At 45.8% G+C, this 62359-nt stretch overlaps 1 protein-coding gene across 5 annotated transcripts; it reads left to right on the top strand.

The window, feature by feature from the left end:
- Positions 1 to 4906: 4906 nt before the first annotated feature.
- MAP3K8 (mitogen-activated protein kinase kinase kinase 8) lies at positions 4907 to 34625 on the top strand. Of its 5 annotated transcripts, none has more exons than XM_047754844.1 (8): positions 4907 to 5130; positions 10461 to 10819; positions 21074 to 21241; positions 25074 to 25335; positions 25870 to 25976; positions 30986 to 31138; positions 32251 to 32497; positions 33650 to 34625. In XM_047754844.1, the coding sequence occupies exons 2-8, from the start codon at positions 10484 to 10486 to the stop codon at positions 33778 to 33780; spliced, it is 1404 nt and encodes a 467-aa protein (XP_047610800.1). In that variant the 5' UTR covers positions 4907 to 5130; positions 10461 to 10483; the 3' UTR covers positions 33781 to 34625. The 5 variants fall into 5 exon arrangements, 4 of the variants coding, with proteins under 4 accessions (XP_047610800.1, XP_047610797.1, XP_047610798.1 ...); XR_007131189.1 differs by lacking the exon at positions 4907 to 5130 and adding an exon at positions 5634 to 5962 and having other exon boundaries at positions 32251 to 32646; positions 33650 to 33710; XM_047754841.1 differs by lacking the exon at positions 4907 to 5130 and adding an exon at positions 5646 to 5962.
- Positions 34626 to 62359: the final 27734 nt, after the last annotated feature.

Raw genomic sequence — 62359 nt, 5'->3', positions numbered from 1 at the left:
CTGAAATTCATTTACATCTTGAAGAACGGGGCCAGAGGCAGGAGCCTCTGGCAAAGGCGTAGCCTGGATGGGAGAGACTTTTCCCAACTGGCCTGTGGTCAGGCCTGTTTTCCTCCAAGAGGTACCGGCAAAACCAGCTGTATGCCCAGGTGCCTTTGCGGTGGGAGGCAACCACTCACAAGTAGATGCAAGAAGTTGTTTGTTTGGGTTTGGGATCAGACTGACAGGGACTAGAATCTGGTTTCTTTGGACACATTATTTAATCTCTTTAAAGTCATGTAAATCCTTCCAACAAAAGGAGAGACTAGTGCTTGTCTCAGGATGGAGTGGACTGCCTGGGGATCCAGTAACGGCTTAAAATACAACAACTATTATAGTCATTTTTAATATGATCAGAGTGTAGCAGGATGCTTCATTCTTATGAAACTCAGCCATCAAAGCATCTTGATATTTAGTTTTTCTTAGTAAATTCTGGTGAACATTAATCCCTGGCTTGCTTTTTTTTTTTTTCCCTTTCTCCTTCCTGCTGCACATGCACATAGAAGTTCCCACTCCAGGGATCCAATCCATGCCACAGCAGAGACCTGAGCTGCACCATGAGGGAACTCCTCCCTGGCTTTCATTAAGAAAGGGAAGAAGGAGTTCCCACTGTGGCTCAGCAGGTTAAGAACCCGACTAGTATCCATGAGGATGCGGGTTCAAACCCTGGCCTTGCTCAGTGGGTTAAGGATCCAGCATTGTCACAAGCTGCAGCATAGGTCTCAGATGTGACTGGGATCTCAGATGCTGTGGCTGTGGGATAGGCCGGTAGCTACAGCTCTGATTCAACGCCTAGCCTGCGAACTTCCATATACCAAGGGTGTGGCCCTAAGAAAGCCAAAAAAATAAAAATAAAAATAAAAAATAAAAGAAAGGGAAGAAATCTCCCCAGTACACACTGAGACGGAGTCTGCTGGCAGTTGTTTTATGTGCTGTGACATAACTGCAAGGGCAAAAGCCAGAATAAGTTTAACTCACCAGATGTAAATGAATTATGTGAGAATAAGCATGCAACACTTTTTTTTTTTTTAAGATTGTTGAAAATAGTAATCTGACCAATTTCCTAATGTGTAGTGAATGAAGAATACCATTTCAGGAGTTCCTGTCATGGCGCAGTGGTTAACGAATCCGACTAGGAACCGTGAGGTTGTGGGTTCGATCCCTGCCCTTGCTCAGTGGGTTGACGATCCGGTGTTGCCGTGAGCTGTGGTGTAGGTTGCAGACGCGGCTCGGATCCTGCATTGCTGTGGCTCTGGCGTGGGCCGGTGGCTGCAGCTCTGATTAGACCCCTAGCCTGGGAACCTCCATATGCCGCGGGAGCGGCCCAAGAAATGGCAAAAAGACAAAAAAAAAAAAAAGAGAATACCATTTCAAAGGAGGTTAGTAAGGATTGTTTCTCTGGAGGATGCTAGTCTAGTGGTTTTCCTCTGTCTCTGTATTTGCATTTGCAGATGAGGCTGTATTTATTAAAAAATTTTTAAAGATTATAGTAGAGTTGATTTACAATGTTCTGTCAATTTCTGCTGTAAAATTTCTGCAATTTATGACTATATATATATATATATACACACATATGACTTTCTCCTCCCTCTGAAAATGTGAAAAATGAAAGCTATTGCCCAGGCCAGAGGAGAGAACTTTGAACTGTTACTGGGGGCATCCCAAGCCATGGGGCAATCTTGGAAGCCCAAGATGAAGAAATATTGCACCAGGAGTTTCCATTTGGAAGGCGGGCGAGAGAAGCACAGGGCAGTAGTTTCTGTTTCCAAAGTGCAGCCCGAGGGCCTCCCGTTTGGGGAAGTCACAGCACAAAGCAGTCAACAAGAAACAGAATACATTTCACATAGAACAGTGCGATTTAGGTACTTCAGGAGACCTAAGTTTTAGCTTTCTGCACAGGAGCATAGAAGGTGTCTGTTGCACACACATAGCCTTCAGAAAGGAAGGCCAAGCCTGAGAGGATGAGGAACCAGCAACCGGGGGATTTATCAGCCCATGCCCCAATGTGAGAACGCTATCTCCAACCCAGCACCCTCCCTCTCCCTTCCATGGCCTCCTTCCGTGGCTTCCTTCCGTGGCTGTTACCACTTTGCCCAGTGATAGCAAAAGTTGGTAAGTGCAGGATGTCCCCTCTCATCCTGTCTGCCCTTCTCTCCGAGTCCTTGGGGTGGGGGTGGGGATGCCACGGAAGTGGCAGGCACAGAGGTACCCCTGTATCCCTTCGGGCAGCCAGGTGCCTCTTCAAGCTTATCTGGGATGCTGTAGGGTGCTGCTGGGGGCGAGTAGAATTGAATGATGCACACGAGGTCCCTGCCAGGCTGATGGAAACCCCTAGTCCACCTCAAGATGTTGAGTGAGGCCAGCAGGTCCATCAGCCAGCAGCTGCAGGGAGCCCAGGCTCGGCTGGAGGAAGCGGTTTTTGTTTCAGCTACCGCAGGAGTGAGACCAGAGCACAAGGAGGGTTAGCAGTGGGGGTAGGGCATGGGGTGGGTCTGGTGGTTCCCAAGGGTGGGGGAGGGGGAGGAGGCCCTGAATCTCCTCCCCTGGATGCTGTGTCTGCTGTCTTCTTGGAGACTTCCAAGCTGAATGCTCTGACAGTGCACGCAAGTTTTGTTTAGCTTTGTCACTGAGAAAGACAATATGAAAAAGTTCAATTATCACTGAAATCCACTCACATTATCATAAGAAAAAAAATCAGACCTACTGGATTTTTTTAATTTTTAAGGGTCGCACCAGCAGCATTTGGAAGTTCCAGGGCTAGTAGGGGTTGAAGCAGAGCTGCAGCTGCCTGCCATTGCCTCAGCCATGCCAGATCCCAGCAGCATGGCCACCTACACCACAGGTCGAGGCAACACTGGATCCTTATCCCACTGTGTGAGGCCAGGGATAGAATCTGCATCCTCATGGATACTAGCTAGATTTTTTTTTTTGTCTTTTTGTCCTTTTAGGGCCGAACCCGCGGCATATGAGGGTTCCCAGGCTAGGGGTCTAATCGGAGCTGTAGCCGATGGCCTACGCCAAGAGCCACAGCAACTCGGGATCCGAGCCTCGTCTTCGACCTACACCACAGCTCACAGCAATGCCCGATCCTTAACCTACTGAGCGAGATCAAGGATCGAACCGGCAACCTCATGGTTCCTAGTCAGGTTTGTTAACCACTGAGCCACCATGGGAGCTCCCACCAGTTAGATTTTTAACTTGCTGAGCCACCAGGGAACACCCAAGACACCTTTTTTTTTTTTTTGCCAAGTCACATATAGCTATTAATTTATTCCAGTTTATCCCAGTATTCTCTAAAAGTATTATATTTTGTGAATAGGAAAAAGACTGGAAAGCAGTGGCTTGTATTTTATTTATTAGTATAGACCCCATTAGGTTTACATAGGCCAATGTACTGACAGGGTCCCTGCCCATTAGAAGCCTATTAATGTCTCAATCAGCTAATGGAGAAAGCCTCTTCAAGTAAACTCCAACATTGCAACTCAGTTTTTTTTCAAGTGCATTTTATTAGCTGCAAACAGCTTCCAGAGCTGTTTTGTAATGTACTTTGGTAAGGACTTCCTGAATCAGCCCCCCAGGTGGTTGCTCCTGGGCAAGCTTGAACCTAACTTTTCTCACAAGCTCCTAAAAGAGCAGAATTGCTTTTGCAAGCCTGGGCAACCAAGTCTTGACAGAAAAATGCAAGTAAGTCTGCAAACTTTTTCATTATTTTCTGTTGTCCTCTCAGCTCCAATAATCTGGGTCACCAGATCTGATCTTTGCTCATTAAAAAATGAGTTTGAATAAAACCGCTTAATTCCCTCCCCGCTGTGAAATCTGCTATTGCAAAAGCAATGACCAGCCAGAGAGAACCATGTCGAAGACATGGCACCCCCTCCCCCAAATGCAGCTATGTTCAGAAGACCTCTATGTAGGAAGTAAGACTAATACTTAGTTCCCAGAAAATTAGGTGTGGTTTTTTAATGAGCTCATCCAGGGAGAGGTTCCATGTTTCTATTTTTAAAATGCTTGTCAAGATCATCCTTTGTTGCTCAAAGACAACGGATAGAGCGAGACTGTCTCACTTTACAAGGAGAGGCAGCTACTCGGCCAATCCAGTTTCCAGAGAAAAGACTAAGGGAGTTGATACTTCAGTTTCAGCCGAGACTAGGATAATCTGTTCCTGAACCCGGGCCAAATTCCACGGAGTCCGCGTCCGGGCCAGCCGGGCTTCTCCCGGCCTGGCCGCCGGTTGCTCCGGCCGAGTCAGGGCGGCAGGGTCGGTCCCAACTCACCCCCACCTGCAAGCCCAGAAAAAGCCTAGTCCCCTGGATCAGGCGGGTGGGTAGTCCAGTCACCTGGAAATGGCACACGGCCCACGTGATTCTTGTCGCCGCACTCTAGTGTTTAAAATAATCTGGGGGGGGGGGGTGATCTAATGTCCTCAATCAGCCGTCACCATTTTTTTGGCTTGTCGGGCTCACTTTTACTAACATCTTGGACGCCTGTCAATCACCTTGTTAACCATCATCTCTGCGGGACCAGAAGCGTGGGCCTTGCTTCACATCTCAGTTCAGCTCACCTGGGTCCTCCAGTAATTCTCATAGGACTTCCTTGAGTGGGAATCGCAATTCACTTTCCGCAAGAGAAACGTGGAGAGCCTTAGAGGGGGTCCGCTGCAGTCTTGAAACCATGTGTGCGTGTGTGCGTGCACGCGCGCGGCGCGCTTGGGTACTGAAAAGAGACGGATGTGGATTCCGTGAGGACGTTTGAATCTGGGCTCTGTCCCGCGCGTCCAACGTCTGGGTCGCTAGGATACAGAGCGTGTCTGCTCTACTGGACCTTTCTTTCTCCCGACTGTCTTGCAAAATATCTTGATAGTCCGGAAGTATTGGCGGGGGCGGTATGTGTGTCTGCGCGCGCTGCAACTCGGTAGATATTGGGATGCGAATGTGCTGCAAAGTGGATTTCGTGGAGAGAGGCGCTATTTCCCTAGAACTTTCTTCCGGCTTCGCCGGGAGTAAACGCTTTCCATTCAAGAAGGAAGAACGCTCTAGACGAACTTTGATCTTTTTCACAAGCAGGACAGAGAATCCCAGACTCGAAACTGAGGTAGGAGATCAAGGCAAATGCACTCTGTAGTCGGGCGGTGCCACAAAATAACTAGTTCCAATAAAGACTGTGAAGAGCGAAACCAAGTTTTGGGGGCGGGTACCCCGGCTCCGGTCCAAGTGCTCTCCCCCGGGTTCGGGTTTACCCTGCGGCCGTTTCTCCCAAGCCCTTAAACTGTGTCCGTGCATGCAGACCAGGAATCCCCTCACTCTCTTCGAGTGACCTGAACCGCAGTCTAAGCAGGGCGGGCCGAGGTTCTGGGAAGCTCACTGCGCCTTCTGTAGCGCGGTGGGGAGAGCCCGCGGTGCCTCTGTCCTCCTCCCCTCCCTAGCAGACATCAACACTAGCCTGGGGAGATAGGGGGCGCCGGAAAGGGCCGGGGACACTGGAGTAGCGCCGAGGGCGCCAGCACCGTTGGAGTTATGATCTTTAGGGCACCAGGAAGGGGTGCGGAAGTAACGTCGCACTTCGCAACTCCGCATCGGGGCGCTCGTCTACCTTCGGGCAGCCGGGTCCCCAGGTTCGAGGGAAAACTCGTGGGTGTTTTCCCAGGCTGTGGGCCGGGACCGCGCTACTGGTCCTGCCCGCGGGAGGCGTGGCGAGGCTGATCAAGAGCGGGGTGTCCTCCCGGGTCACGCCTCCAGCTCCGCCCCGCGCCCCGAGGGCAAAGGGGGGGGCGAACGGGGGGAGGACGGAATTTCCCAGCGCGGGGGCTCAGGCTGCCCCGCAAGCCGGCGGGCTCTTTCTGTTTACCGAGAGAAAGGGGAAATGGAAAAGGCGGGGAGGCGGCGGCTGGAATCCGCTGCGCCTCCCCTCGGCCGGCTCAGTCTCGGTGAGTCAGGGGCCGACGAGGGCTGCCCGGGTGAGCGGACGGCCCGGGGCTCACTCGGCCGCTCGGGCCTGGACAACGCGCCACGCTCCGGGGCCGGTCGCCCTGGCTCCGGCTTCTGCCGCCGCGGGACCTCGGGACTCCGACGCGCCCGGCTCCCGGGGGCGGCCTGTCAGCTCTGCAGCGAGTCGTCGGGGAACGGCGGCTGGAGCGTTCGGCCCACGAGGTCGCGCGGAGGCCACAGGTGACGCAGAATTCGGGGGCGTTGTTCTGATAGCAGCGCTGAGGGGTGCCCCGGCGATTCCCACTGGGTCCGGCGGGCCGGGGCATCGGGGAGGACTCGGGGGCTCTGGGGGGTGGGGGCGTGCCTGCCTCCCGCCGCCGCGTTTCCGTCCTGCGTGCCGGTCGCCGCTGCAGCCGGCACAGATGGAAAGCACCTTGCGCAAGGGTCTCACGGGGCGCCGCCTCGCGACTCCTCCCCCTTCCTCCTCCTTCCCGGATCCCTAGCGCGTGAGCAGTGCCGGTCCACGCAGTGCGCGGGAAGGCAGGGACCCGCTGTCACCGCGCCTCTCGTCGCGTGCACCACTGGCACGGCTACACTCTCCCTGCTCAGACCCGGTGAGTGCACCCGGAGGCTAGGGGCCCTGATGCCACTAACGACGGGGGCTCCTCTAATTTGCAACTCCTTTAAGGCTCCCTTTGCCTTAAGGAACCGGAGAAAGGGAGTGTGGGGTGTGGGGTGTGGGGTGGTGGCTGGTGGCTGGCGAGGCCAAGAGCCTTTGAATAGCTGAAACTTAGTTTCTTGCTTGTAGCTTGGATCCTGTTCTGTGACTAATAGGGTGGTTAGAGCAGAACACGAATGCTGGGCTTTTGGCCTAAGAAAGAATGTTAAGGGGAGGTGGGGGGAGTTATTTCACAGAGGTTTCCCCGTGGAAATGCCCTACTAGGATCCAAAGGTCCAGTTGGAGAACCACGCTTAGAAGGAAGCACCTCGAACAGGTTGTCCCCAGAAGTTAGCCAGAAAGGCCGCGAGCTGTCTTGGAAGTGAAACATTGCAGTGTCTATTTCATTTTTGGAAAGACATATTTTGTCCCTCCACGAAGGACTGCTCTGGATAAAAACGGAGGGAGAAGCACTAATTCAGTTCTTTCCATATCTATGGGCTGACTCCTAGGTACTTGCCAATTTGAAGGTAATCTGACGCCCCCAGATCTGATGGAATCAAGTTTGTGTGCAGTATTTCTGGTCTGTCCTATAAGGAAAATTGCATCGTTGAGGCAGCTAGAGGTTTTGAAGCAGGTTTTGAAGTGGCTGTACTTCTACTACAGCTAGAGTGGCATCGTTCTGGGGCTTTTTGAGGACAAAAATATTGTTAGAAAAAAATCTTATTGGAGATGCTTCCTGAAGGGCAGTGTACTATTTTAGCAAAAAAAATGAAAATCTATTAAATGAGAAGTAACAGAAGGTATAATGATCCTTTGTTAGACAGAAGCTTAGGTCAATCATCTGGGCCCTTTTCATTCACACTTGCCAGGAAACCTTCAACTTTTGTTTATGGAGATGGAAGCAGCCACGAGTATGACATCCATGTTGAGGAGAAGTATTTATTTGCTCATGATTTTACGGTCACTTTCACAAATAACTCGAAGCAGGTGATTTTGACTGTATCTGCCCATGGGTCCATTTCTAAAATTGGTATAGTTCCCTACGGCGTCTGCAAGGAGGGATTTGGATTGTGAACTGTGTGGGGAATGGTCCTTGTTGCTCAAGTGGATATACCTTGACCTTTCAGATTTTTTTCTGGATGGCTACTGATCTTGAATGACTCGGAAATTATCAGCATCTTGTCTGCTTCCTAAAGGACAGAAAGTGCTGAGTTTTTTCCCCCGGGGATCTTTAACAGGTGAACGGGTCTTCAGGGTTGTCTCAGGAGCATGCAGATTTGCGTGAGAGGCGGCCGGCGTTGCCAAGGAATTAGTGGCAGTGCGGACGGTCACACGCTCCTCCACCTCGCCACCCTGCTTCTTCCTTCCTTTCCACCGCCAGTGCCCGGATTGGGTGGGTGGGTGTGTGTGGGGGGTGTGTGTGTGTGTGTGTGTTTCGCCCCTTAGGCTTTACATATAAATGCTTCAGACTTTCTGCATGATTTAAATATCAAAACCTGCCTTTCCTCTCCTGGCGATCAGCTGACTGACTTGTGAATGGTAGGGACCTTTTCCTCTGTTTCTGGAGTCCTGTGATTCCTGGGAACTTTACTTTCTCTTTGCTCAGCCATTTGATAAGTAAATCCAGGAACCTTGACATTTTTCAGCCAGTGGGGTCCTAAGTCAGGCTGTTTTTAATTCCGTTTTGTTTTTTTTTTTTCTTCCAGTAAATTCTAAAAGTAGAAACTGCAACTAAATGGCCCTGTGAAACTCAAGCTGAATGTTCCTCCATTAACCTAAGACATTCCTCTCATAACCCGACAGGCTCCAAGAGCCTGATATCAGTCTTTTTTTTTTTTTTTTTAGTTTCTTTTTAGTTTATTTAGTTTTTGGCTGCCCTATGGCATATAGAGTTGAGGATCCTGAACCCACTGTACCAGGCGGGCATGGAACCTGCGGCGCTCCACAGCCAATCCCCCTTGCACCACAGCAGGAACTCCCTGAGATCAGTCTTCCTCAAAGATGTACAAAGTCTCAGGAAGGGAGTTTCCTTTGCTCAGATATAACTGTGGTGATAACCGCCATCAAAGCATTGCATAGGTTTCTGCCTTTTTCTGTCTCTTCTTTTAGATAGTCTTTTAAAACCTCACTGTGAAGAAGAAGCGTCGAAATAGGTGGCCACAGCCCATTTTCAGATAAGAAAGGAAGCCTAATGCAATGTCTGCAAAGCCAGGAATCTGACTCTGTACTTCTGTTTCATGCACACTATAGCAGCTGCCAAGGTAACAAATTATCTACTGTGTGCCAGGCGCTGCACCCAGCACCTTACATTCTAGAACTTCTTTAAGCCTAACAGCAACCTTTGAGGGGGGTGCCATTAATCGCTTCCATTTTACAATTGGGGTGCAGTGAGGTTAAAGTACTTGCCCAAGGTCTGGCAGACGCCAAAGGAGGGCCTGAGATTTGATTCCCTGCAGTCTGAGTTTAGGTTCTAGGCGGTGGGTCAGAATGCACAATCCTAGACTTCCTTCCCCAGACTTAATTTGTACATCAGACTATCATCCAGTAATAACGATGATCATCCAGTAATAACAGACACTAAGGTGCATGGTGCTTTTCTCAAATGAAATTCACCAAGAAGCCTATGCCTGGGTCTTAATGGCCAAGTGGCCCCAAGGTGGAATATTTCCTGGAGTTTTGTGCTTATGCTCCAGGTTGATGAAGCCGGTGGCTTTGAGCACCGCGTGTTGAATGCATTGCAGGCTTGTGCTTTTAAGAACCGGAAACCTCTCTCAGGGAGAGCCTGTGCTTTCCAGAGCACAGTAGTTTAAGGAGACATACCTACCTTTAAATTCTCTTAGATCGCAGTCCTTTTATCTTTAATCCTTTGAAATGGACTTGTTCCAAAATCCTGAGTAAAGGCATCATTGTTTACCCTTGATTTACCTTCTTTTTCTCATTCAGAGGCCCGCAAGGGTGGTTCCCCATTTGGGTATAAGATCTGAGAAACAATTTTGGCTAATCAGTTAGTTGACCTTGTCCATATCTTGCTTATGACAGATTTGGCTTCCCTGGGTTCTTTGTAATACCACAGCTTCTCCAGAGTCATTGATCCAGACACTAAATTAACCTTCCCCAGTCCTTCGGATGTATGCTTTGCACTGTTAAGGAATCCTGGTCACAGGAGGGGACAGCAGGTGAAACGCATCTTCTGCTTTCTCAAACCCATCCTGGGCAGAAAGAAGATTTGTGATTTGATTTGCTGTCTCCTTTTTAAATGAGCTGTGTAAAATATTTGCATGAGAATTATCCCCAAAACTTGGACTTGTACCATCATCAGATTTGCTAAGGTTAAACTCCATTTTCCATGCTTCTGGCTTCAGGCCCTGAATTTTATTTGCAGAGCCATCTCCTGAATTTGGTAAAGAAGTTTCCTTCTTTCTTTTTTTTTTCCTCTCTTTTTTTCTTTCTTTCCTTTTTTTTCTTTTTAAAGGCGTAAAAGCCACAGACCCGGCAGGGGAGGGTTGCAGCAGGGTTGCAAACTCTCCAGGCCCAGAAGCCTCCACTCCTGCTGCTCCAACCCATGCTTATTATGTTTAATGAAAGTTTGTGTTCAGTGGCTCCAAGTCAGTGAGTGAGTGACCAGTGAGCTCCGAAGGTCTCAGGTTTCCCCTCTGTAACGTGAGCACTGGACGAAAGGTCACCTAAGGGCCCTTTTTGCACTGTCTGCACTTGACCTCACACACGTGGACAGAGCCCTTATTTTATGAACAAAGGCGCATAGAAGCTGATTCCCAGTGCTTTCGCAAATGCAGAGACAAACACGGGAAACTAAGTCCTGGCACTTTCCTTTGCAGACTCTCTGGGGAGCTGGCCAGGGATGGAGTACATGAGCACTGGAAGTGACAACAAAGAAGAAATCGACTTATTGATGAAACATCTGAACGTGTCCGATGTAATAGACATTATGGAAAACTTATATTCCAGTGAAGAGCCGGCGGTGTACAAACCCAGTCTGATGACCATGTGTCAGGACAGTAATGACAATGAGGAACGGGCCGAGTCTCTGCTTCTCAGTGGCCAGGAAGGGCCATGGTTGTCGTCGGTCAGATATGGAACCGTGGAGGACTTGCTTGCTTTTGCCAACCACATATCCAATGCCGCAAAGCGTCTATATGGACACCGACCCCAGGAATCTGGGATCTTATTAAATATGGTATGTGTTTTCCCCCTCACTTGAGCACTGTGTGTTCAGCTTGCCGCTGCAGCTTCATTTAATGCTGAGTGGCATTGGAACTTGGTTTAGATTGGCTGCCACGGATGGTTTTTTAAAAATGGAATTTTCGTAGGAATTACCTCCATGTGAAAGATGCAGAAAAAAAGGTCTTGATTATAAGTTTCATTTAAAGAATGCTTTCCAGGAGTTCCCGTTGTGGCTCAGTGGTTAATGAATCTGACTAGGAACCGTGAGGTTGCGGGTTCGATCCCTGACTTTGCTCAGTGGCTTAAGGATCCTGCGTTGCCGAGAGCTATGGCGTAGGTCGCAGACGCGGCTTGGATCCCACATTGCTGTAGCTCTGGTGTAGGCTGGTGGCTGCAGCTCCGATTAGACCCCTAGCCTGGGAACTTCCATTTCCCATGGGAGCAGCTCCAAAAAGCAAAATAAATAAATAAACAAAGAAAGAATGCTTTGCATATTTTAGGAGTCGTTTTCCACATAGGTGGTTGAAAAGAATGAATTTTAATTTTTCAATTCATTCAAGAGCCTACTTGTCAATTACACATCTGATAAAGGCTTACTGAGAGATTCCATCTAAGAGAGGAATAAAGGCTTTGTCTTTAATATATGTTTTTAAGTTGAAATATAGTTGATATGTGATTTTACATGAGTTGCAGGTATACAGTATAGTAAGTCACAATTTGTAAAGATGATACTCCACTTATAATTACTGTACAATATTGGAGTTCCTGTTGTGGCCCAGTGGATTAAGAATCTGTCAGTGGATTTAGACCACTATCCATGAAGATGTGGGTTTGATCCCTGGCCTCACTCAGTGGGTAAAGGATATGGTATTGCCACAAGCTATGGTGTAGGTTGCAGATCCAGCTTGGATTTGGCATGGTTGTGGCTATGGCTGTGGCATAGGCCAGCAGCTGTAGCCCTGATTTGACTCCTAGCCCAGGTACTTCCATATGCCACGGGTGTGACCCTAAAACAAAAAAGGAAGAAAGAAAGGAAGGAAGAAAGAAAACATTGGCTATATTCCTTAAGTTGTACAATATACCCTTGTAGCTTTTTAATTTTTTTTTTAAGTTTTACTGATGTATAGTTGATTTACCATGTTGGGATAATTTCTGCTAAACAACAAAGTAGTTCAATTATCCATGTACACACATCCATTCTCTCTTTGTAGCTAATTTTATAGATAACAGTTTGTTCCTCTTAATCCCCTCCCCCCATGTTTCCCCTACCCCGACCCTCTTCCCACTGGTAACCACCAGTTTGTCCTCTATACCTCTGAGTCTTTTTTGTTATATTCACTAGTTTGTTTTATTTTTTAGAGTCCACATATAAGTGATAGTCATACAATATTTGTCTTTCTCTGTCTATTTCACTTAGCATAATACCTTTCAAGTCCACCCGTGTTGTTGCACATGGCAAAATTTCATTCTTTTTTTGGCTGAGGGTACACACACACAAAACATCTTTTTTTATCCACCTGTCAGTGGACACTTGGGTTGCTTCCATACCTTGGCCATTGTGAATAATGCTGCTATGAACATTGGGGTGCATGAATCTTTTCAAATTAATGTTTACATTTTTTTTCAGAGCTATATTCCTGAGTGAAATTACTGGGTGATATGGTGGTTCTCTTTTTAGTTTTTTGAGAAATTTCCATACCATTTTCCACAGTGGCTTTGCTAATTCACATTCCCACCAACAGTATACATGGGTTCCCCTTTTCTCTACATCTTTGCCAACATTTGTTATTTTGTTCTTTTTTTATTTTTTTTATTTTTATTTTTATTTTTTTAAATTTTTTTAAATTTGTTGTTGTTGTTGTTGTTGCTATTTCTTGGGCCGCTCCCGTGGCACATGGAGGTTCCCAGGCTAGGGTTCGAACGGAGCTGTAGCCACCGGCCTACGCCAGAGCCATAGCAACGCAGGATCCGAGCCGCGTCTGCAACCTACACCACAGCTCATGGCAACGCCGGATCGTTAACCCACTGAGCAAGGGCAGGGACCGAACCCGCAACCTCATGGTTTCTAGTCAGATTCGTTAACCACTGCGCCACGACGGGAACTCCTATTTTGTTCTTTTTGATGACGACCATTCTGACAGGTGTGAGGTGATATCTCATGGTGGTTTTGATTGCATTTCTCTGATGATCCAGCGATGTTGAGCATCTGTTTATGTGCCTGCTGGCCATCTGCATGTCCTCTTTGGGAAAATGTCTATTCAGGTCTTCCGCCCCTTTTTCACTTGGGTGGTTGTTTTTTTGATGCTGACTTGAAGGAGCTGTTTACATATTTTGGGTATTCACCCCTTTTTGGTCATATCATTTGAAAATATTTTCTCCCATTCAGGAGACTGTCTTTTTGTTTTGATAATGATTTCCTTTGCTCTGTCAAAGCTTTTCAGTTTAATTAGGTCCCACTTGTTTATTTCTGCTTTTATTTCCTTTGCTTTCGGAGATGGATCCAGCAAATATTGCTACAATTTATGTCACAGAGTGTTCTGTTTAATTCATAGTTTTGAAGGCTGAATTTTTGTGCTCCTCTCTTGTCACATCCTGCAATGTCACAATATTAATACTGGCTAAATTCAGTTCTTGCAGACATGGAGTTTGTGGGCAGTACATAGCTATCCACAGATTCACTCTTCTTCATTGGCAAAGCATGAGTGACAGGTGGAATATTTGTTAGGTATGCCAAATATGCAACACTTAGTTGTCACAACAGAAGTCAGGTGATGTGTTCAGGTGTGCCTGGGAATCCGTCAGTCTCTTTGTGTGTCAAAGGTGAGTGTAGGTGCTGGCTAAAGATGATCCGACTTTTTCAAAGGAGCAATTCTCGAACGAGTGGGTGGGACCTTGCAAAACATGTTTATTGATGAAAATACCTGCCTTTCTTTGGTGCAGCTACATGGCAAGATGGCACATGTAAGGAGGGCAGTCCCGAACAAGTAAAGAGTCTAGTCCAAGTGCTTTATTGTTATTAGTAGTAGTATTGTTATCACTCTTTGTGGATCACATTCATCCAATTAAAAAAGAGCCCAGTGATTTAGGTCAGCTATGTAGTGAATTGTTGTGTTGGAAGCCAGTTGTGTTCAGCTATAGCCCAGTTTGCAGCCAGATTGCAAATGACATTTGGAGAAAAAAAAAATGAAAGATTATGTTTTGCATAGTTGCATGACTTGCTTTGGTCTGGATATACCAAACTGTATTTGATAGTTGGTTTACTTTGAGAAGAGCACTTCTTTTTATACCTGGGAAGTAATAATTTGAAGTAAGGGTGAGACTTGATTTTCTTAGCTAAAATATTGCTGCAGAACGCCGGTTCAACATAATATGTATGTCTACAACCTGAAACATAATTGTTTATGTATTTCTCTCTTTTTAACATACTTATTTGTTAAAATGGGTATTTAAAAGGAAAACGTGCAGCATAAACCCATTATTTTTTCTTATAAGTATGATAATATTTTAATAGAGACAAGCTTATTTTTCCTGGAGCATCAGACTGATGAGAGATGGGTCATAGAATTGGGAATGTACGGATGGGAATTTGGAAAAATGATAGAGTCCAAAGCAATAGCTTCCTGAAGGTTTGGAGGTTGGGGGTGGGGAGAAGCTAATGCAGCAAAGGGGAGAAATGAAGACATGAAAAGAAAGTGAAAACCTTATCAGCAAAGGGTAAGAGTAAAATGTTGCCTTAGAAGCATGTGCCCTTGACATGAACCAAGGCATATTCAGGAGAAAATTTAAGAACAGGACATCATAAAAGGAGTCTTTAAAACTTTGAAGAAGCTTTTTGTTTTAAAAGATGATCAAGAATATGAACCTAAGCAAGACTTAAACATGGAGTGGAAAAACAAGAGAAGCTTAAAATCCCCAGGAATGTAGCCCCTGCCTCCTTGGGCAGATCATCCCATGGTTTATGGCTCTGCCAGCCGTGGTTGGCTTTTCCTGTCACCTTAAGGATTGGATACATCCCTGTGACAGCTAGTAACCCATCACAGTTCTGTTTTATCAGTAATGGCATAGAAACCGAGATTTGCCATCCCAGATCAAAGCTGATCTGAGGCAAGAGGATGGAGGCAACGTTTGCTTCTGGTTTCCTTCATCCTCATGAGATGTTCTCCTGGGAAGCATCAAGACCTTCCTCTTTCCATGGTCCTCCCCCTAAGACCCTATCCAAACTCTTTTCTTCTGGCCTTGCTGCTCTCTGTTCTTCTGCTTTACAACGTGACAGCTAGTTATCTATTTGGGAACAGATGGGTCCCAAAGTAAAGTTGACCTTCAAATGTATCTGCCTACGGACCACATGCTTTCCTTCCAGTCGTCATCTGTTCACTTGCTAGACGGAGCTCAAACATCGGCAGGGGGTGGGGGGCTTTTCCAGGTGCTAGAGAGACAGTGTGGCACAGTTTGTGCTCCCTGGTAGCCTTCTGCCTGCTGAAGGAGGAGTGTAAATAGGTCATTATATGCAGTGTAGTACTTCCCACTAGAGCTACGCCCTGGTCGCTATGGAAACCGTCAGGTGGGGTACCTCACACAACCATGAGGGTGGGTAGGAGGAAGGGAGAATGTCAGAAGCTTCCAAGAGGGATTAATTGATGCCTAAATCACTGAGTTGGAATCGGCCAGACGAAGGGCATGGAGAGCCGAGAATGTGCCAGATGAAGGCACAGACTTGGTGACCAACAGGCATAGCGCCCAGGGCATTCATTAGATAGGGTGGAGGACCAGGAATGGCAGAAAAACCCTGAAGCATACGCATGCTAAATGGTGGTCTGCCTGTGTGTGGGAGTCGGTGCTGCTTTCCTAAAAATAGTCTTTTAAAGATTCCACCATCTTTCCAGCGGGACCTGGGAAGAAACTTGAGACTAAGCCAGGGTTTGCATGGTATGAAAGTGCCACAGATTGCTTATGATCTAGACCAACTCTTACCCTCATCTAGGGACAAATGACCTAACATGGGTTCTGAACCTCTTGGGTCATTATTTGGGAAGCTGAAGGAACTTGCTCTCGGATGTGGATGGCCAATGCTGGCTGCTGTTCCTCAGGAGATTAGTCATCCTGGCTTCTCAGGGTGAAAAAAAAAAAAGTTACAGATCCTTGAGTCAGGGCCTCAGTCTGATGCTTGAATCACTGCCTTCATCATCTCCAATAATTGCTGGGGCATTTTGGACTGTGCTTGGAAATCAGTGATGAAGCATTCATCATGGTCTGAGGCATTTCATGTCGTAGCGGGCCAGTGCTTTTTTTTTTTTTGTCTTTTGTCTTTTTTGTTGTTGTTGTTGCTATTTCTTGGGCCGCTCCCACGGCATATGGAGGTTCCCAGGCTAGGGGTTGAATCGGAGCTGTAGCCACCGGCCTACGCCAGAGCCACAGCAACGTGGGATCCGAGCCGCGTCTGCAACCTACACCACAGCTCACGGCAACGCCGGATCGTTAACCCACTGAGCAAGGGCAGGGACCGAACCCGCAACCTCATGGTTCCTAGTTGGATTCCTTAACCATTGCGCCACGACGGGAACTCCGGGCCAGTGCTTTTTATTTTTGTTTTTTCTTGATGCACCCGAGGCACATGAAGTTCCCTGGCGAGGGGTCAGATCTGAGCTGCACTAGTGACCTATGCCGCAGTTGTGGCAACCCTGGATCCTTTAACCCACTGTGCTGGGCCAGGGATTGAACCAGGGTCCTGGTGCTGCAGAGATGCCACTGATCCTGTTGTGCCACAGCAGGAACTCCCGGAAGGTCCTTCCTGAGTTAGTGCTAAAATCCATCTCTGACTCCCCTCAGTCCTTGTCCTAACTCATGGCTGTAAAAATGTGTGTGTTTATATATATGGAAGGAGCAGTGGGTGAGGCTGCAGGCCCACGCATGAAAGTGCCTGGGTCCGTGTCTCAGCTCTGAAATGGACTAGTGTGATAGTGGGCCATTTATTTATTTATTTATTTATTTTTGCTTTTTAAATTTTTTTTTGCGAATCAGAGCGGCAGCTGCAGGCCTATGCCACAGCCACAGCAACACCAGATCCGAGCTACATCTGCAGCCTACACCACAGCTCACGGCAATGCTGGATGGATCCTTAACCCACTGAGCAAGGGCAGGGACGGATCCCAAATCCTCATGGATACTAGTTGGGTTTGTTATTGCTGAGCCACAGCGGGAACTCCACCTTGCCTCTTTTCCTGCAGCCCAAGATCACATCCATTTCCTAGGCACCACATCACACAGGTCCCTTATGGAATTATTCTAACTTCCCTGTGGACTTCTATCAAGTGCTACCCCAGGGCCTAGTGGGGTTTTTTTAGAATCCATGGCAGTGAACTGGAGGAAGAGTGAACTGGGGAAGGCACCCCTCTAGGGTCTGCACTTGAAGTTGGCTTTGCTACCTTGAAAAGAGAAGGGGCAGCACGGATTTCCACAAGATTATTTGGTTGGGCCCCTGGAAAGAAGAAGAAGGAGGAAAAAGAAACATTTCAAACCCAAATAGGGAAGGTCTAGGGCTCGGGAAAGATGAAGGAACTTTGCAGAACACGCACTGGCTGGTGCTTGCTTGTTACACTGCAGGGTCAGGGATTGTCAGCAGAGGTGGCCGGGGAGAACTTGCAGGATGTTCAGAGAAAGGTCCCCAGAACGAGGGGGATTGTGAAACTGGGCAAAGGACCTTTGCAGTGTTTGATCTGAAGAGAAGAAGGTCAGGGTGTGCTCAGTGATGTGTAGATGCAGGCATATAATAACTGGGATTCAATCATGCATAGCTTTCATTACAGCCTCCAGAAGATCAAAGGCTCTTATTGGAAGAATAAGTGCTACAGCTTTGGGGTCAGACAGACCCGAATTCGAGTCCTGGCTCTGTCACCACCTAGGGAGTTACCTAACTTCTTGAAGCCAGTTTCTTCGTCTGTAAATGGAGATATGCCGAGTCCCCACCTCACAGGACTGTTCTGAGACTTCAGTGAGTTACTTTGTGAAAGACGCAGCATGGTGCCTGGCCCAGAATTAGCCCTCGGTAGATTGTGGGTATTCTTCACTCTTCATCCTCTTGGCTAGACTAAGAGGACCCTGGGTCAAGGTGGATGGTAGCAGATTCTGGATGGATAGGAGTAAGGAAAACTTTCAAGTGAAGTAGGTCAGACGGAGAAAGACAAATTTCGGATGACATCACTTATTTGTGGAATCTAAAATATGATACAAAGTAGCTTATTTACAAAACAGAAACAGACTCACAGACGTAGAGAACAGACTTTGGGTTACCAAAGGGGAAAGGAAAGGAGGGAAAAATTAGGAGTTTGGGATTAGCAGCTACAAACTGCTATATGAAAGAGCTAAACAACAAAGTCCTACTGAAGAACATGGGGAACTATAGTCAATATTTTTAATAACCTATATGAGAAAGAATCTGAAAAAGAATATATACATTTATTTATATATTATATTAATATATTAGTATAGTCATGCAATATATTTATATATAAATATACTGTTACATATTTATACATTAATTTCTTTACATATATGTATATTTATGTATTTATATAAAATTATATATTATATAAATATATATATCTTGCTATATGTAAAGATATATATTTATATAAAATATGTTACATAAACATAATAGATATCGTTACATATAATGATATATATTTATATATATAGTTATATATTTATATATAACTATATATACACACACATATATATAAAGCACTTTGCTGTATACCTGGAACTAACATAACATTGCAAATCAACTATTTGTCAATAAAAAAATTAAAATAAAAAAAAAAGTGAAACTTTCATGAAGGCGAGTTAAGCACCAGCGTGGATTCCTGGAGAATCGAGTGAAATTGGACCTGTAAGTATTTAATAGAAAGGAATAGGCAATAAAGTGATGCCGCCGAGGGCCCTGAGCCTGGTTCCCTCTGAATATGGGGAGGACTAAATCTGTCCAGTTCCCGGCCTGCTGTAAAAGTGACCCTCCTGTAACTTGAGGTGACATGCTTCTAGAGAGGAGGTCATATTTCAAACTCGGTGAGACCGTGGTCTCTACTGAGTCATTTTTCCTCCCGGGTCCTGCACAGAGGGCAGGCTCAGTAAATGAGAAGTTTTTAAGGGTAATGACTTCACGTTTCTAAGTATTAGTGTCACTCTCTACTTCTCCCCCTGACTCATCCTGAGCATGTCTGCTCCTGGGGTGTGGCCAAGATTAGCAAGAATGGGTCCTGAGTGAATAGCCCTTCCAGTCACCATGGCCCGTGTGAGGAGCCCCCCAGGCATATGGAGGTGAATCAGGTGTCCACTCTTTCCCCACGTGATCCACATTCCCCTGCAGCTCCTTCCCCTCTTGAAATAACTTCATGCCACTTTGATAGTTCTGTCATTCCCGAATTCATAATGTGAAGTCTTAATATTACTAATGATGTGGGGGTAAAACCAATATTTTTGAGGCTCTAGCCCTTGAGAGGGCACCCCCACACTTTTTGTTAAGCATGTGCCCCAAGTCACGTCTCCAGAGATTCTTATTCATTTGTTTTCATTTTAATTATAATTACTTCTCCATTTAATTTTTCCCTCTTTAAAAAATTGAGATAGATTTTATATCCAGTAAAAATTGAGATAGATTTTATATCCAGTAAAATTACTTCTCCATTTAATTTTTCCCTCTTTGAAAAATTGAGATAGATTTTATACCCATATCATTAATGTCCAAGATTTGTGGAGTTTTGACAAGGGCACCTACCCTTGTCACCCCCACTGCTATCAGGATATCTCTCTCTTAACTTTTTAAAATTGTTATATTTATCTATTTATTTTTATTGAAGTATAGTTGATGTACCATATTGTGTTAGTTTCAAGTGTATGGCACATATATGTGTGCGTGTGTGTGTGTGTAATATATATATTCTTTTTCAGATTCTTTTCCCTTATAGGTTACTTCAAAATATTGAGTGCTGTGCAGTTGGTTCTTATTGGTTATCTATTTTATATAGAGGAGTGTGTTATCCGTTAATCGTGAACTAATTTATTTCTCCTTGACTTTTTCCTTTTGGTAACCATTAACTTTTATTTCTGTTTAGTAGATAAATTCATTTGTATCATTTTTTAAAGATTCCACATGTAAGTGATATATATTTGTCTTCCTCTTTCTGACTTCCTTCACCTAGTATGAGCCTCTCTCTAGGTCCATCCATGTGGCTGCAGATGGCATTATTTTCATTCTTTTTTATGGCTGAGTACTATTCCATTGTATATATGTACCACATCTTTTTTTTTTTGTCTTTTTGCCTTTTCTAGGGCCTCTTCCCACGGCATACGGAGGTTCCCAGGCTAGGGGTCGAATTGGAGCTGTAGCCACTGGCCTATGCCAGAGCCACAGCAACTCGGGATCTGAGCCGCGTCTGTGACCTACACCACAGCTCACGGCAACGCCGGATCCTTAACCCACTGAGCAAGGCCAGGGATCGAACCCACAACCTCATGGTTCCTAGTTGGATTCGTTAACCACTGCACCAAGATGGAAACTCCTGTACCACATCTTCTTGATCTGTGCCTCTGTCAAAGGACATTTAGTTCTCTTAATTTTTGAGCGGGCTGCTTTTGAGACCTCTTGTTGGAAATGTGTGCTGACTCCTGAACCCTTAGAGGTCAAGGGTTGTCTGTCTCTTGTTCTTAGCTGCCTCCCCATCACCAAATACAGTGCCTGGCATGTGTCATGCACTAACTAAATATTAAATGAGTAGATGAGAAATACTTCTGCCCTGACTTTATTTATGCAGCGTGTCAACTCAGGAGGCTGACATAACACATTGTTTTCCAGAATCCTCCGTGACCATCAGTTAATTTCCACACTCTCTGTATGCATCATCTGTGAGTAATAGTTATGTGGACCAACAGGTTAGCACATTTCAATTGGAAACAAGTCAACTTGCACGCATGCCCAGTTGACATTGATGCAGTCTTTCTTTTCAGCCTTTTGGTCACAGTGGTCATGCTGCCTTAGATAAATCATTTTTAAAGTTCTCTTTGGCAAAGAATTACTCAAAAGTGGATAGAAATTTGATCGGGTCTGACCGGACAGCTTTCTCTGTCTTGCTGGGGCTCTAAGTAAAGCCTCTGTCCACTGTTACACACAGGGTGACATTAATTTCGAATGCCCCATGTAGGAATGTGGTCTTATGTGGCCAGAAAAAGAACTTTGCTGCAGTTCTCACCCTTCTGCATTTTTATTCGGTTGTAGGTAATCACTCCCCAGAACGGGCGCTATCAGATAGACTCTGATGTTCTCCTCGTCCCCTGGAAGCTGACTTACAGGAATATCGGCTCCGACTTCATTCCTCGGGGGGCATTTGGAAAAGTGTACTTAGCACAAGATATCAAGACTAAGAAAAGAATGGCGTGTAAATTGGTACGTACTTCATCAACCTGACTGTGTGCCCTTCGTGTCTGGCATTGTGGCTTTTGTGTATTTCTTTACTTGTTTTACTCAAAGCTGGCTACCTTTGGATCTGATCTAAGGATGCTCTGCCCAAAAAAGCATCCTTTTTAGGAGTTACTTATTTAGTTAGTCTTTTTAAGGCCTCACTCAGGGGCATATGGAGGTTCCCAGGCCAGGGGTTGAATGGGAGCCACAGCCACAGGCCTACCCCACAGCCACAGCAACACTGGATCTGAGCTGCATCCGAGACCTGCGCTGCATCTTGAGGCAGGGCTGGACCCTTAACCCACAGAGTGAGGCCAGGGTTCAAACTGACATCCTCATGGATACCAGTCCAGTTCTTAACTCTGAACCACAATGGGAACGCCAGGGTTTTTTGTTTTTGTTTTTTTTTTAATTATTATTTTTCTCCTGTGGCGTGTGAAAGTTCCCAGGCCCGGGGTCAATCCAGTGCCACAGCAGTGACCAGAGCTGCTGCCGTGGCAATGCCAGATCCTTAACTGGCTGCGCCCCAAGAGAATTCCGCATCTGTGTTTTATAGATTTGCTTGCTACCTGGGGCCATTCAGTCCCGAGTCTACTTAAGTGTATGGTTGCTTTGAGTCAGTTTGCTCTGATAAAAAAGAAAGGACTAACGTATTTAGCACCAGTTTGTGTAACCTCATCCTCCTTGTGGGAAGGTGGGGGAGGGGAGCTGTTCTGCAAGAGCAAATCTATCTACTGCTCTTTCGAGCCCACACACTGGGGAGGGGGCCAGGCAGGGAAGCAGATGCTGAGAAGGCGGCAAAGCTTTCTCGGGACTACAGATTAAAGAACTGAATTGAAATTAAAATTGACAAGTTATTGAAAAGGCCCCAATTTTTATTAAATAATCATTGCTGAAGCACCCTGCTTTGGAAAACTTTTTGGCAGGCTCTACCATAATGAACATGCACACGCCCTATGACCCAGCAGTTCTGCTCCTGTGGGTGGGTGCACGCTCAGTAGGCATGCATGTGCGGTCACCTATGTGCCATGTGCTGGAATGTTCATAGCAACGTATTTGCAATAGCACCCAACTGGAAAGTTTCCAGATGCTGACATGTGATATAGCTACACACTGGGATGCTATTCAGGGAAGAAAAGAAACGATTTAAAACCGTCATAAGGCAGATAAATCTATATATGGGTAAGCGAAAAGAGTTGGACACAAAACAAGATTTTACTTAGATAAAGGTCAAAAAAGGCTGAACAAACCGGTGCTACTGGAAGTGAGGTTAGTGGGTGCCCATAAGATGCAGTGACAGGCAGAGGTTAGCAGGGGGTTTCTAGGGTGCTTGTGGAGGTCTGGTTCCTGATCCAGATGGTGGTTACCAGCGTGTGTTTAGCTGAGAATTCATTGAGTTTGATACTTAACCAGCTTTGCACTTTTTTTTTTCTTTTTTTGGTCTTTTTATAGCCGCACCCATAGCACATGGAGGTTCCCAGGCTAAGGGTCAAATCGGAGCTGTAGCTGCCTGCCTACACCACAGCCATAACAACGGCAGATCCAAACCACATCTGCAACCTACGCCACAGCTCACGGCAATGCTGGATCCTTAAGCCACTGAGCAAGGCCAGGGATTGAACCTTTGTCCTCATGGATGCTCATCAGATTCGTTTCTCCTGAGCCATGACAGGGGCTCCCAGCTTTGCACATATTTTATGTATGTCTGTTTTATTTTCAAGTTTTTTTTTTTTAAGTGCAATAAACTCATTTTTGATTTTACAAAAAACAAACTAGAAAACAGTATCGTTTCAGTCTCTTATCATCATTGAAAGATCAGTAATATATTGGCCTCATTTGTTCCTTCATAAAGGTTGGTTAGAGCATCTGTATTAAAAGGAAAAAGATGTAATATAGTAAGTTATTTGAATGTTGCATTTAGAAGGAGATATGTTCAATATTAAAAAATCTGGAGATATTTTATCAAGCTCTTAGAACGAAAGGGTCCTGTTTTTCAGTTCCATTACAGAAGGCACTGGAAAATAGTTTTGTGGGTTTGTTTTCTTTACAGTATTTACATTTAATTTTTTTTTTTTTTAATTTTATGGCTGTACCCATGGCCTATGGAAGTTCCCAGGCCAGAGACTGAATCTGAGCCACAGTTGTAACCCACACCACAGCTGCAACAACACCGGATCTTTTAACCCACTGAACTAAGCCGGGGATAGACACTGCAATATTTAATTTTTAAGCTATATTTTTTCTTAAAAAAGAAACATATAATTAAGACACTCAAATGGGTTCAAAAGGTTTTAGCCCATTCTTTGGGCTAAAGAATGAGGTCCTTTTCCTTGAGGCAAATGCTATTAATGGGTTCTTACATGTCTTTCCAGAAAATTTCTATGGACATGTGTATGTGTAGTTGAAATTTTTTTTTGCAAATGGGAACTTAGTATATGTACTTCTGCTTCTTGCTTTTTTCAGTCTGACACAATATTTTGGAGACATTCCATCTGTGCACTGAAAGAGACACTTCTTTATTAATCAGTTCTGATTTATTGTAGAATATATGGTTGCGTGATTGTATGCATTGTTGGAACATGAATGGTGAGACTAGAGACATTATATTATTTCATGACAAGGAATATTGAAAATATGACCTCAAATCTAGGTGCTGTAGAAATTACATGTATAGGGGAGTTGCCGTTGTGGTGCAGTGGTTAACGAATCCAGCTAGGAACCATGGGGTTGCGGGTTCTGTCCCTGGCCTTGCTCATTGGGTTAAGGATCCGGCATTGCCGTGAGCTATGGTGTAGGTTGCAGACACAGCTCTGATCTGGCATTGCTGTGGCTGTGGTGTAGGCCGGGGGCTACAGCTCCGATTGGACCCCTGGCCTGGGAACCTCCATATGCTGTGGAAGTGGCCCTAGAAATGGCAAAAAGACAAAAAAAAAAGAAATTACATTTATAATAGATGGGAAATCTCTCTCTCTATCTTTTTTTTTTTTTTTAGTCTTTTGTCTTTTTAGAAGCCACACCCACAGCATATAGAGGTTCTCAGGCTAGGGGTTGAATCGGAACTATAGTCACTGGCCTATGCCACAGCCGCAGCAACGCCAGATGCGAGCCATGTCTGCAGCCTACACCACAGCTCACAGCAACGCCGGATCCTTAACCCACTGAACAAGGTGAGGCCAGGGATTGAAACTTCGTCCTCATGGATGCTGGTCAAATTCATTTCTGCTGAGCCACAATGGGAACTGCAGGAAATTCCTCTTTTGATTCAATCATGCAGAGTTATCTGGTTGGATGTCTATACTCCTAATGAAAGTAGTGTTTCGTTATTTTTTTTACTTTATTTTGAATTATTATTATTTTTTTACTTTAAGAGTATATAATGTAAAGGCGGATCTTTTTTTTTTTTTTAATCATTCTTTACTTGAGAGTAAACATTATCTTAACTCAGCAGCACAATTTCTTTCTTTCTTTCTTTCTTTTTTTTTTTTTGCTTTTCAGGGCTGCACCTGTGGCATATGGAGGTTCCCAAACTAGAGATGGAGTTAGAGCTGTGGCTGCAGGCCTACACCACAGCCACAGCAACACCGGCTCTTTAACCCACTGAGTGAGGCCAGGGATCAAACCCACATCATCATGGATACTAGTCGGGTTCTTAACTCACTGAGCTACAGTGGGGACTCCCAGCAGCATGATTTCATAACACATCAAAGTATCCTTGAGGGCATTTATTTGCCTTCTGACTTGTGGGTTGACCTGTATTGTGTGTTTTTTCCATTATCCTGGAGTTGTTTAGGATCTTCCTTGTGTTTTTGTTTTCTAGATCCCAGTAGACCAATTTAAGCCATCCGACGTGGAAATCCAGGCTTGCTTCCGGCACGAGAACATCGCTGAGTTATATGGCGCAGTTCTCTGGGGCGAAACTGTCCATCTCTTCATGGAAGCGGGCGAGGGAGGGTCCGTTCTGGAGAAACTAGAGAGCTGTGGACCCATGAGAGAATTTGAGATTATTTGGGTGACAAAGCACGTTCTCAAGGGACTTGATTTTCTACACTCGAAGAAAGTGATTCATCATGATATTAAACGTGAGTTATCTTTGGATGTGTCCCTTTTTGGTTTAGAGACTAGAGCTAGACCACAGGCAAAGGGACTCCTCCCATCAGTCTGAGGGTCTTCAGTGGCAGGAGGGACAGCCCCCTGGAGCACTCTTCTCCTGCTGCCCTGGGCTCCTGAAATCCATTTTGTTTTTTTTCTTTTTATAGCTACACCTGCGGCATATGGAAGTTCCCGGGCTGGGGTCGAATCAGAGCTGCGGCCTATGCCACAGCCATGGTGATGCTGGAACCTTAACCCACTGAGAGAGGCCAAGGATCGAACCCGCATCCTCATGGATACTAGTCGGGTTGGTTAACCACTGAGCCACAACGGGAACTCCTCCTAAGTGATTTTTGTCTAAACTCTCCCCAGATTCATCCTTCTCTTTTGAATATTAATACACCTATGTGAGTAGGGGAAGCATTTCAAGGTATCTTTATTTGGAACTCATTTTAAATAACATTTTCATTTTAGTTATGGAAGTATAAAGAATTTTTTCACTAACATCGTTTCTCTCTTTATAGCTAGCAACATTGTTTTCATGTCCACAAAAGCTGTCTTGGTGGATTTTGGTCTAAGTGTCCAAATGACCGAAGAGATTTATTTTCCGAAGGACCTCCGAGGTACAGAGGTAATTATGTTCACACAGCAATGGGCAAGATCTTATTAAAAGTAAAAATGAGGAGTTCCAACTGTGGCACAACAGGATTGGCAGCGTCTCTGTAGTGCTAGTGCATGGGTTCGATCTGCAGCCCAGCACAGTGGGTTAAGAATCCAGTGTTGCTGTAGGTCGCAACTGTGGCTTGGATCTGATCCCTGGCCCGGGAACTCCATATGCTGCAGGGCGGCCAAAAAAGAAAAAAAAGTTAAATAAATAAAAAATAAAAAAAAAAAACGAGTGAAAATTAAGTGTTCTAGCTATGGCTTCAGAAAGGACAAAGACGGGGAGGAAAACCATTGCGTCAAATCATCGTTATCATTGCAACATATTTAATGAGCATTCGTCTGTGCTATATACTTATTTTAATGAATTAGATTATTTACTCTTCCCAGTATCATTATCATAGGCAGATACTATTATTCCCATTTTATTTTATTTTTTTTTAGGGCTGCCCCCATAGCATATGGAGGTACCCAGGCTAGGGGTTGAAGGGGGGCTGCAGCTGTCAGCCTACACCACAGCCACAGCAACGCCAGATCTGAGCCAAGACATGGACTTACCCCACCATTCATGGCGATGCCAGATCCTTAACCCACTGAGCAAAGCCAGGGATCGAACCCATGTCCTCATGGATACTAGTTGAGTTCGTTACTGCTGAGCCATGACGGAACTCCATGCAGCTTTTTATATATAACTAATATATGTGTTTTTAGTAGAACTAATGTTACTGTTTTGGTTCAGTTACAGGCATAATAGTCATGGTCATTTAAGAACATTTATTGAGAACCATCAACATGTCAGGCCTCTCTTTCATCCTAGGAATCGTAAAATAAACCTCACCTATTTGAAAATATAAATTTGCTGTGATATTTAACTCATTTGTGTAGCCAAAACAACAAAAATAAAACTTTCCTGAATCTAAATGGGATTCAGAGAAATGTAGTCGTTGGCTTTCAAGTAATATATTTAATATTCACATTATTAGGCTGAGTAGTCGATTCTGGGAGTTCCCATTGTGGCGCAATGGAAGCGAATCTGAGGTGGAGGGTTCCATCCCTGGCCTCACTCAGTGGGTTAAGGATCCAGCTGAGGTGTAGGTCGCAGACACAGCTTGGATCCCACATTGCTGGGGCTGTGGTATAGGCCAGCAGCTACAGCTCCAATTAGACCCCTAGCCTGGGAACCTCCGTATGCCACGGGTGCAGCCCTAAAAAGACCAAAAAAATAGTTGATTCCTGTAGTGAGTGTCTTTTGAGCATCTGCTGTGGGTCCCAGTGATGAGCCACACAACAAGGCCAGAAAGGACTCCATCCTTTTACATTTACCTGCGTTGTTAATGACTCACGGTTTTAGTTCACTGTAGGTTATAATGGGCGTAAGGTGCATCTGGGAAGGGGCTGCCTTCCTGACCCATCTCCATGACCACAGGATGCTGGCCTGTCCCAGCCTCCCAAGCCCCGAAGCCCTTGTCCCTGTCGAAAATGCCCTCAGGAAATGGAGGGAGAGCAGTTGGCTGCACCTTTGCCTCAAGATTACCACCTGAGGGAGTTCCCTTCGCAGCTCAGGGGTTAATGATACCAACTAGGATCCATGAGAATGTGGGTTCGATCCCTGGCCTCGATCAGTGGATTAAGGCTCTGGCGTTGCCGTGAGCTGTGGTATAGGTCGAAGACGTGGCTTGGAACCCGAGTGTCTGTGGCTGTGGCACAGGCCAGTGGCTATAGCTCCTATTTGTCACCTACCCTGGGAACTTCCATATGCCGTGGGTGCAGCCCTAAAAAACAAAAAACAAACAAAAAAAGATTAACACATGAGTCCAACCAAATGATAACCTTTAGTTTAGCTAGTAAATAATGTCTTGCCCTGGGCTCAATTACAGTGCAAAAAAAAGTTGTCTGCATTTCAAACCAAGGTTCTATAAGCCTTAACTTTCTCAAAGCAAAGACTCTTTTAGGCAGCAAAAGAAATCTTTGTTTTTTGCTGCAATTATTGAACTTATTCTCCAAAGTACTTGGGAGAGGATTTTCCTTTTTTTTTTTTGGCCACATCATGAGGAAATTCTCTGGCTAGGGATCGAATCCTTGCCGCAACAGTGACAATGTCGGGTCTTCAACCACTAGGCCACCAGGGAACTCCAAGGGAGAGGATTCCTGAGAGTTTCAAAGTTTTATTCTTTGAACTGAATAATATTCAGAAGAGAAAACTCTAGCCTTTTTCTTTTTTTCCTTTCTTTCTTTTTTTTTTTTTTGGTTTTGGTTTTTTAAAGAATGTGCTAGTCCCCAGATCTTAGGAACACTTTACCAAAGCACACAGTCTAATAAGACTTAATGCTTACGACATGGTTTTTTGGGAAAATACTTCAGCATATTTTGGCAGTCGACAGACATTCAGATATGTGACATTCTACCCTTTTTCCTGGAGCCAGTTTGAGAAACAAACTATTTATGGTACCAAAGATGGAAAATACCTTTCTCTTCCCGGCAGCGTGATCCAGTTGAAGGTTTTGCAATAGCTGGAGAAAGAGAGACGTCTCCTTTCTGGGATTTTTCGCAGAAAGGGTGTTTTTGGGTTTGAGATAGTGACAGGGCGTCTACCGGAGAGGATTGAGGGTCTTTTCACCAAATGTAACTTGCTTTCTGTGAAGTATTAAACTGGCTCTGCTCTTCCTAGTTATATATGCGTCTGTTTAGCTCTCTTGATTGAAGTGTGAGAATGAGGGGTGATGATGAGTGTAAGTGTGAAGGCACCAAGGCTCTCGGCAAGCTTGTTTTGACTCCTCTCCTTAAAGAGCCAAGAAGATATAATTAGTCAAGGTCAAGTGTGCAGATTTGTTTCCCAGTTGAACTTGCTCACCTGGCTTTCTGGCACCTCCCTCTGCCCCCCACCAGCAGAGCTCACAAATACAGACACTGGCCCCCAGCAGCATTCACACTCAGAACATGAACCTTGTAGACACATAGTACACATGCTGGGTTAATCCGGGGTATCTTTATGCTGTTGTTTTGAATTACCTGATACAGAGAAAGAAGAAATAATGAATGTGAATAACGAATTAGAATCTAAAGAGCATATGGTTCTTTTTGTGAAGTTCTTATGTAAGTTCACATGTCATCATATGCCTGGGGACACACACACACACACACACACACAGTCTTTGTAATTAATGTGTGGAGAGGTGAAGCCCTTGACCTCGACCTCTAGGCTCCTTTGCTCTGGTGCCCATGTCTGAGGGTGCACAACCCCCAAGAGAGACTGGCTGGGGTCCGCCCAAGCCTGTTTCCTGGCCGCGGCCAGCCTGAAGTGGCCTTGAACCCCACACCCCCCATAGAGCTTGAGGAGACAGGAACTGTGAGCCACGGGACCTTGGGCAGCAGGGAATCTGTCCAAGGGGCAGCAGCCAGGCCACCAGGTGGACAGCAATGTGCCATCACCCAGCCCCTCCAGTGCCCCAAGGGCATAGCTGCTGTGGGCGACACCAGGCACAGCACTTCGCCTAATCCTTGCTTAGGAGAGTCAGCAAGGGGGGGTGGCGGGGGAAGGCACCTCTGTTAACAGTTGTCCCGCCCACTGCATGTATTTTGCTAAACTTGGTGATTTTATTTAGCACCAAAGTCCTGCAGGATCCAAATGCTCTGTCTTTGCTTTAGGGCAAGTTTGCAGACAAGGAACTTGGTTTAAGCCTGTTTGCTGAGATAGAGAGACAGAGACAGACGGAGAGACAGAGAGAGAGAGAGAGAGAGAGAGAGAGAGAGAGAGAGAGAGAGAGAGAGAGAGAGAGAGAAAGCCCGCCAGGAAGTGTGTTGTAGGAAGTACTTGAGCCAAGTTAATAGGGGGGGAAACTGGGCAATTTCCCTAGTTTTTGTAAGCCAGTTCCTTCTTTATTTACTTTAAAATGTATTCTGGGAACTCCATATTCAAATGACAGCATAAAAACATCTCTAGCTTTAGCAAAATATTGACCATTAGGGTAGTAACTGCTCTATGTCTGTCCCGGCTGTAAAGACGGATCATGGGTCCCCAGTGTTTGCTCTTTTTTTCTCTCTCTCTTTTTTTTTTTTTTTTTTAACTTTTAGACATATACACGGCTTTCTAAAATTAGCCCTCCTTTTCCAGCATCCGCTTCTCAAGCATATGGCATGACTTTAGGGTTTCGTCACTGAGTTCCTTGGTGGGTAGAAATAAGCTGCAATGACCAAGAGATGACCAGTTAGGATCATTTTTCCAACATTACACTTTCAGCTCTTCTTTCCTGCCCAGTCAGTGGTCATAGCCTGTGGACTTCTGCTGCCTCTGATTATTGCAGATAATTAGCGGCCTGGCATTTAATGACAAACGTGAAATGAGGACGTGTATTTGTAGTGGCCATTTAAATCAGGCAAGAATTCCCCCCCGCCCCCCATTCCCGTGATGCACCTGCGGCATATCAAAGTTCCCAGGCTAGGGGTTGAATCCGAGCTGTAGCTGCTGGTCCCCACCACAGCCAGAGCAACACCAGATCTGAGCTGCATCCGAGACCTACACCGCAGCTCCGCCATTGCCAGATCCTGAACCCACTGAGTGAGGCCAGGGATCAAATCTGCATCCTCACGGATACTAGTTGGATCCTTAATCTTCTGAGCCACAAGGGGAAATCCAGGAATTGGTGTTTTAATAAAAACATTCAGCATCAGCCTGTGCTTTGTAGAACTTCGATACATGGGAGGCCCAGGTGTGTTCTCAGTCGAGGACGCTTTGCTGCCTGCTGTTCAGTTGGTGGGAAACGGTGTTCTGAGGCTGCAGGGGGGAAACTGGGCCAGCGCTGCCTGGTTCCCCAGGGTCTGTGCTTCTTTGCTGAAGGGACCAGGGCAGAGGGGCTGTTTGAAAGGGATGCAGTATGCAGTGAAGATGGGGGAGGTGGGTGAGCTTCCAGAACTGGATCAGGGAAATGGTACCCAGACAGAGGAGGAGAGTCAGACTGACGTGTCCTGCTCCTCTTTCAGATTTACATGAGCCCGGAGGTGATCCTGTGCAGGGGCCATTCGACCAAAGCCGACATCTACAGCCTGGGGGCCACGCTCATCCACATGCAGACGGGCACCCCGCCCTGGGTGAAGCGCTACCCCCGTTCCGCCTACCCCTCCTACCTATACATAGTAAGTGGGGGCCATAAGGGGGGAAGGTGGAGGGCGAGTTTGTGTGTGTTGGGGGGGGGTCCCACCTGCTCGGGGGAGCTGCTCTCCTGTGATAACACACCTGTGGGGGGATGATGGTGACGTAAGACCCATGAGAGGAAGCGGAAATTTCCTCCCACGTGGAGGAATGGCCCATTCCTGCCAAGGAGGCGTCGTTTATTTCAGTGGGAACTTACCAAAATGTGCACTGGGCAGGAATGATATGCTATTCCATTATACGAGATGCCGCTGCAAAGCCTCAGAGTAGCATAAATCTTTGAGCGAAGGATGTTGTATATGGTCTTTGAACACTTAAAAAGATGTTAGATTGTAGATCTAATAGAGATCCAGAAGCTGATACATCCCCATTACTGCACAGGCATCTTTGGCCACTGCTCCGATGTAAAGCTGTCACTTTTCTTTTGGCTATGACTTGAGATTGAACCCAGGCCACAGTGGTGAAAGCCTTGAATCCTATCCATTACACCACCAGGGAACTCCCCTAAAGCTGTCACTAGAGAGTGAACCCAGGCCACAATGGTGAAAGCCCTGAATCCTATCCGTTAGACCTCCAGGGAACTCCCCTAAAGCTGTCACTTTTTTTTTTTTTTTTTTTAACGGCCACACCTGCAGCACATAGAAGCTCTCAGGGCTAGGTGTCAAACTGGTGCTATAGCTGCGGCCCACACCACAGCCACAGCAACACCAGATCGGAGTTGCACCTGTGGCCTACACCATGGCTTTCAGCAATGCTGGTTCCTTAACCCACTGAGTGAGGTCAGGGATCGAACCGGCATCCTTGAGGACACTATGCCAGACAACTTAACCTGCTGAGCCACAACGTAAACGCCATAAAGCTGCCACTTTTTATCCAAACCTAGCATGTATCTTTGATTGCTTTAACCCCAAAGATGGTGGGTTTAACTTAGTATGCTTAGGAAATCAAAGGAAACATTTTTTAAGGGTGTGAATTCTATTTGCTTTAGGGCATGTAGTGGTAAACAAAAGACTTTCTGGGTCTTGGAAAAGAATACTTGTCCTGTTGAGGATATATTTTCTTACCATGGATACTAACAGAGCTGGTTTGTTCGTAGATCCACAAGCAAGCGCCTCCTTTAGAAGATATAGCTGAAGATTGCAGTCCAGGCATGAGGGAGCTGATAGGGGCCGCCCTGGAGAGGAACCCCAACCACCGGCCCCGGGCAGCAGACCTACTGAAACATGAAGCCTTGAACCCGCCCAGGGAGGACCAGCCCCGCTGTCAGAGTCTGGACTCTGCCCTCTTTGAGCGGAAGCGGCTGCTGAGCCGGAAGGAGTTGGAACTTCCCGAGAACATCTCGGGTATGGACGCCCTGCCGTGTAGAGGGCCCTCGCCTCCCTTTGTCTGTCTCCATCCAGTTTCTAAAGGAGCTCGCGAAAGTGCTTGGGGATGAGGGGAAATGAAGCGATTTCTTGATGCCATAAGTTGTTTGAGAAATTTCAGCAAGGATGTGAGTGAAAACCTATTTTTAAACAATTTGGCTAATTTACCAGCAAAACATCATAGGTTTCTAGTGCACACGGAGGTGATACTGTCCTTGAGAATTGCCTCTGCTTTTCTTTTCTTCTTTTTTTTTTTTTTTGCAACAGAGAATAGCATTTGCCTTTAAAAACAGATCAAGTGTGATGGTTTTGTTGTTGGCAAAGAGCAGGGTTCTGTTTAATGCAGTTTTGGTAAGCCACTGCATGCTTCCAGGCCTTGGTGAGAAACATCAGGGCACTGGTAAAATACTGACTTGGAAGTCAACTTGCATTTCAGTCTTCCTCTGCTTAAAATCTCTTTGCCAGCTCTGAAGCTTTCCCATTTAGGAGAGTCCCTCTGTGTTTTGGGAGCATTGACTATGCACCCCCCCTATGCGAGGGGGGGTGCTGTTTTTCTTATGAAAATCTATGGCATTCTGACTCCTTGTGGGTCCAAGCCCACAAGTCAGGCTTGTTTTGCATTTCTCTGTGTCTCCTCCGTCTTTTCCGAATTTCAAGAGAATCATCCGGGAGGCTGGAAAATGGGCCAGGATCTCCAGCCAATTTCTTGCGGTTGTTGACTCTTTTTTGGAATTTTTGTATCTTTTATCTACGTTGGATCACATACACTGGCCTGTGGTGTTCAATCAGTGCTTGAATGCTGTTTCCTTAGGGCCAAAGTGGTATTTTTTTGTTTGTTTGGTTAGGGTTTTTTTTTCCTTTTTAGGGCTGCACCTGGGCATATGGAAGTTCCTGGGCTTGGGGTTGAGTCAGAGCAGCAGCCGCCAGCCTGCACCACAGCTGCAACCACAGGGGATCCGAGCTGTATCTACATCCTACACCATAGCTCACCAAAACGCTGGATCCTTAACCCACTGAGCAGGGCCAGGGATCAAACCCACATCCTCAAGGATACTTACTAGTTGAGTTCTTAACCCATTGAATGTGTCCCCTGGTCATTTCGTTCATTTTTGCAATGTTTTCCCTTTTCAGATACTTCGTGCACAGGAAGCACTGAGGAATCGGAGATGCTGAAGAGACAGCGTTCTCTCTACATAGACCTGGGGGCCCTGGCTGGCTATTTCAACCTTGTCCGGGGCCCACCGACACTGGAATATGGCTGATGGATGGAGTTGTGGGCCCTAAAGTATGACTCAGCATTTACTGAACTCTGGGAAGCCGGCTCTGCTGAGTCTGAACTGGGGTGCTGTCCAGTGGATTGTGCATTTCTTGGCTGGGCTCCCATGACGCATGAATGTGACTCCTCACTGTTCCTGTGTGTTTGATTTGTGAAGCTGCCCCGGGACCCACAGGGCGGAAAAGTTCTCATTTCTCAGGGGGTACATCCAACTCAAAGGAAGTCGAGAGTTCATGGAAGGATCAAGAACTTCTGGGGACCAGTTCCATTCACTGTGCACTTTGTTCAAAATTCTAAAAAAAAAAATGCCCATCACGGGGATCCTGTATTAGCCTAAAGTGACTATTCCTGGTTCTCATTGAAGAATGGGAACTTCACTGAACTCAGAATAGTCTTGTGTATATTGGTGTACATCGTACTACGTCTTTGAGCCTTTGTCAGTAAATTCCAATTGAAATGAAAGTCTTTATATTCAGAACAACTTGAATATTGTAGCAATAAGCTGAACTAGTGTCTTAAAAAATGGCAACTGACTTCTTGGGTGCCATCCAACAACAGACCACTAGTGACAGGTTCTATTATGTTCCTATGGAAACATTGTGTACTGTACACGCTATGCTTCAAACATTTAAAACGTGACGTTTTGAATGTAGATAAAACTGTGTTAAACCACATAATTTCTGTACATCCCAAAGGATGAGAATGTGACCTTTACGAGAAATGGAAACCTTTATAACTTCTTCATGATGCTCCTCTGAGAATTCTTACGACTCTGTTCTCTCTCCAGCATTTGTATATTAAAAGGGCATACTGTGTATGTTTTATATCAAATGCCTCCATGAATCTTTCTTATATATATGTATATTTAACACTGTAAAATATGTTAGTATTCCTACTTAAAGTATGTTTTTACATCATGCAAATGAAAACCATACGTTTGTCCAACACGACGGGTCAAATCAACTGAATAAATGCAGTATTTTGCCTTAAGTATTGTCAAGGCTCTGCTTCTCAACTGGGACTGCGATGGGTTTTAGGGGTTGGGCTAGAACTTGGAGAAGAACCTACAAGCACGAGAAGGCAAAGAATACCTGAGAGTTTTGCAAATGGCATGCTCCTCTCTCTTGCTGCTGTAATTAGCCATTGCCGTCTGTATTGCAGGTTTTTTTTTTTCTTTTTTTTTGTCTTTGTTGTTGTTGTTGTTGTTGCTATTTCTTGGCCGCTCCCGCGACATATGGCGGTTCCCAGGCTAGGGGTTGTATCGGAGCTGTAGCCCCCGGCCTACACCACAGCCGCAGCAACGCGGGATCCGAGCCGCGTCTGCAACCTACACCACAGCTCACGGCAACGCCGGATCGTTAACCCACTGAGCAAGGGCAGGGACCGAACCCTCAACCTCATGGTTCCTAGTCGGATTCGTTAACCACTGCGCCACGACGGGAACTCCTCCAGGGGTTTTTTTTTTTCTTTTCAGTTTTGGGCCGCACCTGCAGCAGATGGAAGTTCCCAGGCTAGGGGTCAAGTTGGAGCTGCAGCTGCTGGCCTACACCACAGCCATAGCAACACCGGATCCGAGCCCAAACCCATCATCCTCAAGAGACTGTCAGATCCCTCACCACATCAGGAACACCTGGATTGTGTTTTATCCCTTCAGTACATTATGGTAGGAAAATAATTCTTGGCTGCGGGTTCAGGCTATAGTGCAGTTCTATTTTGCATCTTGATTTTATACATTTATGCTACCTCTGAATATCTGCTTGCATTCTCCAGGCCTATTAATAACCAGCTTGCCTTTGTAGAAGGTGTACTTCAATCACATATACCAAATTTCAATGAAAACTGTTGAATGGGAGTCTGATCCATCATTCACGGAGGGAATAGTATTAAACGCTTGTACAGAAAACACGCCCTCCCTGTAATTCTCAAGGCACACCCATGAAAGATGCATTGCCACCTCTCTCTTTTTTTTTTTTTTTTTTTTTGAGAAGCAGAGGAAGGTTAGGTGACTTCATGCTCAAGATCACAAAGCGAGTAAAGAGACATCTGATGTTTGAATTCAGGCCTTTCTGGCTGCCATGCTTATTTCTTCCTTATATCGTTCTGCTCCAGACTGTCCCACTGCAGAGGAAACACAGTGTCCCTAAGAGTCAGTTCTCTAATTAAGGGCCAAGGTGAATTTACCCAGAAGCTAATGGAGCTTCGGCCCCAAGGCTTCTTCCATGACCCTGAACCTGCTTTCATACTATCTCAGACCAAGCCCAACCAGCCAGGACCTGCCCCTGGCTCAATACCACTGTCAGGGCACACAAGTTTAGATGATTTTCATGAAAAATCTCAATAGTCTAGATGAATTGAGCTCCAGTTCACCAATCCATTTGGAGAAGAACATTCTTTTTGAATAAACTGAGCTCTCATGGCAAGATCTGGGGATGTTTGCCAAAAGGCAGTCAGGGGTGTGTGGGAATGAGAGGTGGTCAGGAGAGCAGCCCAGGGAGGTCAGGGCTGGGACCTGTGCCCTGGGACTCAGAGTTGTCCACCTGGGAAGCTATGGGTTGTGCCTGAGGATGGATCCCCAGACAGAGCATCCACATAAGAGAAGCCGGGAGGATTCTGAGGGCCTCCACCGCCCACTTCCTTCTGAGTTGAGCAGTGAGGCTGTCAAGTCTGGGTGTAGCCAGGACAGAATGTTCGCATCCTGAAACTAACATCAGCCCACTTGGGTAATTCCTGCTTCAGGCAGCAAGGCTACTGGTTATGGGGGTTGCGGGGGCTTGGAGCACCTAATGGAAGATGGATGGGGCCGTTCCAGCTGCAGCCTTGCAGATCCTCTTGCAAGCCACTCTTAGATAGACTGATATGCAGGTGTGCTTACAGGGGCGGGGCTGGGGGGCGGTGTCACATGGGCAATGCTGGCGCCTGGTCTTCTGATCATCACTATGCCCCTTGTGTTTGCCTTGAGATCTGAAAAATGACCTGAAACCTATCAAGAAGGCTGCCTCGGGAGTTCCCGTGTGGCTCAGCAGGTTAAGAACCCAATTAGTATCCATGATGATGCAGATTTGCCCTGACCTTACTCATTGGGTTAAGGATCCAGTGTTGCTGTGAGCTGCAGTGTAGGTCGTAGATGCAGCTTGGACCTGGCTTTGCCGTGGCTGTGATGTAGGCTGGCGGCTGCAGCTCCTATTCAACCCCTAATTTCCTGGTCAGGGAACTTCCATATGCCACAAGTTTGGCCCTAAAAAAAAAGAAGAAGGCTGCCTACAGGAATGTGCCAGACCTACTGGGGGTTTGCCCAGCCTTGGAGAGGTGGCTCCTGTCAAGGGTCAGCCTGTGCATCCACACCCTTGGCACAGTTTCTCCTGGATGTGTGCTGTGTCCTGCCAGATGTGTGCCATGTCACAACGCCATTGGGACCTGAAAGCGGTGCGCTGATTTCTGTCAGCTCTGAAGTTCCTCCACTATCTGACAGACCAGAGCCAACTGATATTTCCTTGATAGCAAGTTTCAGTGGTGTAACTCAGTACAAAAGCAGTGTTTTCTAGACGGCCTGGCTGGATTTTTTTTTGTAGGTCTGCAATGCCTTTAGAAGGCAAGATTGCTTGATACCAGCATCTGGGCCTCCCGGAATGCCGCCCCGAGGGCGAAAGCAAGTGAGTTGAAGCCTTAGGGAGACTTTCTCTGGGCAAAGAACAGGGCTGAGCCCTGCAGGGGACACAAGTAAGGGGGGTCTTAGCCCCCTCACTTATAATCTGGTCTCTGCTGAAAGGAAGCACACCCCAATTTGAAATTGTGAGAAGGTTCTTTGGGGTTTTTTGTTTATTTTTGTTTTTTCTTTTTTTTCTTTTTACGGCCGCACCCACGACATATGGAGGTCCCAGGGCCAGGAACTGAATCCTAGCCGCAGCTGCCACCCGAGCTGCAGCTGTGGTAACATTGGATCCTTAACCCACTGCACCGGACTGGGGATCAAACCACACTTCCTCAGTGACCCAAGGTACTGCCATCGAATTCTTTTTTTTTTTTCTTTTTGCCATTTCTTGGGCCGCTCCCCCAGCATATGGACGTTCCCAGGCTAGGGGTCAAATTGGCGCCACAGCCGCCGGCCTACACCATAGCCACAGCAACTCAGGATCTGAGCCGTGTCTGCAACCTACACCACAGCTCACGGCCACACCGGATCCTTATCCCGCTGAGCAAGGCCAGAGATGGAACCTGCAACTTCATGGTTCCTAGTTGGACCCATTAACCACTGAGCCATGACGGGAACTCCTGCTGTTGAATTCTTAAACCGCTGCACACTTTGGGAACTCCAGAAAGTTCTTTGTTTTGATGTACAACTTGCTGTTTCCAATAAGACTTTTTTTGGGCCAAGCATTTCCCTTGCAGTTTTACCTTTGTTGCCTGGAAGCCAGATTTTCAAATGTCAATTTGATCTCAAGTGCACATGAAAACGATGATCACAATAATATGGTTTCCAAGAGTCCACTCTGCCAGAGAGGGGTGAGATGCAAAGTAGCTGTCCACAGAGCCCATTTGTTCCAGCCTGCATGCACCCCCGCAGGGATGTTTGCTTGGCTGTCTCCAGGAAGAACGTGCAGATGGGATGAAGGAGGGAGTATCTTGCAATCAAGCCCTGACCACCCCCCCCAACCCCCAAGCAGCCACCCCTTGACAGCTGGAGCTGGGCTTCTTCCCCTATAGGGGCCATAGTTTCTTCCCGTACTACCTATATTCCACCTAGATGTGGGAAGTCTGTTTTGTCCCCTCCAAAAGTAAAGTGCGAGACGACCCCTTCAAGCGATGGCAGGTGAGAATAGAGCACGTGCTTCAGTTATTATCAGTGCTCAGGGTAAGATCTGAGGACTTAACATTCAGACATCTATTTCATCAGAATTTATGGAGACTGAAGTGATAAAACCTGGCTTATCAGGCTGCCCAGAGCGCCACAGCTCATTTCGTGAGATCCTGCTAATCTTGATGACTGTACATGGGTGGCAAACTGGAAACCCAACAGTGAGGAATCAGCAAACATCCTCTCGTGACAGTCTGTACGGAGGCGCCCAGATTGGCCTGGAAATTGTACCCTCTTGGGAATAACACCAAGATTAGAAGAGACAAGGGATTGCCCCACAGTGTTTGCTAAGGTGATTTCCCTTAACTCATGTTGAATTTTCTCTCTATGGACTCCCCATTGTAGCTCAGTAGGATCCCACTAGGATCCATGAGGATGCAGGTTTGATCCCTGGCCTCGCTCAGTGGGTTAAGGATCTGGGGTGGCCGTGAGCAGTGGTGTAGGTCACAGACATGGTGTGGAACAGGTATTGCTGTGGCTGTGGTGTAGGCTGGAAATTGCAGGTCCGATTCTACCCCTAGCCTGGTAACGTCTATATGCTGTAGGCACCGCCCTAAAAAGAAAAAAAGAAAAAAATTTTTCTCTCCATGAAGCTGAATGGACTTCTGGTCTGTCTTTCCCAAGTGGTGTAGAATTTTCAGGAGCAGAGATTGTCATGCATTTATTTCATGGGAACCCATCTCTGGAGTGGTCCATTAATAAACTCCGATAGGAATTCCCGTTGTGGCGCAGTGGTTAACAAATCCGATTGGGAACCATGAGGTTTCGGGTTCGATACCTGGCCTTGCTCAGTGGGTTAAGGATCCGGCACTGCCTTGAGCTGTGGTGTAGGTTGCAGACACAGCTCGGATCCTGTGTTACTATGGCTGTGGTATAGGCCGGTCGCTACAGCTCTGATTTGACCCCTAGCCTGGAAACCTCCATATGTCACAGGAGTGGCCCTTAGAATAGGCAAAAAGACCTAAAATAAAATAAACTCCGATAGACTTGATTTTTCTGAGTCTAATTAACATGCTTCCAAGACAGCAAGGGGGTGAAAAGGAGAACGAATATTCTCAGGAACAAGAGAGTTAGCACACCCACACCAGGAGTGGAGCTGTGTTCTAGTTTAAGGCTACTTGAACAAAAGCAGACTTCGGGACCAAGCCACAGGCAGTGAGGATACAGAGAGGTTAAGGATGACAAAGGCTGGTGCCAGCAAAGTCTTCTGCCAATGTTTGAACTTGAGTAGAAAGGAAATGGGGGAGTTCCCGTTGTGGCTCAACAATAATGAACCCGACTAGTATCCATGAGGATGCGGGGTCCATCCCTGGCCTTGCTCATTGGGTTAAAGATCTGGCATTGCCGTGAGCTGTGGTGTAGGTCGCAGACACGGCTCGGATCCTGTGTGGCTGTGGCTGTGGTGTAGGCTGGCAGCTGCAGCTCCAATTGGACCCCTAGCCTGGGAACCTCCACATACCACAGGTGTTGCCCTAAAAAACAAACAAAAAAAAAAAAGGGAAAGGAAATGGCATTAACCTTCACATCCACAGCTCCCTACCTCTTCTCTCTCTGCCTTGGTATTTTTTTTTGCTTAGAAATTCAGGTCTTGCCCAAGTTTTGCTCCCAAGAGGAGAGAAGAGCCCAGGAGACACCCCGTACCTCTCACAACTTCCCTGTGTGGGTTTATTATCAGTGCCAGCGAGCAAGAAAGCCCCAATTGTTTCTACCTTCATTATGTTACACAGGAAAGAAAGAGAGTGCAGAGGGTCATTCATCTAGATTTTCTTACGGAAACCCAAAGTTCTTCTTGTTGCTTAGCCGGCAGGCAAGAACAAACACAAAAGTTTGGCAAATACCTGCCTCATTCTCCTATTTGGCTCCACCCAGTCCCCAGCCCACTCTCCAAGGCAATTTCTTCTTCTTCTTTTTTTATTTTTTTTTTGTCTTTTTGCCTTTTCTAGGTGCCCTCCCGTGGCATATGGAGGTTCCCAGGCTAGGGGTCCAATCGGAGCTGTAGCCACGCCAGAGCCACAGCAACTCGGAATCCGAGCCGCGTCTGTGACCTACACCACAGCTCACGGCAACACTGGATCCTTAACCCACTGAGCAAGGCCAGGGGTCGAACCCACAACCTCATGGTTCCTAGTCAGATTCATTAACCACTGAGCCATGACGGGAACTCCTAAACAGACTATTCTTTTAGAAGAGTTTATTAGATGTATATTTCAAAAAAAAAAAGCAAAATTCATTCATTCATGTGGGAAATCACATCAAATTGAAAATAGTGGTAGATGTTAAAAAGCAAAATACATTGACATTCTTTTTAAGGTACTCCTGATTATTTAGCACAATTATTAAATATTTAAAGTGATCAGATGTGCCCATATTGAAGATGGGACAAGTTAAAATAGTAATGAGTTCTGGTCATCTTTTCTATTTCTGTGCAGCTTGCTGCTGGATGCAGCAGAGAAATCTTGGGTCCTGCTTAACATTATCCAGATCCTGTAGGGTATGGTGCACACCAAAAAGCTCACTCATAGTGGGTCCTTTTTTTTTTTTTTTTTTTTGCTTTTTAGGGCCACACCTGCGGCATATGGGAGCTACAACTGCCAGCCTACGCCCTTATTAAGCCACAGCCATAGCAACACGAGATCCAAGCCGTGTCTGCCACCTATATCACAGCTCACAGCAACGCAGGATCCCTGACCCTCTGAGCAAGGCCAGGGATCGAACCTGCATCCTCGTGGATACTAGTTGGGCCACCACGGGAACTCCTAGTGGGTCCTTTAATAAACGTTTTTTGAGGAGTTCCTGTTGTGGCGCAGTGGTTAACCAATCCGACTAGCAATCATGAGATTGCAGGTTCGATCCCTGGCCTTGCTCAGTGGGCTGATGATCCGGTGTTGCCGTGAGCTGTGGTGTAGGTTGCAGATGCGGCTCGGATCTGGTGTTGCTGTGGCTGTGGCGTAGGCCGGCGGCTACAGCTCTGATTAGACCCCTAGCCTGGGAAACCTCCATATGCCGCAGAAGTGGCCCTAGAAAAAGACAAAAAAAAAACCAAAAAGTTTTTTGAGCAAATAAATGAATGAATAGGTGAATGAAAGACTCTTCTATATGGCTATTCCCCTTGTGCATGAAGAAGCACTTGGAATCTTAGCGCCAGGATGGGATAGTTTATTAATGCAAGGTTTCTGAAAGACCTATAAACTTTGGTGTGGCTTTTAATATCTCGACTGTACACAGCCTGGTTCTTAAGAAATTATGAACTGTGAAAACAGGGTGTTTCCTAATGAATACCCTTTTGAGAGGAAGCTAGGTGGTCAAGAAGGAGAACCCAATAAAGAGAGGAGCTGCAATGAGTAGGAAATAACCACCTTACCTAAATAGTCATAGAACCGCCCTCCAACACGCGTTAGGGCTCTTTGATGCCCCAACCAGAGAAATGAGGTTTAGCAATTTATGACACTGGTGCGAAGCTTAATAGAACTTACAGTTCAAAGCTTTAATTGTGGATCCATTATGTTTGGCATAAAAAGCGCAACAACTCAAGCAGGGTGGTATTTGCTTCCTTCCTCTTCTGCACTCACTGATGGTAATTAAGAACTAAGCTGGGAAAACTAAAAAAAGGTCTGAAAAAGAAAGAGGAAGCCTGTGAAAATGGTTGATGTGAGCTTTCAGTACATTTTCGGTTCCTGTGTAAGTTGTCAATATACCACTAGGACTCTGGCTTCTTTCAGAAACACATGAAAAATCTCTTCATGGGGCTTTCTTTCTTTTTTTTCTTCCTTCCTCCCTCCCTCCTTCTCTCTCTCTTTCTTTCTTTCTGTTGTATTGAAGTATAGTTGATTTGCAATGTTGCGGTCATTTCTTTCATAAAACCAAGTGATTCAGTTTTACATATACATGCATCTATTCATTTTCAGATTCTTTTCCATTATAGGTTATTACAAGATATTGAGTTGAGTTTCCCTGCGCTATACAGTAGGACCTTGTTTATATTTTATATATAGCAGTATATATCTCTTAATCCCAAACTCCAAATTTATCCCTCCACCCTTTCCTCTTTGGTAACCATAAGCTAGTTTTTTTAATCTTTTTGAGTTTATTTTTGCTTTATAAATAAGTTCATTGGTATCATTTTTAAGATTCCACATATAAGCGATACACATGATATTTATCTTTGACTTACTTCACTTGTATGAGAATCTCTAGGTCCATCCATGTTGCTGCAAATGGCATTATTTGATTCTTTTCCACAGCTGAGTAGTATTCCATTGCATATATGTACCATACATTCTTTAGTCATTCCTCTGTTGATGGACAATTGGGTGGCTTCCATGTCTTAACTATTGCAAACAGTGCTGCGATGAAGATTGGGGTGCATGTATCTTTTCAAATTATGTTTTTCAGTGCCCTGGGGCTTTCTTCATGATGTGAAATGCACCAAGTGTCTCTGCTGCAATGCTGAGCACTCTCATGGAAATTTGGCAGTGGATGGGGGTAGATTAACATGGGCAGTCATGCCCAGGTGGGATGTCCTCTTTAGCTGCTGGTCCTAATACATCCTGCTAAATCTGTAGACTAGTTAAGGGCTTGCACTGGAGGCATGAAATATGAACTAGAATTGGAATGAAGAAAACATAGGCTGAATTACAGAGAAGAAGCTGTCCCATTAGCATCCCCACAGGGTTTAAGTTTATGCAGATGAGCGCCCAGGAGAAGCATGTTTACTGCAGCATTATTTATAACTTAAATATCAGCAACAGCAGGGAGAGGATTAAGGAAGTTATGGTACTTCGATTTGTGAATCTCATGTGATCAATAAAAAGATATATTATGAAGAGTTAATAATTAGACAAAGGAGTTGATACCTGTTTCATTACTGCAGCTAGTGTCTTATAGGAAAATCTAATTATGCTCAAAAGGAAGTGTCTGTCACTCTTGAGATTAAATGCACACTCAATAACCTGGCTCACATGGTCCATTATTGACTCTCTAGAATGGGCCTTTACATTTCTCTGGCCAGCTGCCCTCTATGTTGCCCACACACTGTCCCCTTCACTTAGCAGAGTCCTTCCCTGTTACCAGGTAACTCCTGCTAATTTCCTTTTTTTTTTTTTAGGGCCTCACCGTGACATATGAAAGTTCCCCGTCTAGGGGGCGAATCAGAGTTGCAGTTGCCGGCCTATGCCACAGCCACAGCAACACCAGATCTGAACTGTGTCTGCGACCTACACCACAGTCGCGGCAACACTGGATCCTTAACCCACTGAGCGAGGCCAGGGATCGAACCTGAATCCTCAGGGATACCAGTTGGATTCTTAACCCACAGAGCCACAATGGGAACTCCACCTCCTGCTGATTCCTTTAGACCTTAACTGGGACCTTGCTTCACCGTGTGGAGCTTCGTTGATCCCCGCTCCAGGACTAGACTGGGAGCCATAGAACTTTTCACTCTCTGCCAAGTATCATAACTGCCCCCATTGCTTCTGACACTCAAGGACAGTGGAGAGCTTTGTATGCCCAGGGCCTGAAACAATCCTTCACACATAAAAGCACTCAATGAACTTCTGCGTAACGAGTCTTAATAGTAAGTGAACATGGAAGGATCCACAACAGTTTGTGTTATATGATTGCAAATGTTTTTAAAAACCATAACCTTTTAGAAGGTCCTGCTGTGGCATAGTGGGTTAAGGATGTGCCATTGCCACTGCTGTGGCATAGGTCACAGCTTTGGCTCAGATTCGATCCCTGGCCTGGGAACTTCCATATGCTGTGCATGTGCTTAAAACAAACAAACAAAAACCCATAGGATTTAAACACCAAGAAAGGATACATTGTGCAACAAAAGGGTAATATTTTAATTGCCAATATTCTATGGCAACCATGCATGATTTTTATAATGTCAAAGAATAACTTTATTTTTAATATGCAATAAAAAGAGGAAACTCAATTCAACTGTGCAGTTGAGAATGGTGTTTCAAGCATAGTGCCTGTATCTGTGATTTGAGTTAAAAAAAAAAAAAAAAAAGCTGGGGTAGCCTCTGGGTGGAGGGAAGTTACACTGAGATAAACTACCCATAGGCAGGCCACAGCGGAGGTGGACCCAGAGCAAGAGGAGAAGTGAAACACAGCGCTGGTAGCACCTGCCTAGAGGCAGGCGGGGGACCACTCCGTGCAGGAGAGGGTAAAGCTTGCAAGACAGGCTTTGGGCAGGAATGGGGTGGATAGGTGGATGCTGAGGAAATTGAAGGGGTACCAAAGACATAGCTAGAACAACTGTGAGAAGAGTGAAGGGCAGGCAGGTGCAGAGAGTTTTGTTTTTTGTCTTGTTTTGTTCTTACAAACTAGACACATAAACCTTTATTTCACAATTTTGTCATCCTTCACTTTTCAGTGAGACATGTACTGGGGACATAGTTTAAAATATGGGGAAAGCCCTTCGGCAGGGCGGGAGATGGAACCCCCACCTCCACAGTGACCTGAGCCACTGCATTCAGACTCTAAACCCACTGTGCCACAGCGGGACCTCCTTTTTTAAAAAAAGAGTTTGGCTGCACCCTCAGCATGTGGAAGTTCCAGGGGCAGAACCAGAGCCCATGCAGAGACAACACCAAGTAATTGTCTGGGACAAGGATGGGCTCCCGAGCTTAGGTCCCTGAAGTAGAAAAGGGAGGAAGGGGCCCAGAGGGGAAATCCATCAAGTGGAGGTGAGGAAGGTGGTGTGGTGGGTGTGTGTGGGAGGGTCTGTGGGTCCAAGGCACCTGGGCAACAAGGTCCTGGAGAAAGACCCCAAAAGAAATTCAAAGGAGCAGACACTCAACTGGAGTCAAGGGTGCAGCCATATTTTATCTGGAAAAAAAAAAAAAATTCAAGGTGCATGAAAGAAAGACGTCAAAGATGAGGAGAACTCGGGAGTTCAAGATCAATCAGTCTCCCCACGTGATGAAACTCATGGGGAAAGTCGATAGGCATGTGACTAACCCAGTGAGCAGGCAGGAGACACGGGGGTGGAGGGAGGGAACTGGGGAGACGGTCGGGGGTGGAGACAGTTTGTTTTGCTAGAACTGGGTGGAGGTGAGTGTCCCCCGGCAATTTCTGGCCTGTTGGGTGGGTAGCTGGGGCACTTATGTAATGACCACTCCCAAGGACCTTCCTAAAATAACCACCTCACCAGAAGTTGATGATCACGGATGAAACAATAACAAAAATAGGAAACCAGAGTGAATTTTACTGATAGAATGTCTCAAGCTAGGTGGCAGAAAGTGCATCCTCCAGGGGTGAGGGGGAGAAAGGTGGGAGCACTTGGGTGGGTTTCCACATCTTGGGTGGGCCCTGCAGGGGTCCAGGAGACTCAGGGTGGAGTAACCCTCTACCAGCACCTCTAGTCTCCTGGAAACCGCCCCTGCCCCTCTCCCGCACTGGCTGATTTTTTTTTTTCTCTCTTTTTCTTTTTTGACCACCCCGATAGTTGGCATGTGGAATTCCCGGGCCAAGGATCAGATCCGAGCTGCAGTCCCAACCTACAAGGCAGCTGTGGCAACGGTGGATCCTTAACCCAATGTGCCGGGCTGGGGATCTAACCTGCCTCCCAACGCTCCCAAGATGCCACTGATCCCGTCACGCCACAGCGGGAACTCCATCTGGCTGATTTACTTAGGAGTGGAGAGTCAGATGCAAGCTGGTTCCTACTGGCATTTTTGGATCAGAGAAGACCCAAGGCCATGTCAGAAGTCCATCGAGCAATTCCCTTTCAACAAAATGAATTCTTTACACAGTCATCAACAAAAAATGGCAGAAGAACATGAGAAGGCAACAGAAACCACCAGTGTACCTACACCACCAAGAAACCTGTTTCCTGCCTTAAGAACCAAACAGTTGGGAGACTGCTTCTCAGTATCAGAGCAGAGATCTCATCAATGCTCCAGATAGGAGATATGCTTGGACCACTGTGCCCTCCTTGTCAAGTGTGATCTCCTTGGGGCTCCTGGGAGTCCTGTCCCAAGTTCACATCTAGGGATTGATGGAAATATGGCCATACACGCACACACACCACTAAGGTGTAAGCTTGGCAGCTCAGAAACCACATTTCCTGGTACGTGGTCACGCTAGCCGCCCAGGAGGAAGACTCAAGCTGATGACCCAAATAAGACAAGTAATGCACATGGTCTGGGGACACTATCTCTGGTTCCATTCTTCAGACTCATTTGCATCTCTGTCCCTCCTATTGCCAAAATTTCCCTGCCATCCTTGAGTCAATGAAGTCCCCTTTGGGGCCAAACCAGCTTGAGTTGAGGTTCTACCTCTTAGCATCCACACAAGGCACAGAGGCTAGTAAAACCAGTGTAGACACTTGCCTGAAAGAATCTAGGTATTGAGAGAGCATGAGTGCCAGCCAGTCAGGGTGTTTTTGACCCAGAAGCTCTTGCCCTTGACTTTGGCATGGTCCTAGTTAAGGACCTTTGGTGAAGGCTGCTGTAGGTGCTGGTGGAAGCACTGAAAGAAAGACATCAGGTCAAGCTGGAAGGGTGGGATCAAGGGTGGATAAAGGCGGTACCAAGGAAACCTGGGAACAGCTGGGGGTGGGGAGGTAGAGGCCTGGGTGCAGATGCTGCTTTATCTGGAGGCCACCTCAGTGACCGTGACCATGAATATGACCTCAGGTTTAACCACCAAATTCAAGAGCTTGTCCTTTAGAGGAGGAACTCGGAAGATCTAGGGGACAGTCCAAGACACGCAACACATGTGACTCAAGAAACTAAGCAAGCAGGAATAGTGCCTTGAATCTGCAGGGTTAAGACCCCAACCCAACTCATAAAAGAAAATGATAGGAAATGTCAGCTGTATAGAGAATCATATGTCTGTAAACAATGGAGTGATCATAAAACCCCACCTGCAACAGTCCTGGGCTGCACCTATCATTTGGGCCTAATGGTCAACAGCACCCTCTGTCACACTCAGAGTTGTCTGAATGATAAATTCTATGGTCACCCTAGTGAGCAGCTCACTTGCGACTGTGTCATAGTTGAGGGGAAGGTTGGGTTTCAAGGCCCCAACGTGGAAGGGGAATGGTAGCTTCTCCCCCAAAAAGACAAGGAAGCCACAGAGAGAGGTGAGAGGACAGGAAGGAGGGAAGTGGCTGTTTGGGGAAGAAAGAGGAAAAAAACCGAAACTTGCTGTCCAATGTTGGTAGACAAAAAAAGAGGAAGATATAAGGAATAAACATAATGGTATGGAAAAAAAAAAAAATCAGCAGCCTGAAGAAAACTGCTGAGGCAGAATGGGGAGAGCTGCTGGTGAGTCTCATAAGCTCAGAACCACAGGACATGCGATCCCGGGGGCACAGCGAGGGTGATCTTGGAGGACACGGAAGTGTCGCAAATAGAGATGGGTGAGTCATGGAAGTCCAACCAGCCTGGCTAGAATCCAGGGATGTGTAATTTTCTGCATCAGAGTGCATCACTGCCAGTGACCAGAGCTGGGCAGAGCTGATGATTAAGGACCAAGGTCTGGGTCAAGGGGAGAATATGGACACCAGTGAGCTCTCTGAGGAAGCTGTTGCTTTGACGTTCTTCCAAGGACTCATGCTGTAGAAATATATTTTTTTGGCCGGGTTCCTGGATCAGGGATTGAACCCATACCACAGCAGTGATCAAACCACAGCAGTGACAATGTTGGATCCTTAACCTGCTGAGCCAGCAGAGAACTCCAGGACTCATGCTTTTTACCCTGAGAAATTCCAGGTCAACCCTGATTCTAGGTCAACATTGATTCCTAAAAATATAAACATTTTTTTTTTTTCTCTCTCTCTCTTTAGGGCCACATATGGAAGTTCCCAGGCTAGGGGTTGAATTGGAGCTGCAGCTACTGGCCTACACCACAGCCGCAGCAATGCAGGATCCGAGCCGCATCTTCCAACTACACCACAGCTTGTGGCAATGCCAGATCCTTAACCCACTGAGCAAGGCCAGGGATCGAACCTACATCCTCATGGATACTAGTGGGGTTTTTAACCCACTGAATCACAAAGGGAACTCATAAAACTTTTGTAAACCTCTTAGATCAACCCCTTAAGTCTGGAGGACAAGGAAGATGAGATACCAGGGAGTTAAGTGGATTGCAGTGTCCACACAGCCAGGCAGTGGCAGACCTGGGGAGACCACCTGGAGCTAGTAGCCTGAACCTCAGGGCGACACTCGTGTGTATTGTTAAGAACACACTGGTCCATGAGAGGCTACCAGGAAGCCCTTCCTTTTGAGATTAATCATGTATCCTGGAACAACAAAGGATTTCAGGAACTTTAAGTAAAAAATCAGTTTGACCCAGGGTATTCTGAACTTAATTAATTATGGTGCTGTTTTTTTCATGGAACATGGAATTCCCTTTTGTTTGGCATATCTCAGAACATACTCTGGAAATGCCGTCCGTGTGGCTGCTTAGAACACCTGGTGTCCCTGGTGTGGAAGGTGCCTCTCGGCTACCAGCAGCCTCTGCCATGTAGGGACTGAACAAACACACAGCCATGCCCTTTCATTAGATAAAGGTCTCAATCCAAGTCCTATGTTTCCAGTGGGCTTTATTGGGTCCTCTCATTCTTGTGTTGTGTATTCTGCATTTGCTACTCCAGATACACTCTCTACCTTTGACCCCCCCAAGAGGTATCAAGAGGCTGAACTGTGTGGACCTGTTAACAGGGAAATGAGGAGTTCCCGTCGTGGTTCAGTTGAAACAAATCTGGCCAGCATCAGTGAGGACTCAGGTTCGATCCCTGGCCTTGCTCAGTGAGTTAAGGGTCTGGTGTTGCTGTGAGCTGTGGTGTAGGTCACAGATGCAGCTGGGATGCTGCATTGCTGTGGCTGCCGTGAGCTGTGGTGTAGGTTGCAGTATGTGGCTCGGATCCCGAGTTGCTGTGGCTCTGGTGTAGGCCAGTGGCTACAGCTCCAATTCGACTCCCAGCCTGGAAACCTCCATATGCCGTGGGAGCAGCCCAAAGAAATAGCAAAAAGACAAAAAAAATAAAAAAAAATAAAATAAAATAAAGACAACCCCCCCCCCACCAAAAACAGGGAAATGGGCTCTGTTCTAGTACCTTCTTTATAATGGCAGCATTCTTTGATCTCTTCATCTGGTGGGCTTTCTTTAATTCCTACCCCCTGTTAAACTATAAGCTGGAACCAGCCAATAGGTATGAAACCTCACTGATAACCGTGGCTGCAGAGATCTATTTCATATCAACTTTATTCGGAGCTTCCAGTCATTTCAAACACAAACCCTACACTTCTAGGGAATATAACTCCACGCAAAAGAACTAACACAGTGGAGACTCTGCAGGCCTAGGAAAGGAAGGAAGGTAACATTTATTTATTGAACACCTAGGAAGTGACATGAGCCACGTGAGATGCTTTACATTGTTTTTCTCACCTGAGGTCTTCTCTTTACCAGAGTGTTTCCTTTGCTAGAGATGCGTTAAAGATTCAAGAAAAAGTACCCGTGATTTCAAAATTTCCTTGCAGCTGGAGTGAAGTGTATGTCAGAGGGATCAGGTTGGATCCAGAATATCTGTGATGTAGGAAAAGGTCTCCCCCAATTGAGACACCATCTCCCCTTCCTAACTTGTCTCTCCTCACTGGCCTGACCGGCTTCTCAGTACCACTTCGCAGACTTTCATAGAGAAGTACCATATGATTTGAATGAAAATGAGAGAGAGGGTAGTGCTTGAGTAAAGGGAGCAAATGATGGATGGTGAGATTTCGGGCACTGTTGGGAAGATAGTTCTGCAGGAAGATTGGAGGATCCAAAACATGCTGTGTGGACAAGTGTATGCCTGCCCATCTGTAAGGCTGGTGCAGGGTGAAGATGTTGCTGTGTTTTTGCATCTCAGACCTTTGCCAGCTAGTCTAGTACAGGTTGGTTTGAAACAGCTTCCGGGTGCCCATCTGGATACCTAGAGGCCCCTGTTGGTGACTGGTCCTTGGCTGACTTGGTGACACTGTTCCAGGATACATGGTTAATTTCAAAAGGAAGATTTTCATTTTCTTCTTCCTCACAGGTCTATGACCTCAGATTTCTGCAAAGTATAACATATTGAACTTGGGGGAAACTGAGGAATAGTTTGCTTGAGTAGCCAAAATATATCAAAGGGTCCCTGGCCAGGAGAATTCTGTGTGGCTCTGCTGGGCCAAGAAATGCAAGCAGGGAGTTCCCGTCATGGCACAGTGGTTGATGAATCCGACTAGGAACCATGAGGTTGCGGGTTCGATCCCTGGCCTTGCTCAGTGGGTTAAGGATCCAGTGTTGCCGTGAGCCACGGTGTAGGGTCGAAGATGCGTTGCTGTGGCTCTGGTGTAGGCCGGTGGCTATAGCTCTGATTAGACCTCTAGCCCGGGAACCTCCATATGCCTCGGGAGTGGCTCAAGAAGAGGCAAAAAGACCAAAAAAAAAAAAAAAGAAAAGAAAAGAAAGAAATGCAAGCACATGGATGCACTACCACTTTGGAAGTCTGATTTGCTTGCATTTTAGAAAAACTGGAAGTTTACAAGTTGATGATTTCAGGACGTGTACCAAACTTTGTTTAAAGTTTTCCTGAAATTTCCTTTCAAAAGGAGAGGAGAAGGAGGAGGACAAGAAGAAGGAGGAGGAGAAGACGGGGAAGAAGCAAAAGAAGACGACAAGAATACTAAGAAGAATGAGGAGGAGGCGAAGGGGAAGAAGAAGAGGAAGAGGAAGAAAAAGAAGGAGGAGGAAAAGAAGGAGAAGAAAAAGAGAAGCAAGAGAAGAAGAGGAAGAAGAAGGACGAGGAGGAGGAAGGAGGAGGGGAAGGGGAAGAAGAAGAAGAGAAGGAGAAGAAGAGAAGGAGAAGAAGAAGGGGAAGAGGAGGAGGAAGAAAAAGAAGGAGAAAGAGGAGAAGAAGAAGGAGGAGGAGAGAGGAGAAATAGAAGGGGAAGAAGAAGGTGGAGCAGGAGGAGGGAAAGGGAAGAAGAAGAAGAACAAGAAGAAGAATGAGGAGAAGGGGGAGAAGAAGGAGGGGAAGGGCAAGAGGAAAAAGAAGAAGGAGAGGAAGCAAGAGAAGGGGAGAAGAAGAAGGGGAAGAAGGAGCAAGAGAAGGAGGAGGAAGAGGAGGACAGGGAGAAGGGAAAGGGGAGGAGGAGGAGGGTGGGGGGAGAGAGAGTGAGGGAGGGAGGAAGCTTCCTGGCAAACCGCCTAGTTGGTCAAGGCCAAAACTGGGCCCCTGGGGAAGGGTCCCCAGGCACTTCCGGAAGGGGTGTCGGGGAACCACTCTAGCGTGCAGTTCTGTTTGCAGGGCCAGAGGGAGAAATTCCCCGGTTCCTGCGCTGACCACTGTTTACCTGTTTGAGGGACTCCAGGCGGCTTGGCCTCACCACTTCCTTCCCACGCGTCCCTTGCTTTCTCTGCCAGTTTAGAAACATTTCAGTAATAACACCTAAGTCTTTGGAGAAATGAGCTCTCCTAATCCAAAAAACAAACAAAACAAAACAAACAAAAAAACCCAGCATGTCTTCTGCACTGTTGTTTTATTTTTTATTTATTTATTTGTCTTTTTGCCATTTCTTGGGCCACTCCTGTGGCATATGGAGGTTCCCAGGCTAGGGGTCTGATTGGAGCTGTAGCCGCTGGCCTACACCACAGTCATAGCAACGCGGGATCCAAGCTATGTCTGCGAACTTCACCACAGTTCACCAAAATCCCAGATCCTTAATCCACTGAGCAAGGCCAGGGATCGAACCTGCAAACCTCATGGTTCCTAGTCGGATTTGTTAACCACTGAGCCATGACAAGAACTCCTGCACTGCTGCTTTAGAATTAGCTACTTAGACCCAAGAGCCTTTTAAAATTAATTAATTAATTTAATTAATTCTAGCATTTCTTTTCTCTTTTTTTTAAATTGTTATTTCCCCAAAACAACTTTTTTTTCTTGCTATACAGCATGGTGACCCAGTCACACATACATGTATACATTCTTTTTTCTCCCATTATCATGTTCCATCATAAGTGACTAGACATAGTTCCCAGTGCTACACAGCAGGATCTCATTGCTAATCCATTCCAAAGGCAGTAGTCTGCATCTCTGAACCCCAAGCTCCCAATCCCTCCCACTCCCTCCCCCTCCCCCTTGGCAACCACAAGTCTATTCTCCAAGTCCATGATTTTCTTTTCTGTGGCAAGTTTCATTTGTGCCCAAGAGCCTTTTAAAACTAAATAGTTGAGCATCATTTTATGGTTTTTTTTTTGTTTGTGTGTTTGTTTTTTTTTTTTTAGTTTTGTGGCCACAAAGAATTGAGAATATGCTATAAGGTGGGAAAGGACTGTTTAAATTTCATGGCAGAAAGAGGTCTCAGAGAAGATTAAACAGGATTATGTCAGTTGATTAATTCATTAATTTTTTAGGGCCGCACCTGCGGCACGTGGAAGTTCCCAGGCTAGGGGTGGAATCAGAGCCACAGCTGCCAACCTATGCCACAGCCATGGCAACACCAGATCTGGGCTGCATCTGTGACCTATGCTGCAGCTCATGGAAATGCCGGATACTTAATCCACTGAGCGAGGCCAGGGATGGAACTCGCATCCTTAGGATACGGGTCAGATTCTTAACCCACTGAGCCACTCTAGGATTCTATTCATTTAGAGCTGTAGAGATGATCTTCCGAGAAGGTAAGCTGATGCTTCAAAGGACCCAGAGCTGCTGGGGCTCAAAGCCAGAACAAGAGCCCAGGTGTTTCTGACAGCTGGCCCCCTTCCCCTTTCCAGAGCAACAGGATTCAAAACACTGCAGAAAAGCCTGTCATATGATAGTTTAGAATGGCAGGATGAGGATAACGGATTGGAATTATAGATTTATTTTATTTTTTGGCTGCACCTATGGCATGCAAAAGCTCCTTAACTAGGGATCATATCCGAGCCACAGCAGTGACAGTGCTGAATCCCTAACCGCTAGGTCACCAGGAAACTCCAAGTTGTAGATATTCATGAAGGTGAATATCTTCAACTTGGAGTGAGAGTAATAAGGAAACCAGGAAGACTCCAGCCCAGTGGATTTATCTTCATAATGTAACATGATGCTTCAATGGAAGCCCAGTTAAACAGAGGCTATACCTTCTCAGGGGCCAGACACTGTGATCCAGGGGCCTGCGTGCAGTCCCCTCTGTGGGAACTTGGGCCAGGGGTGCTCAAAGAGCAGCAGCCATGGTGTCTCCTTGTCTAGGACGCTCCAATGTCAAGTACTGAATTTTGGATTTTGAATAAAATGCTGTCGTACAGAGTGAGGAATTCCAAATTTGGAACTGGAGAAAACTTACTACAGTGTGAACTTAACCTGCCTGACAGTCCAAGTTCTCACCTGAAAAGTGGGGCTCAGAGTATTTGCCCCGTGGGGTATGCAGATAAGATGGGGTAATACATACTGGGAATGTAGTAAAGTGAATGTAAGAGGCAAATGAAAATAGTTTTTTGTTTTTTTGGTTTTTTTCTTCTTAAGGCTGCACCCACAGCATATGGGAGTTTCCAGGCTAGGAGTCAAATCAGAGCCCCATCTGTGACCTATGCCACAGCCAAAGCAACATGGGATCCTTAACCCACTGAGTGAGGCCAGGGATTGAACCCGCATCCTCATGGATACTAGTCGTGGTTGTAACCCACTGAGCCTCAGTGGGAACTCCCTAAAAACACATTCTTATCCTGAATATGAACCAATGCATGTTCACTAAGAGGAGATGAAAAAACTCAAGCAGGAAAAGGGTGCACGGGGGAGGCAGCGCTATTTTCAAAGTTATTTTCCTTAATTTAATCCCTTTGATAGAGAAGAGTCTTGGCTGTGCCCTCATCTAGACTCCATTAGATTAGGTTTTGCATGGTGGGCGAGTCTAGGCTTGTTTAAAAAAAAAAAAAAAAAATCAGCCTTTCTGTTTCTTTCCTTGTGAAAGCTATCGTTTTGCTCACAATAATGGGAGAATAAGGCTTAATAAAGCTTTTAAAATCAAATAGTCCACGATGATCCTTGGGCACTTGAAATCTGTTTTGGGTGAGGGAATGTGCTGTCAATAGATACTGAAACTTAAGGAAGGGTTGTGATCTTTTTTTTTTTTGGTCTTTTTAGGGCCGCTCCCGCAGCATATGGAGGTTTCCAGGCTAGGGGTCTAATCAGAGCTGTAGCCGCCGGCCTATGCCACAGCCACAGCAATGCAGGATCTGATCCATGTCTGCAATTTACACCACAGCTCACAGCAATACCGGATCCTTAACCCACTGAGTGAGGCCAGGGATCGAACCCGCAACCTCATGGTTCCTAGTCGGATTCATTAACCAAGCCACAACGGGAACTTCTTGAGATCTTAAAGAATCCATTTACTTCAGGAAGTAAAGAAGGAAGAGGGGGCAAAGGAAAAAGGAATGTAGGAACGAAGGGAAAGAAGGAAGGAAGATGGCCTATTGAATTTCTCCCTGTGGAGTTAATGAAGTCAAATGAGAAACAGACAGAGGAAAAAAGCCCAAGGGAGAGAAATGGGAAGTGGTGGTTCAGAACAGGTAGGCTTTCTCCCAATAGCTGCAGCCTGGCATTATTAGGGAATTCCTGAAGCTAGACATGGAGGTTTTTTTTGTTTTTTGTTTTTTTCCTTTTCTTTTTGTCTTTTCAGGGCCACACCCTCGGTATATGGATGTTTCCAGGCTAGGGGTTGAATGGGAGATGTAGCCACCGGCCTACTCCAGAGCTACAGCAATGCCAGATCCGAGCAGCGTCTGCAACCTACACCACAGCTCACGGCAACGCCGGATCCTTAACCCACTGAGCGAGGCCAGGGATCGAACCCGCAACCTCATGGTTCCTAGTCGGATTTGTTTCCGCTGTGCCAGGACGGGAACTCCCTAGAAATGGAGTTCTAAAAGGGCCCACTTATTTCTAAGGCACTGCCCCAGGCAGAGTGTAATGCGATGTTTTTCAGATTGTGGTTTTGGGAACTCTTAGTGGCTTATCTTAGTCTGCTAGGGCAGCCATAACAAAATACCATAGGCTGAGTACCCCAGACAGCAGAAATGTGTTCCTTATAGTCTGGAGGCTGAAAGTCTGAGATGAGGGGCCAGCAGGGTTGGGTTCTGGCGAAACCTCTCTTCCCAGCCACCTTTTCACCTTCTAGCTGTGTGGCCACATGACCTTTCGTAAGTGTATATGCATGTGATTGCGTTTGCATGTGTGTGCATGTGCATACAGGGAAAGGGGGTACGGAGAGATTTCTTCCTGGTCTCATAAGGCCACCGGTCCTATTAGATTAGGGTCCCACCCTTATGATCTCATTTCACCTTAGTTCCCTTCCAAACACCCAATTTCTAAATACATTTGCACTGGGGGTTAGGGTGTCAACGTCTGGATTTTGGTGGTGGTGCTGAGGGGGAAATTCAGTCCAGAGCATGGGCGAGGAAGCAAATTTAGGGGTTTGCAATGAACATGTATGAAAAATTGAATAAAAGGAAACAGAACAATGCACCTTGCCCACGGGGCTGTTAGGTACAGATGGGAAGGTTGCGCACTGCACACTCTAAGAATGTTGTCTGCATTATAGTCTATGTGGATTATTGTGCAGCACCTATGGGGACAGTAGGTGGTGGGTCTTAGAGTAATGTTAAGTAGCATCACAAGAAGCTTTCATTTGTCTGCATCTCTGTGTTGGTGTGTGCTTTAGCATGCATTTCCTACTAGGAGTCACAGTTAAACAAGTGTGAAAGCTGTTATTGTGGTCATGTGTCATTTTTTTGTTTGCCTGGCTTTCTGGTGTTGGGGAACACCTGATTGTGTAAATCTTGAGAGGCTCAGGGTCCTGTTTTCCTCTACAGAATCCAGGGTGGGAACAGTGTTCTATCTCTGCCCTCCATGGAGTTCAGCATGTGTGCTTATTAGGGTGGGACCCCCTAAAGCTTTGAATCTTAAGGAGGTGGAACAGAGACTTGGGGGAAGTTAGACATTATTTGCCTGGCAGGGGGGTTGAGTGGCAGAAGGACAAAGTGGACAGCAGCAGAGGCCAGGGGCAGTGTTAGCTAGCACAGTCTTGTGATGTGCTCAGCTGCCTGACCACCTTGGGCTGGTATGTGTTTTCTATTCTTTTTTTCTTTTTTATGACCCCACCTGTGACATATGAAATCTCCCAGGCTAAGGGTCGAATCAGAGCTGCAGCTGCCAGCCTGCACCACAGCCACAACAGCACCAGGTCCGAGCTGCATCTGCAACCTACACCACAGCTCACAGCAAGGCCAGATACTTAGCCCACTGAGCAAGGCCAGGGATCGAACCCACATCCTATTTAGTAGATGGGATATCCAGTTCTTAACCCGTGGAGCCACAACGGAAACTCCTGCTCTGTGTTTTCTGATGCTGTGAACCATTCAATACGTTCCCAATAAATTGCTTATTTGCATAAATTTGCTGGGGTCAATTTTTATTGTTTGCCACCAAGAAATCTGACCAAAATACACACATTTTCCTGGGGTGCTGAACTTTGGATGTGATTCACCCATCCCCTTAGCCTAAATTTTCAAGCAGCTAAAATATATATGGATGAAAATAAAGAAGCAAAGAAATAGATGTAAGAGATACAAACTACTGTACATAAAATATATAGGCTACAAGGACATGCTGCACAGCCCAGGGAAAATATTTTATATTAAATTTAAATGGTATTTAAATATTACATATTTGATATACATATTAAACAAGTACATATTTAATAATACATATTACATATTTTGTAATAACTTTAAATGGAGTACAATCAAGGGGGAGGGGGACGGAGAGGGAGTGGGATGGACTGGGGAGTTTGGGGTTAGTAGATGCAAGGTATTGCATTTGGAGTGGATAAGCAATGGGGTCCTACTGTATAGCACAGGGAACTGTATCCAATCATTTGTGATGTAAGATGATGGAAGATATTATGAGAAAAGGAATGTGTGTACATGTGTGTGTATGTGTGTGTGTGTGTGTGTATGTATGTATAACTGGGTCATTTTGCTGTACAGCAGAAATTGACAGAACATTGTGAATCAACTATAATAAAAAAGTAAAAAATAAATGCAGTATCATCTATACAAATATTGAATCACTATGTCGTGTACCTAAAACTCATATAATATTGTAACTCAATTATACTTCAGTAAAATAGGAAAAGGAAACAGAATATGATCCAGCAATCCCACTCCTGAGCATCTACCTGGAGAAAACTCAAATTCAAAAACATACACGAACTCCAATGTTCACTGTGGCACTACTCACAATAGCCAAGACATGGAAACAACCTAACTGTCCATCCACAGATGAATGGTTAAGAAGATGTGAGACATAATGGAGTACTACTCAGCCATAAAAAGAAAAAATAATGCCATTTTCAGCAATATGGTAGGACCTATAGGTTATCATACTGAGTGAAGTAAGTCAGAGAAATACAAATATCACATGATATCACTTAAATGTGGAATCTCATAAAAGTGATACAAAAGAACTTATTTATAAAACAGAAACAAACTCCCAGATTTCAAAATCAATCATATGGTTACCATAGGTGAAATTGCTGGGGGGAGGGAGAAATCAGGAGGGTGTAAAATACACATTACTGTGTAAAATAGATGATTAGCAAGAACCTACTCTATAGCATCAAAAAATAGGCAGAAAATCTAAATGGAAAATTTTTCTGATGAAGATACACAGATGGCTAAAAAAAAACACATGAAAAGATGTTCAACACCATAAATTATTAGAAAAATGCAAATCAAAACTACTATGAGGTACCATCTTACACCTGCCAAATGGCCATCATCAAAAAATCTACAAGCAGTAAATACTGAAGAGGGTGTTGACTAAATGGAACCCTCCTACACTGTTGGTGGGAATGTAAACTGGTGCAAGCACTATGGAAAACAGTATGGAGAGTCCTCAAAAAACTAAAAATAGAATCACCATTTGATCCAGGGATCCCACTCCTAGGCATCTATCTAGAGAAAACCATGTCTCGAAAAGACATATGTACTCCAGTATTCATTGCAGCACTGTAGACAATAGCCAAGACAAGGAAGCAACCTTAATGTTCACCGACAGAGGAGTGGATAAAGATGTTATGGTACATATATACAATGGAATATTACTTGGCCATAAAAAGGAATGAAGTGATGGCATTTGTAGTCAGACAGTGAGACACCAACATCATATGGTGTCACTCATATGTGGAATCTAAAAGAGGATACAAGGATCTTCTCTGCAGAACAGATACTGACTCCTCAGGCTTTGAAAAACTTATGGTTACCAAAGGAGACAGATTGTGGGAGGGAGGGATGGGCTGGGCGTTTGGAATGGAAATGCTGTAAAACTGGCTTGTGGTGACCATTGTACAACTATAAATATAACAAAATTCATTGAGTTATGTAAAAAAAGAACCTACTGTAGAGCACAGGAAAATCTACTCAATAGTTTGTAATAACCTATATGGGAAAAAAGAATGGATATATATATATATATATATATAATTTTATTTTATTTTTGTTTTTGTCATTTTAGGGTTGTACCCGCAGCATATGGAGGTTCCCAGACTAAGGGTCTAATCAGAGCTGTAGCTGCCAGCCTACGCCAGAGCCACAGCAACGCCAGATCCGAGCCGTGTCTGCGACCCACGCCACAGCTCGCAGCAACGCTGGATCCTTAACCCACTGATCAAGGCCAGGGATCGAACCCACGACCTCATGGCTCCTAGTCAGATTCATTTCTGCTGCGCCACGACGGGAACTCCAGAATGGATATATTTATATGTATAATTCACCTTGCTGTAGACATGAAACTAATGCAACATTGTAAGTCAACCATACTCCAAAAAAATGAAAAAAAGAAACAGATAAAAAAATATGTATATATTCTTTTAAGATATTTTGTTCTAGGAGTTCCCATTGTAGTGCAGTGGTTAACGAATTCAACCAGGAACCATGAGGTTGCAGGTTCGATCTCTGTGGCTCAGTGGGTTAAGGATCCGGCGTTGCCGTGAACTGGGGTGTAGGTCACAGACACAGCTCGGATCCCGAGTTGCTGTGGTTCTGGTGCAGGCCGGCTGCTACAGCTCCAATTAGACCCCTAGCCTGGGAACCTCCATATGCCGCAGGAGCAGCTCAAGAAAAGGTAAAAAGACAAAAAAAAAAAGATATTTTGTTCTAAAGTATTGTTTAGCAAGCTTTGCTTCAGGATAGGAAAAAGAAAAGATGTAAGCCCTTCCTTTTACTGCAGCAGTAACCATACAAACCATGGCCTATGTGGTCAAAACCACCGTTTTGTGATTTTTCTGATGCCCTATTTTGTCTCCTACAGGTTAGCATTTATTAGCATTAAACATTCTTCTCCTGAGGCATTTGCTTTTCTTTTCTTTTCTTTTTTTTTTTTTTTTGGTCTTTTTGCTATTTCTAGGGCCCCTCCCATGGCATATGGAGGTTCCCAGGCTAGGGGTTTAATTGGAGCTGTAGCCACCGGCCTACACCACAGCCACAGCAACACGAGATCCGAGCTGTGTCTGCAACCTACACCCCAGTTCATGGCAACGCTGGATCCTTAACCCACTGAGCAAGGGCAGGGATCGAACATGCGTCCTCATGGCTACTAGTCAGATTCCTTAACCACTGAGCCACAACAGGAGCTCCTGCATTTGCTATTTATTTAGCATCTATGGGCAATCAAGACAATATTTTGAATAGATACAGAAAATACCCAGAGGGCCCTTCCAAAGACCAGGAACTTATGTACACTAAGCTTCATTTATTTATTTATTTTTGGCTAAAGTAAACAATCACAACACTTTCCCATCAGGTTTTTTTTTTTTTTTTTTTGATGTCGTTTTATGAAGACAGGGGGTAGAGGAAACAGCCGTTGATAAGACCATTTCGACAAAGAGCGCATTGTGTTCAGACGTTTAAAGTCAACATTCCCGTGTGACATCGTTTTCTTCAGTTACCCTTTCAAGAGGGCTTGTGTTTATATTTTGCATTTCACCTGAGTTGAAAAACCTCTCATTTCTCGTACTTAGGAAGTGGTTTCAGCACTTGGAAAGACCTCAGTCACAGGGTGTGATAAGTGGGCCTGGCAGATCTGGAGGTTCTGATCATATGAGCCCCGGGGGCCACCCACTGCGAGGAAGAACCGTCCAGAAATGACACACGTCAATGGCAAAGGGGAAACCGTATGAGGGGTTGCATCAACCTGCCCGAGTGGATGACGAAAAGCCAAAGAAATCACTCAGTAGAGTGCTTATACCTCAAAGGGTTTCTTATAAACCTGCTGGTTCTAACAGTTTTTCACCTATTAACACAGGTCTCAAAACTCCCCAAAGTTTAGCTCATTTCTAGTTAGTCACAACAGCTTTTTGCTTTCTTGTTCTTTTTTACTTTTTTGCATCCTTGGGTCATCTCCTTGTGCCTCAGCCTTTGTGACCAGCATCAAGCCGCTATGGTACATGTCTGTAGGGTCTCCGTCCTCCATCCCCTCCTCCCCGACTCTACCCTCAGTAGCCAGGGTGTCAGCCTGCAGCCCCTCTGGCTGCTGTTAGTTTAGTTTTATTTTTTTTAGGGCTGCACCCGCCAGGATCTGGAAGTTCCTAGGCTTAGGCGTTGAATCAGAGCTGTAGCCACCGGCCTATGCCACAGCCACGGCAACACCAGATCCGAGCAGCTCACAGCAACGCGGGATCCTTAACCCACGGAGCAAGGCCAAGTATCAAATTTGCATCCTCATGGATGCCAGTCAGATTCGTTTCTGCTGAGCCATGATGGGAGCTCCTAGTCAGGTATTTTTAAGAGAAGATTTTATGTGCTTAATTCTTGCATCTCGTCATCTCCAGAAAGACACTAAAATCCTTCATGGTGATCTCTGTTCCTTGTGCCCTTCAGGAGATTAGCAACAAATTTTGTAAAATGCGGGGTGGGGGGTCGGGGGGGCTGCATGCACTTCCCTCTCACTGTTATCATATCCCGATAGTCCTCCTTTCCTCTTTGGGAGGTATTTCAGAGCTAAGGATAAAACCAAGAATGCCATGGTCATCTGCAAATGCAGTCACCAGCAAGGGTGACAGCTGGTGAGTTCTGCAGGCTGCAAAAACTCAGGATACCTGTCCTGACAGCAGAGGTGCATATCAAAGGAAAGATTTCAGTGAGCCCAGACCTCTTCTTCTCCCCCGCCCACTACCTGCCCTTTGTTGTAAAAACTCCTATATCCTAGCTCTCCCTTCGCCTCCTCAGTGCAGTTTCTCAGGGCCACCTGAGATGCTGTCTCCCCCAGTCAGGTCCTAATTTTGCCCCAAATAAAACTTAACTCTCAACTTTCAGGTTGTGCATTTTTTAAGTTGACAGTGTTTCTGTGAGACAATGTGTGTCAACTGCTCAACATGCCACCCTTGTAGAGAAAGCACAGATCACATTAGCTGTCAGCAAGATGCAGGTGACAACGTGGACTCTGGGATGGACATCCCGTGGACCTCTCAGGAGTTCCTCTATGACTTGGGAAGTCACTTAACCTGGCCGTGCATTGGTTTCATTTATCTGTAAAATGGGGATTATAGAATTACTGAATTATAGAACTGAGGATTTATTGAGGTGATGCACATAAAATGTTAAGAATACGGCCTGACGGAGTTCCCATTGTGGTTCATCGGTTAATGAATCTGACTAGCATCCATGAAGTCTCAGGTTCGATCCCTGGCCTCGCTCAGTGGGT

The sequence above is a fragment of the Phacochoerus africanus genome, chromosome 12 (assembly GCF_016906955.1).
Source record: "Phacochoerus africanus isolate WHEZ1 chromosome 12, ROS_Pafr_v1, whole genome shotgun sequence".
Taxonomy (NCBI): domain Eukaryota; kingdom Metazoa; phylum Chordata; class Mammalia; order Artiodactyla; family Suidae; genus Phacochoerus; species Phacochoerus africanus.
The sequence above is the reverse complement of the archived record's forward strand: the minus strand, read 5'-3'. Positions and strand labels throughout refer to the sequence as shown.

Bases quoted from the DNA above. Each gene is read 5' to 3' on its own strand.
- MAP3K8 (XM_047754841.1), top strand. From the start codon at position 5,899: ATGGAAAAGGCGGGGAGGCGGCGGCTGGAATCCGCTGCGCCTCCCCTC. The intron at 25,977-30,985 runs GTAATTATGTTC...CTCCTCTTTCAG, and splicing joins AGGACCTCCGAGGTACAGAG to ATTTACATGAGCCCGGAGGT. The intron at 31,139-32,250 runs GTAAGTGGGGGC...GTTTGTTCGTAG, and splicing joins ACCCCTCCTACCTATACATA to ATCCACAAGCAAGCGCCTCC.